The sequence below is a fragment of the Saccopteryx bilineata genome, chromosome 12 (genome assembly GCF_036850765.1).
Source record: "Saccopteryx bilineata isolate mSacBil1 chromosome 12, mSacBil1_pri_phased_curated, whole genome shotgun sequence".
Classification (NCBI taxonomy): domain Eukaryota; kingdom Metazoa; phylum Chordata; class Mammalia; order Chiroptera; family Emballonuridae; genus Saccopteryx; species Saccopteryx bilineata.
Genome location: NC_089501.1, coordinates 58816782 through 58887474, shown reverse-complemented (window position 1 = coordinate 58887474; position 70693 = coordinate 58816782). Strand labels below are relative to the sequence as shown.

At 54.5% G+C, this 70693-nt stretch overlaps 1 protein-coding gene across 4 annotated transcripts; it reads right to left on the bottom strand.

Annotated features, from left to right (window-relative positions):
- Positions 1–19407: 19407 nt before the first annotated feature.
- FAM120B (family with sequence similarity 120 member B) lies at positions 19408–62030 on the bottom strand. Of its 4 annotated transcripts, none has more exons than XR_010727646.1 (11): positions 61920–62012; positions 53209–54641; positions 45363–45543; positions 42875–42976; positions 41680–41852; positions 39739–39831; positions 35060–35266; positions 29817–29909; positions 28007–28055; positions 20392–21738; positions 19408–20136 (listed from the first exon to the last, which is right to left on the bottom strand). XR_010727646.1 is itself a non-coding variant. In XM_066247756.1 (11 exons), exons 2-11 carry the CDS (start codon positions 54619–54621, stop codon positions 21726–21728), a joined length of 2433 nt encoding a protein of 810 aa, XP_066103853.1. In that variant the 5' UTR covers positions 54622–54641; positions 61920–62012; the 3' UTR covers positions 21585–21725. The 4 variants fall into 4 exon arrangements, 3 of the variants coding, with proteins under 3 accessions (XP_066103852.1, XP_066103850.1, XP_066103853.1); XM_066247756.1 differs by lacking the exon at positions 19408–20136 and adding an exon at positions 33698–33806 and having other exon boundaries at positions 21585–21738; XM_066247755.1 differs by having other exon boundaries at positions 19408–21738; positions 61989–62030.
- Positions 62031–70693: the final 8663 nt, after the last annotated feature.

Sequence of the window (70693 nt, the reverse complement as noted above, 5' to 3'; positions counted from 1 at the left end):
AGGAAACATTTTATATAAATTTACCATTAATGTTATTTATCAAAATTTATAGCGTCTTTATGCTGTTTGGATAAATTATGTACCACTAATAGATGCAATGACAATTTTTTTTCCCCTGAAGTTGGAAACAGGGAGGCAGTCAGACAGACTCCCGCATGCGCCCGACCGGGATCCACCCGGCACACCCACCAGGGGGTGATGCTCTGCCCATCTAGGGCGTCGCTCTGTAGCAACCAGAGCCATTCTAGTGCCTGAGGCAGAGGCCAAGGAGCCATCCTCAGCGCCCAGGCCAACTTTGCTCCAATGGAGCCTTGGCTGCGGGAGGGGAAGAGAGAGACAGAGAGGAAGGAGAGGAGGAGGGGTGGAGAAGTAGATGGGCGCTTCTCCTGTGTGCCCTGGCCGGGAATCGAATCCGGGACTCCTGCACGCCAGGCCGACGCTCTACCACTGAGCCAACCGGCCAGGGCCGCAATGACGATTTTATCCAGAGTAAATTTCTCAACTCACAATTTGGATCTGCAATTGCCCCGTGTCAGCCATATGCAGCCAGCACATTTAACAAATCTCCTCCTTCAATAAAACTCTTCAAAATTCAAAAAAAAAAAAAATTTCTTATTACTTAGTACAGAGTTTCTTAATCTAGTGCGTCCATGAATTCAAGTGAAAGAAATTACATCTCTTTTTCCACTGACCAGTAAGTGACAGCGGCTCCTCCTGTCACATGTGCGAACAGATGACAGTGCTGGAGTCTGATCCTCGGTCACCGGGACCCACGAGTCCTGTCTGCCCTGCTGGAGCCGCTTGGCAGTCCTGGGCACAGAGCTTGTAGCCTGTTCGTGTGGAACGGGGGGAAGGGGGGGCACGTGCATCACATTTAAAACCACTTTGCTTTCTTTGTTTTTGCTAGAGAGAGAGAGAGACAGTGAGACAGAGACAAAGAGAGGGACAGACAGGAAGGGAGAGAGATGAGAAACATCAACTCATAGTTGTGGCACCTTAGTTGTTCATTAATTGCTTTCTCATATGTGCCTTGACCGGGGGGAGGGGGGCTCCAGCAGAGTGGGCGACGCCTTGCTCAAGCCAGCAACCTCGGGCTCAAGCTGGCGAGCCCGCACGTAAGCCTGATGAGCCCCTGAAATCCAGGTTACTTAGTGTGTGAAGCACCGCGTGAATGGTGGCCGTGTGTCCCAATCATTAACATCTGCATCATATCCTAGGGTCCAAGGACTCTTACATACTTTTTAATTCAAGTTGTAGACACAATTGTGGAACTGTTGAAATTATCACTAACTTTTTAAGTGAGGGGACAGAGGAGCTCATGGCTTGTCGAGGCTTCTTGAAGGAACTTGGGCACATCCGGGAGACCCTGAGTCCCACAGGGACAGCAGGTGGGGAGAGCAGGCCGTCAGGACGCGGCTGGGAGGAGGGAGGAGGGAGGGTGGGCACCCTCAGGTCGGCCACATTCACACCCTCTGCCGCTGGGTCCTCCCCCACCACCTTCACTGCCCCCCAGGCAGGTTCCAAGTGTCCTTGTTGAAGGGGACACTGAGGGTCTGAGGGCAGAGGAGCTGATCCCAGGCCACGCATCTCAGGCCTGCCCATGCCCGGGCCCCCCCGTGAGGGGCTGGTGTGACTCGGGGTTCGAGGGCCTAGCGGCAACCAACATCTCAGACCTTCTCTCCCGGCTGGTGGGCTGGGAAGGGGTCCCTGAACTCCTTGCCCACATCTTGGGCCTGAATTGCGAAAGGGCGCTGGCATTTGGTCAGGCAACTGGGCTGCATCTCTGTGGGCAGGGGGTCACCCGTCAGCCTCCTCTGCGCCCTCCTGGATGACCCGGCGCCCCAGGCCTCGCGCCTTCCTGGGGGCCCGGAGTCCTCCTGTGGGGGCGGAGTCGTGTGTGGAGGGAGGAGAAGTGGCTCCAGGTCCGAGTCCACACACGCAGCACCGTGCTCCCCAGCAGAGGAAGGGGAACCGGAGAGCCTGGGAACTGGAAACAGGATAGGGGACTTCTTAACCTGCACAGACCACCTGTCTGAATCCAGCTCACTGGGCAGAGCTACCAAAGACTGCCGCCTGACAGCTGCCGGCGAGGACACAGGACGAGGAGGCCCTCGGTAAGAGGGACAGCTGCGTCTTGGTCACAGCCCGCCCTCTCGGGGGCACCTCTGCTGACAGATTCACCCAGGGGCCAGGGGCCAGGGTGGCCATCTTCACGCTCATTAATCCTCCGCTCTGTCTGCGCCTGAACAGTGACTGCACACCTGCTGTGAGGGCGAGGAGAGGTGGGTCTGTTCCTCCCCCCCCCAGGATGGTGGGGGGCATCCTGGCACAGGCTGGGGTTGCAGGGCTCACCCACAGCCCTCCACGTGCCCCCTGGGATCAGGTCACCATCCGTCCAGTCCCGGGCAGGGCCTCTTCTGCATGAGGCGAGCAGTGGTCTTACTCGGAAGCTGTCGACCTGGCTTTCAAACCACTGAGACCCCTGCGTGAGCTGGGACAGAAGGCAGATGGTGTAGCTGTGAGTCCGTCTCAGACACTGTCAGAGCCAGCAGTCTCGTGTAGGTATTTTTCATGTTGGCAAATTTTGACCAGAAAACTGTCTACTCTAGGAAGAATTTTCTATTGACAGCTGTCCCACTAGCTCATGGCACATGCCCAGTGTCACTGGCATAGTTCTTGTAGATAAAAATCAAATTGTTCCTGAAATGGTATTTTTACAGGGTCCGAGCCACAGGGCTCAGACGGACGAAGGGACCTGCAGTCTGCTTGTCCTGGGGCCAGCGATGGACTGCGGCCAGCACCGTGGAGGCCTGAGATCCCTCCTGCAGCTCAGATCTCACCGCGAGGCCCGGACTGAGGATCACAGAAACCACTCATCGGACATTGTCTGGCCCCTGAGAGGCCACCACAGCAGTCGTTAGCGGAGCCTCGAGCACAGGTTAGCACGAGGGGGCGTGGGTCGTCATGACCGAACTCCGCCCGCAGCCACGCATCCCACACACGCTGTGGGCACCACCTGAGACAGGGGCCAGGGGCCACGGGGACATGCTCAAGGGGACACTTTAGTTGTTCAAGTTAAAACAGAGCGAGCAGAGCAGGGAAAGTTCAGGAAACTTGGCTTTGACAGAAGTCCCTGTTTGTGTGTCCACGGAGCCATCCCTTCTCACACAGCCTGCCGCCTGTCTCTTTATCCTTCAAGTTCTGGCAAAGCAATGCCGGTCAGCCCTCTGAACTCCAAGACCCACTGCTCTCTGCCTGGCTGGGAGGCGTGCTGGGGCTTGGGAGGCACGGCTAGTCCTCTGGTCAGTTTGTGCAAAGCGGGATTCCGGGCCTCGAGCCAAGTACCTGTGAAAAGGGCGGACCTCGGCAGTGCAGGAAGGCTGTTACTCCGCAGGTGGCCAGGAGACCACCTTCGGAAAGCTCAGCCTCACCCACCTCCGCAGGTGGTGCCTCCCACCTCAGCCATCCACACCTGGGTGCTCAGCCCCAGCCGGTGAACTCCTGTCCCCCAGGGTGGCTGTGGCTGCAAGAGGAAGAGGGTGAGAAGCCCCACTTCTCAGCCAGGTGTTGATGGCTCAGCTCATTGAATCAGCGCCACAGCTGACCAGCCTGCAGGGCAGTGGGAGCAGGCAGAGGGCAGGGCAGAGGCCTCTGGAGACCGCTGGCTGCCCAGCCCACGCAGAGGGAGCTTCTGGCTAGCAGGGGTCTCTGCCGGCCGCCGACCACCACACCTGGCTGACGGGTCTGTAAGCAGGGCCATCCAGGGAGCTCTACTGGCCTTTTACAGGTCTGAAAATAACTTCTTCGCTGTTGAAAAGGGCCCTGATGTGGCACTGGAGAAGCTTCCTTGGGAACTGCTGTCCTCTCTCATCTGTGCTCACCCCCCAGCCCCTCCACACTGGTTCTTTTTTTTTTTTTTTCATTTTTCTGAAGCTGGAAACAGGGAGAGACAGTCAGACAGACTCCCGCATGCGCCCGACCGGGATCCACCCAGCACGCCCACCAGGGGCGGTGCTCTGCCCACCAGGGGGCGATGCTCTGCCCATCCTGGGCGTCGCCATGTTGCGACCAGAGCCAGTCTAGCGCCTGAGGCAGAGGCCACAGAGCCATCCCCAGCGCCCGGGCCATCTTTGCTCCAATGGAGCCTTGGCTGTGGGAGGGGAAGAGAGAGACAGAGAGGAAAGCGCGGCAGAGGGGTGGAGAGGCAAATGGGTGCTTCTCCTGTGTGCCCTGGCCGGGAATCGAACCCGGGTCCTCCGCACGCTAGGCCGACGCTCTACCTCTGAGCCAACCGGCCAGGGCCACAGTAGTTCTTAACTTGATTCCACTTCTGTAAATACCAGAGGATGCTGTATCAGTACCTGTCCCCGCCCCCCTCCCTGGAGCAGGACCCTCTCCCAGCTCGGGTGGGGGTGACGGGCTCGAGGTGGGGGATGCTGGTGTCTGTCCCCACCAAGGCCACTGTTCACTGGGGGCTGAGTTTATCCACCAACCAGAAAACAGCCACATGCAGACGTTGTAAGGTGACGTCCTCCTGTCCCATCAGGAGGCAGAGAAAGCCGAGAGCACGATTTTAAGTAGCTCTGTTCCTCAGCAGCTTCCTCAGAAGCCCTGGCTGCTGGTGTCCAGGGGCCTCCATCTGCGGCCAGATTCTCCAGGTACTGACCCCGGTCCTGCCAGCCCAGATGGAGGAAGTGCAGGGTCCTCGTTGGGGACACCCGTCTCGTTCCCCCCCCCCCAGCGTCCAGCACCTCGCCTGCCACCCAGAGCCACGCACTCAGCTTCTGCACACCGCTTACTTGACATATAAACAGGTGCTCGGAGGTCAGCACTTGTCCGCGTGGTGGTGACGGGCTATGGATGCGACCAAGGCACAGACAGGAGCAGCGGACGGGCTGAGAGAGTCTTGGCCTCACACTTGGCTTTATGACGGGTGCTGTACCCACCCACTGTCCAGCGGTCACTGACCGCCCTCCTGGGGGGGGGTGGGGATGTCTGCATGTGGACCTGTCACGCCCAGGCTGGGGTGGGGACTTCGGGGACCACACACACAGAGGTGATGTTTGTGATTACACTATTGCCATGTGTCCACCTCCCACACAGACTTTGCTGGTGACACTGCCCACAGAGGTCATTTAAATGCCTTATGTTTTGGGGAGATGATTTCTTTGCTCACTTATGTTTTTCTATTTTGTAAAAGATGTGGCCAGCCTTCTGGGGTGCTGTCTCAGGGACAGGGACACGGGCAGCCCACGTTACTGTAAGGATGTCACATCATAATAATATCTTTAAAGGATGTGACAAAGGTGCCGCCCGTCTGTGAGGTCGGCTTCCTGGGGCTCGGCCTCTAGGTCCAGTCCAAACCCCCCGGGGGGGGCAGCATTAACACATCAGGAGTCTTATCACCAGTGTTGTAAGAGCTGCCCTCAGAATTCTCCGTGAGGACCGAATGTGCCTCCTCAGGGTTCCTTTCTGTGCAGAGTTTCTGAGACCTGCCCCTGCATCCTCCTGGTTCCTTCCTGGAAATCCCGTCTTGAAGGCTGGACAGGTGAACCCTAGCCTTTGTGTGGACAACATGGGGTCCAAGTCTGCAGTGGGGGCTGCGTTGCCCTGTGGTCTGTGGCCAGAGGCTGCGGCTTGGTGTCGTAGGCACAGGCTTCCCTGGTCCACGTGGCCACTGGCCTACTGTTCTGTATTTGGGGTAAACGGGAGAGCTGAGAACACGGCCCTGTGTCCAGCAGGGAGGGACGTCCACGGCGGTCATTCCCCTAGCGGTGCCTGCTTCCCCTGGGCCACCCAGACCACTCTGGGACCCGCTCCTCTGGACGGGTGCTCACTGGGCCCGTCTCCCCTCTCTCAGGTGTGTTTGCTACATGAGCCTCTCAAGCACCCCCATGCCGGCAGCTTCCAAACTGTTCCCTGCATCTCGAAGCTCCTCCTGCTTTTTTCCTCATGAAGATCCCGTTTCTCTGGACCCCGAGAAGCACGTCCCCCACGAGGTGCCTCTCCTGCCACCCCTGCCACCCCGTCTTACCTTCTTCTGGGCCCTCTCCCTGCCCAGCCCGGGGCCAGGACCAGCCCACTCGGGCCTCAGCTGCACCTGCACTGCCCGAGCATCAGCAGTGGAGGGCAGGGGGGAGACAGGAACTTGCTCTGGGCTGCTGCTGACGCGGAAAGGCCGTGGAGCCCAAGCTGGAGCTCCAGCCTGGCGACTCCTGATGGCCCATCCCAGGGGCTGCTGCTTCTGAGTCCAGTCACAGGAGCGAGCACTGGAGGGTGTGGACAGCTGCGGAACCCAGGGGCAGGGAAGGCCGTGGGCTCTTGTGGGGCAGGGAAGGCCGTGGGCTCTTGTGGGTTGGCAGGTGTCACTAAAAATTCTGGATTTTTTTTGCCTGACCTGTGGTGGCGCAGTGGGTAAAGTGTCAACCTGGAAACGCTGAGGTTGCCGGTTCAAAACCCTGGGCTTGCCTGGTCAGGGCACATATGGGAATTGATGCTTCCTGCTCCTCCCCCTTCTCTCTCTCTCTCTATAATGAATAAATAAAATCTTTAAAAAAAAAATTCTGGATTTCTGTGGTTATGCAATGACAAAAGTTACCCTAAAATGCAAATGTTCCATCGCTTATCCAGCCCTTCAACACGTGTTTACTGAGGGCCTACTGCATGCTGGGTCCTGTGCATGTCGTTTTCCTTAGGAAACAGTTCAGCATTTCCCTCAGGCTGTGTCTGAATGCACACACGGGCTTCTGCGTCAGGTACCCGCGAGGCCTCAGCTAGCCCCTGGCTCCAGGCCCCGCCTGTCCGCCCTCCCACAGTGGGATGGCAGCTCCTCCCGCCTGATATATTCATGTGCATTTCATAGATTAAATTGTGCAGCAAGCTGTCAGCTTCTCATCACTGCTTGCCATTTGGTACCAGGGATTTGTATGTATTTAACAGTTTTATATGTTTAATAGCTATTTGGCTAAGGAGCTTAGCATAATAAACCCGGCTGGCCTCGGCCTGTGTGCTGGGGGAGAGCGGTGGCCCCGGTCCCCTTGGCTCTGCAGGCTCTAGACGCCCCCGAGGCCGCCGGCCGCCTCGCCCTCTGGGTGGGCGGGAGGGGGCGGGGGCTGGAGCCGCACTCGGGATTCCTCAGTGTTTCCATGCTGACTTGTTCAATTGTGCAAAAGCGTGAAAAAGAAGGAAGGAAGCTTCTACAACAGACTGTCCCCATCTGGATGGGGGCAAAATGAGGAGGTGTCTGCGGCCCAACAAAGCCACAGGGCCTCACGATGACTCCCCGGCTCCCGTGTGTGCAGAGCCTGCGCCCCCCAGCTCAGCAAGCACGGGGCAAGGGGAGCTGTATGTCCAAGAGCTTCTCTCTCTGCCTCTCTTCCCTATAAAGTGTATGAAAAGTGTTCTCTCTCCACCTGCACTCAGAAGCTGACATTTTTGAGAAAATCAATCTCCAACCCTGTCACACGTCACTGGGGGCTGCTCTCCACTCCTGACCTCTCACCATTTCCACCCCGGCCTCCGGCCTTGAACACACACACACCTCTGAGTGGCCCGGACCGTCCCCACTCATAGCTCCAGCTCCCGCCAGCCCGGGTCCTGCTTTCTCACGAGGCCCAGAGGGAGAATTCAGGCGGCTGCCTCCTCTTCTGCGAGTGACGCGGAGAGAGGACACCTCTGATTTCACAGCCGTGGGCAGCGGGCCCCTGGGCGCTGCCCCCGGCCGGGCCCACACCTCTCCAGGGAAGAGCTTGGGCAGAACAGGTTCAGGGCTGCGCCGGAAGCCTCCACGCAGCCCGAGGAAGAGGCTCCTCCGGCTGATCCGGGGGGCCCTGTGCACGCACGCTGCGGTCTCGCGTGTGCCCGGTCCCCCCTCGGACGTGCGGGCCTGGGGCAGCTCTCAGCTTTGAAGGTCTTGGTTGGCTGGTGACTTCCCAAAAAGCTGAGAGGGGGTGACGGGGACCTCTGGGACAGCTGCTGGCGGGTCCAGATTGGCCAGGAGCGGGGTGTGGCCTCCTACAGCGACCCCTCCTTGCCCATCTGCTCAACGACTTGTGTTGATTCGAGATCCACGCTGCAGGCAAAGAGTTCAGATGGTGCCGAGTTCAGTTCTCCGCCTCCGCTGTGCGCCCGGGGAGCTGGCCTGGCACCCCTTGGGGTTCCACACAGACCCTGCGCAGTGCTGGCCGGGCACAGACTCGGGTGGGCTCGCTGGTGGCTGGAGGAGGCTGCTGCTCCCTGCGAGACTCTGCTCTGTCAGCCCTGCCATGTTGTCAGCCCTCCTCGCTGGCTGTGGTGCTCGGAGTAAGCACAGGGCAGCGGGGCTGTGGCAGCCGCTGTGCCCCCGAGGGCGGCTGCTCCCAGGCCTGTGTCGGTGGGCCCTGAGGCCACCCTGTACTCCCTCCGCAAGGCGATGTCTTGCTCTGTGCTGACATCGCCGTTACTCCAGGGCCTGTGAGTGGAGCGGACACCAGTGGGCTCTGCCTAGACCTCCACCTGCACCCAGAGGCTGACATTTTTGAGAAGACTAGACATGACAAAGGGACCTAGACAGTGTGTTACGTCTGGGCAACAGTGGAAAGACCAATAGGTACGTGTTGGTCATGAAAAAGAGGCTGGGCGTGTAGCAGGGGCGAGAGCACTGTGGTCACCGGAAGTGCCCGGGGCACTCACTGCCAGCCAGGAGCCTGCTGGGTGCTGGGACACCTGTGACGTCAGGCAGGGGACACCTTCTGTCTCCCGAGGCTGCAGAGGGAGCCCCGCTCTCTCCTGAAAGATGCTGGGGGTGCGAAGGTGCAGGGTTGGCTGCAGAGCTCACTTCGGTATGAATCGTATGTGCACACTCACATACGCACAGCTCTGGGCTCTGACCTGGCTACTAGTGAGGGCAGACACAGCGCCCTCCCTGAGGTCTGCAGCTGACCAACAGGGGGCCTTGGGCAGGCCCTGCCTGACACACAGGCTGGTGGGGGCACGCCAGCACACAGGTGGGGTGTGGCGCCCGTGGGGAAAGAAAGCCGCTCAGATACGAGTCCGCCATGTTAGCGCTGTGCGGGTCACCACGGGCAGGGGTTCAGGGTCTGTGGCTGTGTCCACTCACTTAGCACTTGCTGGGCGCTGCTCCACCTCGCTGGCCAGCCAGAGGCCCAGGCTCAGGTTTGCTGGACAGTGTGGCTGAAGCCACTTCCCGACCTGTTGCGGACACCCTGCTTCCCCCAGGGTGGTGTGTCACCCTGCACCGTCCCTGCCTTCCCCCCGGAGCCTCACCTGCGTGGGACACTGCCGTCTGACCTCTGGGCCTCATGCGAGAGAACAGCCTTCCTGGAAACAAAACTGAGTCCTCACCCACGGCTGGGAGGCAGTCAAACGCACCACAGCGGGACCCCTAGGGTCCTCACTTTTGTTCCCTGTGAGTCAGAGGGGAGCAGGTGGCTCAGGGCCGTGCGCCCGGTGGCCCGAGGCTCACGCCGGTCGGGACCTGCCCAAGACACTCTGGTGGCACCATCAGCTCTCCAATGGCAGGTGAGCTGAGCTCCTTCCCGGGGCTCCGCTCAGTTGCCTCTTACAGGAGGGGGTGGCCCCGCACTGGGAGTCTAGAACCCCCCAGAATCGGGTTGCTGTGACCTGGGCCTCAAGGCTCACTTCCCAGAGCTCAAGTTTCTGGTCTGCAAAGTGGGTCAGAGGAAGGCCAGCCAGGGCGCCTCCTGGGCCTGGAACGAAGGTGGGTCCAGCGGCCTCTGCACGTAGGCCTCCAGGGATGGCTCTGGGGTCCTCATGCCTTAGAACCTTCTAGAAGGCCATACTCTGACACCCCTTGGGGAAAGACGGGCCTGCACCAACACCTCCCCAGCTGGTTTGTTCTACAGTCTTCCCCCATCGGCCAGTCCTGGCCCAGCCCCATGAGGGGGGCTGCGGAGTAGGGGTGGGGTGGCCTATCCACACGACGGGGAACAGGACAGGACAGAGGGGGTGTCCAGCTCCCCCTCCAGCAGGTTCTGGCGACACCCAGCTTGACCCCACTGAGTGAGGGCCAGAGGGTGTGAAAGCTGCTTTCTGTGGCCGGCTCTGCAGCTACAGCGCGCTCAGTGGAGCTGTGCACAGGCTCCGCAGGTCTGGCTCTGGGAAGGAGGGTTAAGGCCACAGCAGCTCTGAGTACCTCGGATGGACGCACACCCTCACGGGGTCCGAGACACTGGGTCTTGCCCACCAGCTTCCCAGTGATCGGAAGTGCGTTTGCGGAAATTCCCACAGAAACAGCGCAAATGGGCCCCAAGCGTCGCTGGACACACAAACTGGCCCTGTTAGCACAGGAGAGGACCCTGTAGCCCCATTCCTGGCAGCCACAGCTGACCTTTATCAGCTGCCAGAGGCCAGCCCAGCCCCAGGACACCAAGTGCCCCAGACTGCAAACGACCCCTTCCTCAGCACACAGGCAGACCTGCGGTTCCAGAAGGGAGTCAATGCCGCTGTCCCTTTCCCCTGGAGTGACCCCTGCAGGTGTGACCCTGCCAGCTCTACCCTGTGACGTCCTGGCCGCCCACTTCAGAGCCCACAGAGGGAGGGCCTGTCCTCACACCTCAGCAGGTTCGCTCAGGACCTCCCTGTGACCTCCACACCGGTGACCTGCAGGTGGGAAGTCACGTGTGGGTGACACCAGCAGCTCAGGGAGACGGAACAGGCCTCCTGCGGGGGCCGACTTTCCATCCTGTGCACAGACTGTGGCCCTGCTCCGGGGGCGGCCGGGCGAGGCTGTGGGCTGACACCAGCAGCTCAGGGAGACGGAACAGGCCTCCTGCGGGGGCCGACTTTCCATCCTGTGCACAGACTGTGGCCCTGCTCCGGGGGCGGCCGGGCGAGGCTGTGGGCTGACACCAGGGTGCGTGCAGAGTCTCCCGGTGACAGTGACGTGGTGCCACCTGCAGCTCCCAGAACCAGAACTAAAACCAGGGCTGTGAGAGGCAGTCTGCTGGCGAAGGTTCTCCGTCACCCGTCAGTGGAAGATCACCTGGGATCCGTCTGTGAACGAGGACCAGCAGGTGGGCTCACTTCCTGCCCTAGAAGGCCAGGAGGGGCTGCAGGGCTGACTGGGAGGGGAGCCGGCTCAGAGATGCCCAGGCAGGGAGGGCAGGGGAGCAGGGGAACCCCACTGCCCACGGCCTACAGCCCTGCGCGGACGAGGGGGGCTTCCGGGAACCCCACTGCCCACGGCCTACAGCCCTGCGCGGACGAGGGGGGCTCCCGGGGGTGTCAGCCTCAGATGACCTCGAGGCTGGAGAGGGGCCTGGAGCCTGCAGGTGTCCAGGCCGCCGGAGCCAAGGTGGCTGAGGCAGGAACTGTGCTCGGGCCCCAGGAGGGAGCGGGGCGGGGAGATGTGAGCAGCCTGCTCTGCCCAGAGGCCTCCAGGCCAGGAACAAGCTCCTGGGGAGGGTGGGACCCCAAGGGCCACGGTGCAGCTGCTGACACTAGGCTGGCTCCCTGGTGGGGGCACAAGGTGGCACCCAAGACGCTGAGCTGTGTTGTCCACACACTGCTGCTGGGTGGGGCGGCATCAGCAGGAGCAGACCTCCTGAACCAGGGCCCCAGGTGGTGCGCACACACACACATAAACACATGCATGTACACGCATGTGCACACACATGTTCACGTGCACAGGTCTGAGCATCTGTCCTGTAACTTGTGCCCTCCACCCTCTGGGCTGAGCTGTCAGTGGGTAGAAGTGACTTCAACGAGCTCTCAGAGTTTGTGACCCAGGGACACAGAGGGTCAGCCTTCCGGGCAGGACCCCTCTCAGCCCGAGACAGGAAGAGGCCGGGGACAGCAGGGTGAACAGTGGGGGAAGCAGGAAGCAGGATGAAGGGCTGGTCTGCTGAGCACCCGTGGGCACTGCTTCCTGGACCCACACACACCCCAGCCACTTACAATCACAGCACAGCCGCACCACAAATTCATAGACGCTCACTGAGAAGCATGTTTCCTTTGCTCAGAAACTTTTAAAAAGAGTTATAGTCATAACCACATGTACCTCTGGGGCAAACCCACAACTGAGCTGGGCACCATGCAGGACTCGGCTCGGATCTGCGTGAGTCACGGCCAAGGACAAACCGTCTACCGAGGCCACGGGCACTTCCAGGCCAGCTCTGCCCTTCGGTCACGGCACCAGACCTTCCCTGTGGACAAGGCACTTGGGGTGAAGAAGCAGACCCAGCTCATTCTGGGGGCAGCGGTTTTCTGTGTTACAGAGATTACAAAACAGAAAAAGGGCTGCTGCGTAACCCCCGTCTCTGAGTGGACCGGGTCGGCCCAGTGTGCGGGCTGCACACCCTGCTGTCCACATGGGCTTTGGGACACATGTGTGAGACGCGTGTGCGGGATGCGGAGGCCTCTGCACACCGACGGGTGGAAGGAAGGTCGGCGCAAAGGAACAGCATGGCCACCGCGCACGGGGCCTCGGGCCTCTGGCGGAAGGAGGAGACCAAGGCTGTGGCTGCCTGCTCTCCCCACCCCCCGATGCAGGGGCCGTGAAGTGACAGCACTGATGGAAGAGGGGCCAGGGAGAACCCCCGGGCCCCCGTGAGCAGTGCCGGCCCCAGGCTCGCCCGGCCAGGCTGGGCAGCACCTTCCGTCCTGGCCCTGGCTCCGGCCCTTGCCCACGTCCCTGCCTGCTGCTGGCTTGCCTGGCTCTGGGGTAGGGGGTCCGGATGTGCACACCGGCCCCTGGTGCGCTGCGTGAGGCCTCTGGGGCGGCGCAGAGCTGGGCTGCTCCCCACCACGCGCCCCTCACGGCCAGGTCCTCAGCGCTGTGGCCCGTGGCCTTTGTCCTGTCGTGCGGCCTGGACAGCAGGGTGCCGGGTCCACACTTGGCTCCTGGTCTCTGAGCATTTCTGCAGCTGCTCCTCCGGACACACAGTGGGGGCACCCACAGTGACGACCCTGCACCCCACCCCTTCCCGCCTGTGCCTTCTACTCCCCTCTCTGCCCGCACGGCCAGGGTGTGCGGCCCAGCCCGGGGGACATCTGCCCTGCCTCCCACGAGCGAGCCTTTGGGTTGAAGGAGACCATTTCTAATGTTAGAGTAGTCCCCAATTTCTCTATCATTGGGAGCAGTTTAAAAACAGAACGAATGCTGAATTTCACTGTTCTCATAATCTGTAAGGATGACCATGTTTTCTCTTTTGCTATTAATGTAGTGAGTTACATCGATATATCTGATACTGAGCCGTTTTACCTTTGCTGAAAAACACCCCTTAGTCACGGGACACGATCCCGCTAGCACGATTGGCTCTGGGGGCTGATTTGTGTAGGATTAGCGCATTGCTGCGTAGACGTTGCATGCGTTGAACGTTTTCCTTTCACTGATCTCTCTGGAGTCAACGTTATGCTTGCTGTCTAAAAATCTGGCGCTTTCTATGTTTGGAATGGCTCAGTTTGGAACTGCCGGAATGAAATTAAGTCAGCATTTCCCACTCTCCACTCCAGTAACCGGGAAGTGCGTCTGTCATGTGCATCTGTCGGGAATTAGAAGATAAGTGAGATATTACGAAGGAATTTCTATTTTGACTTCAGTTGGTGTAATGAAGTCTAACAGCAGGAGTTTGCTGTGGTGGAATCCCACGTCCCCCTTGCTCTTCCACCCAGCACATGTCTGTTGGTTAATCTGGAAACCATGTGAAGGCCAGATACTAATTTTACCTAAATAACACTATTTTGTGCTCGTAAGCTACACTAAGGAACAACACAGGAAAGCGTGCTTCAGTCAGCAACAGAGCGCCCACTCTGGGAGGCTGAGTGGTCTGCAGAACGAGGGGGCGGCTGAAATCACAGCAGTGACACCCCAGCCCTGTGACCGGGGAGGTCACTGCTAATGCCACAAACCAACCTTGAAAGTGTGCCTGGTGAACCTCTGGGGCCGTGGCCACCTGCTAGCACAGAGCGGGCTGGGCTTCCCCCGGGCTTTGCGGGACGGCTGTGCTGTGATGACCCCTTCCCACAGGCGCCTTCCCCTCGCCCCACATGGAATAACTCAGGGGCACCGGCTTCCCGGAGCCTGGAAACTCATCAGGCGCCCAGGTGTTCTGTGTCACCCACTGCCTGTGCCCAGGGGTGCCTCGTGCTCGCTGAGGGGTCAGCCAGACCTGGGCCTTGCCCTCCCGCCTTGTCCACTGTGCCGGATGCTGGGAGGTTCCACCACCTGGGGAGTAACTGGGATACCAGGTTCCCTTCCTCCCGAGAGGGGAACTGTCCCGCTCATGTCCCTGACATAGCCACTGGCCTGCCAGGACCCCAGGGTCGGGTATGGCCCCACATGCCACCTTGTGCAGGGACGCGTCTCTCCAGAGCCACAGACAGAACCTGACACCATCCTCCCTGCAGCAGTAGGCCCCCGTGGGGGACCCCAAGCTGACACTAGCAGTTACATAGGTGGACAGAATTCAGACTTTGAGTCACTCAATTTAGGGCTCAACACCCCTCCCCCCAAGTGACAGAGTTCAGTTTTGTCCCTGAAGCTCATTCCCAAGGTGGGGCCCGCTGGGGTCAGCCTCTGCCGCCTGTGCCCTGAGGCTCAGCACGCAGGAGGCGCTCCGCCTCCTTTGGGGACGGCTGGGGACACCCCAGCTCCTTCCAGCTCTCTTAATCCGAGCTGGAGTCACGGGACCTGCTGGGCTGCAGCCAGGGAGCCTGCTGGAGGCCTGGGAGGAGCTGGACCCAGGTCAGGGCCGGGCCTGGCGTGGCTGCTGAACAGCGGCTCCCCCTCTGCATGGGGAGGAGGCCGGGTCTCAAGCCACAGAGCGGGATCTGGCTGGGTGGAGGGTTCCCAGGGCAGAGACTCAGCCCTCAGACAGCAGCCTGGAATTCTGGAAGGTTCCTCCGGAGTCAACGGTCCGGGCACACAGAGATCAGCTCCTGCCCGCACTCCCACTGTACCTGACCCGGGATGGGGCTGCGGGGCGGGGTGGGAAAGGGTGGAGGGAGCCTGCCCCCACACCTGCCCCCAGCCCCACGCCCCTCCCCCAGCCCCATTCCAGAGCACAGATAAAAGTGAAACCTGAGTAGGGAATGTTTGTGGTGCCACCGCCAATCAAGGGCTCTGTCGCCACGGTAACGGGGACACTTCATCAGCGCGCAGCAGATGGTCAGTGAGCAACAGGCAGCATATGCTCCGTGAGCCCTGACCGGGCACAGATGGAGGGTGGGCAGGACGTGGGGAGCCTGGCGTTTCCTCCGCCGCCGCCCATCGGCACCCTCACAGGGAGACCAGCGGCTGCTCAGTGCCCGTGACAGACCCTGGCCATCGGGGCTCTGCTGGACGCATGCGACCTGGCCACTGTCAGGAGCACAAAGCCAGGCTGGGGCCCCAGTGATGCTTCCCCAAGGACCCCACTACCTGCAGAACTCAGACTTCTCCTAGTGGGAGACGGGAGTCCAACAGCCTCCTCATTTGTGAATATGCTTTGAGTTTTGTGTTATCCCTCCAAACGAGGCAGACTCATCCATGTCTGCACGGACACCCAGCTCTCGGATAGAGGCCGGGGGGACAGCAGCTTCACCAGCTGTGTCCTCAGCTGCCTTTGACGGAGCATTTGCTGTGTCCAGACCCTACCGCCGGGCCCTGGGGCTTGTGAGGCAGGTGTGGTCCCAGGCAGCCAGAGCAGGGCAGGGGTTGTCCTGCAGTCCCAGGCGAGTGGCCTCCCGAAGGCCTGGCCTGCAGGTCACTCTCCTGTGGACAGCCCAGCAATTGGACACGAGTGTAGCTGTGCTCTGCTCCTGGCCCCCCAGTCACTTCAGAGCCAACACCCACATGCTAAACAGCCTCTCCCCTGTGAGCCCTGACACCACCTCCTGGGAGCCCTCTGGGGAAGCAGCACAGACCAGCACACAGTGAGCACAGGGGCTGCCTGGCCTGGCAGCCTGGCATGTCCACCCCCACCCCCTGGCCCTGCCCAACCCGGGGAGCCTGCTCCCCTTGCTGACTCCACCAGGACAGTGGGCTCTTGTGACACGGGACCCGGCAGCTGATCTACGTGGGGGAGGAGAGAGTTTTGGGCTTGATCATGCTCGTTACAGATCAACCTACCGAAGATGGGAAATGTCGAATGTTTTCTATTGATGTTCGTAACAGTAATTTCAAGTTGTCACTCGGAACTCAATAGCTTTGTCTGGCGATGTCACCTTGGGCTTGGGTCTGTTTAGTGACATTAGACATTGTAACAGACTTAGATGTGAGATGAGAACAGTGCGTGGCATACCCCAGCTGCTCAACAAACAGCGAGTGGACAAAGCCCCTTGACCCCAGGCACACGGCAGGGCCGAGACGTCACTGCACGACTGAGCTTCGTGACGCTGTCCTGACTCAGACGCAGGGCCCCAGCGTGTTCCCGCTGCCGGGCAGTAGTGGGCGGGGAGCTCCTGGAGGGACACTTCCGGTCCCCTCGGCACTGGGCACAGTGCTGTCAGGAAATGTGAGTGAGCAAGCAGGTGACCGAACAGGCTCCACGAATCATGGAACAGTTTTAAAATCGAAGCTTGAGATGAGTTTAAAGACTGGGACAAGGCTTGTGTGGCCACACTGATGAAGAATACCATTGAAAGGGAAACTGTGTCACCACAAAGAATGTTGTGATTGTTGGGAGGTAACAGGTGGTGGAGGGGCCGGCATCTCCCTTCGCTGCCGTGCTTCCCTCTGAGGGCAGGCGAGCTGGTGCGTTTCCCTCCCCGTCCTCGCTGACCCTTTTGAGATATTTTCCATTAGGTCAGTGGAAGGGCAGCCCCTCGTCCTGCCCCGCCGGGAAGACGGTGTCCCGGTGGCAGGTCAGTGCAGCAGGTGCCACCAGAGGAGGCCTGCTGGGCGGGGCCAGGTGACGTCGCCTTAGATAGGCCTGGAGACCCGTGCGCCCACGTCCTCTCCGAGTCCAGCCCCAGCTCCACCAGCACGCTCACCAGGTGTTCTGTTCAAATCGCCATGCGGGGCCAGGGGCTGGGCCTGGCAGGACGCGGCCCTCAGGGGGGCCAGGCACCCTCAGGTGGTGTCTGAAGAGGAGGTGGCTTTCAGGAGAAGGCGGGGATGGGGTCCCTGGGGACCTTCCCACCCAGCCGTGGAGCACGCTGTTCTGTGGCAGATGACGGGTTCCCCAACAGTGGTTTCCCAGTGAAGAAAATGTTTAACTCGTGTTTTTTTTATTCAATTCCCAACCCCCTTCGTTTGGACCCTCCAATTGTGGAGCGGAGTGAGAAAGAGCTCACTTGTTTACCCCCCACCCCCGCCCCCTTTGTCTGGTTATCCGGTTGTTTCCAGCCATTCCCCAACCCCCTTACCTACTTGATGATATCCCATCTCTCCCTTCCACCGTGGCGCGGCCACTTAAACTAGCCAATAGAGAAAGAATAAGATTGTACGGTCAGCACTCCAGCCAATGGAGCCAGACCCAGCAGCCTAGGGCCGCGTCAGGGATAAAACAGTCTGCCCTCTGCCCGCACACTTGCTGGCTGGCCTTCAATAGCGGCAGCACGCCCTTCTGCAGAAGTGACTAAAATAGTCTTGACGAGGTTATTTTGTCTCCACGAGTCTTGTTTGATCCCATCTCTAACACTAGGCCTCCTTAGAATTCGCTCTTTTCTTAGCAAGCACCAGCTGGCAGGAGCGGGTGCCACTGAGGGTCAGCGGGCAGGTCACTGGCTCAGGAGCACCCCCTCAGCACACGGCACACAGGTGGACGGGTATGTGCTGGGCCTGCCAAGCTCAGTGGCTGCAGGACAGGGAGCTCGGGCCGAGCACCGCCCACCTCTGAGGCTGCAGAGGGGCTGCTCTGGGACCTCTCGGGCCCAGCTGGCCCTGCGGCCACTGCTCCAGGGTAAAACTAGGGGAGGCAGACCTGCTGCCCCAACTGCCTTTCATGGCCTGGGGCCTGCACTGAGAGGTCCACACAGACTGTGGCCACTCGCGCAGGTGGCTGGGGCCCGGACCCTCGGGATGCCACAGAGCCCTGTCGACCCTGCTCCTGACGCACTGGAGGTGGGCAGGGTACAGTCCCCAACACCACCGTGACATCAGCACACAGCGGCCAACAGAACAAGTGGCCCTCACTTCCTGGTCTCCACAGATTGTGAGATGCCCGGGCACCTGTCCCCTCCTTCCTCTGCTGGAGGGTGTTCCTGGGTCACATACTGTCTCCATGATTAACCTGGGGGGTGAGGGACGCTGGTCTCCCTGTTCGCTGCGTGGGTTTAGGGCTGTGGGCTCCCCCAGATCTCATCATCATTTCCAGAGTTGCAGTAAAGGAGGAGGGGGTCGCCAGGGAGACCACACAGACCACACGGCTCAGACGTCAGCAGGCTGAGGACTCCGGATGAATAACTGCTAATCATCAGGACCTTCGTGTGCATTTGGCTCAACACAGGGGAAAACGAGACGGAACGTTTGCCAATTGCTGGCTGGTTTTCATCACCGTTTGACTAGATTTCATGGTCAGTTTTGAAAAGCTCGCTCCTCTTAACGCTTCACAAAGAGCCCCCAGAGCATTTGGGAGACGCAAGCCAAGAAAGAAAAGGCACGCGTCAGCTCTCGCTGAAGTCTCGGGGAAGCAGCCGGCTGGCCACGGGTCAGGCCCCAGCGTCAACTGGCATCAAACGAGATCACACACAGCGGCTGAGCGGCACCGGCTTCCAGGGGCGTCGCAGCTGGCGAGCAGGCCGGCCCCCCACGGAGCAGAGCTTCCCCAGGGCTGCGCGGAGCCCTCCTTCACGGCGGGAGGTGCTCAGTGGTCGGACAACACTATGGCCAGCACGGCCCACAGGACACTGGGGCGGACACCCTGCCCCGGGCTCGACGTTGGGGACACCGTGAAGGCCAGCTCTTCCCACAGCGGTGGGAACAAGTGAACACAAGCTGAGTTGGAGCTAACACATAACCACACACGGCACACTCACACACATGTCCTCAGTTACACACTCATACACAAACTGTTAGACACGTGCTCACACTCATGCTGTTACACACATGCCCTCAGTTACACACTCACACACAGTTAGACACGTGCTCACACTCATGCTGTTACACACATGCCCTCAGTTACACACTCACACACAGTTAGACACGTGCTCACACTCATGCTGTTACACACACGTCCTCAGTTACACACACACGTTGTTACACACGCCCTGTTACACACACACGTTACACATGCCCTCAGCTATACACACACACGCTCTCACACACAGTTACACACGTGCTCACACGCTGTTACACACACTGACTCAAATACAGTCACACGGCACAGGCTCTTTTCCTCGTGCACTTTTCTCCCTGGTGACAGGACAAGGCCGACCCATCAGCAGTTTTCCTCTAAGCCGTGGCAGATGCCGAAAGAGCTTGAAATGTTGAACAAAAATGTTCCAAGGATGAGAAATGCGAACATGTCCAATGTGCTGGGTACTGAGACCTAAAGAAAGCTGGTTTATTCGACCCTGGGAATTAGGGCTGCACAGACACGCTCTGGGAGACACACCCCATCGCGGGCGTCACTGTTTCCTTCCTCGACCTCCACAGACGACTGTGAAGTCGTTCTCGCTGCAGAAACCCCAGCACAGGTGAGGCCGACAGGGACCTGAGACCCAGACGCAGAAGATGTGCAGGTGCAGGAGCTCAGCTGGGTCACGGAGGGGGTGCACAGTGGGGTGACAGCCCCCCAGCACCGCCGGCATGCCTGGCTCCCCTCCGGGCCACACGTGTGTCCCCTCTGCAGCGGGGTCTGCATGCAGTGCCCACGCAAAGGGCTGCGCTCGACTCCGCGCTGCAGTCGGCCACTAGGCCACCAGGACTGTGATGACAACAGTCTGCTGTGACCTGGCTTTCACTTCCCTCACATGATGTCTTGGACTGAAAGCTGTACTGGAAAAGCTCTCGGCAAAGACTGTAATGCAGGCTCACATGCACAGAAATAACAGACTAACAGCAGCAAACGACAGGAACTGCCACTTTTTTGCCTTTCAGGGGTGTACACAGCACTCACATTGGGGAAACACTGAGCTGAAGCAAACCCCCAGCTGAAAACTACAGGAGGCACAAAGCAGGAGGTGGCAGCCCAGGGCCTGGCCAGGACCTTACTGCCAAAGCCCACAGGCAACCTCGCCGATCACACCTGGCCCCTAAGACCCCCCCCCCGGTTCTCTTCAGGTCTAGAACCTGAAGGACAGGTTCAGACGAAACCCCCCGGTTCTCTTCAGGTCTAGAACCCAAAGGACAGGTTCAGACGAAACCCCCCGGTTCTCTTCAGGTCTAGAACCTGAAGGACAGGTTCAGACGAAACCCCCCGGTTCTCTTCAGGTCTAGAACCTGAATGACAGGTTCAGATGAAACCCCCCCAGTTCTCTTCAGGTCTAGAACCCGAAGGACAGGTTCACACGAACCCCCCCGGTTCTCTTCAGGTCTAGAACCTGAAGGACAGGTTCAGACGAAACCACCCCAGGTTCTCTTCAGGTCTAGAACCCGAAGGACAGGTTCAGATGAAACCCCCCCGGTTCTCTTCAGGTCTAGAACCTGAAGGACAGGTTCACACGAACCCCCCAGGTTCTCTTCAGGTCTAGAACCCGAAGGACAGGTTCAGACGAAACCCCCCCCGGTTCTCTTCAGGTCTAGAACCCGAAGGACAGGTTCAGACGAAACCCCCCCAGGTTCTCTTCAGGTCTAGAACCCGAAGGACAGGTTCAGACGAAACCCCCCCCCCCCGGTTCTCTTCAGGTCTAGAACCCGAAGGACAGGTTCAGACGAAACCCCCCCCCGGTTCTCTTCAGGTCTAGAACCCGAAGGACAGGTTCAGACGAAACCCCCCCCCCGGTTCTCTTCAGGTCTAGAACCTGAAGGACAGGTTCAAAGGAAACACAGCAGCACAGCAGCTGGTCATGTGTTCTCGTTAGTTCAACAGACTAATCATCTGCATTCGGCCACACACCACCAATGTCATTGCAGACCCTCCTCACGACACAGAAGGGAGACGCCACCCCCAGCTGGTCATCAGGGCAGACACAGCAGGTGACACGTGCCCCTTGTGGGCCTTGCTGACACGAACACGGTCCAGCTACAGGCCCACAGCAAACCCGCCTTCTCCACTCCCCAACGGAGAACTGTGACCTCGTGACCAAGAGGCATTTTTGACAAATTGAAACAAGGAGTCCAACCATTGGAGTTGTGTCTGCACCAAGAACCCTTGACAAGGGCCTTACGTCAGAAGCCTGGGGTCCCCAGCAGGAAACGAGGTGCTGTGAAATTGTGATTTTACCTAAGTATGGTGAGTCCAAGGACAGCTGTCAGGACACTCGTGACAGTGGGACTCACGTGGCTGCGGGCTTCTCTCCACGCTCGTCAGACAGACCAGGAGCTGTGAGGACCCCTACCGGGATGCAAAAACCCCTGCTTTTCCCAGAGGGTGCCTCCCTTCCCTCCTGGAAGCACATCCCTACGATGTCTTCATGTGTACAGCTGTCTGACTGAAGAAGGCCCCTCCGGGGGGGAAGCAGAAGGAGGCTGTTCTCACGAGGGCCCCCTCCTCTGGCCGCCGTGTGGGAGGAGCTGCACACAGCGCCAGCCCAGCTCACCACAGGTACCGAGTGCGGCGATGTGAGAAACAGTCACGTGTCCTCGTGGAATGAGCAAGCCTGTCACCTTCTTGCTCCACGTCCCGGTTCTAAATGGTTCTTTCTCCAGCTGTGACAGGTCCTGCTGGGTTCCGGCAGAGGCGTCAGTTGGACCACCTGGAACACAAGCGATGGATCGTGTGAGTCTGCCTGCCACCTGAGCCAGCCTGGGACAGCGCGGTCACCACCTCCTGCTGCCCTGCTGAGGACAAGTCCCCAAGTGGAGGGGGCACGGAGGACACACGGGGTCTGTCATTTGCACTCCCTGACTGATGCAGTCCAACATAGGTGTGTGTGTGTGTGTAAGGGCACATAAGTGTGTGCAGGAGCGTGGGTCTGTGTGTGGATATGTGTGGACTGGTTCATGTGTGTGCACAGCTGTGGGTGTGAGTGTGTACACAGCAGCAGCTGAGCTGCGGAACTGAACCAGAGGCTGGAAGACGTTTCCCTAAGTAGCGGCTGCCCGACTCAGCGGGGACTGAGGCCTCCCGCCCTCGCCTTGCACGCTCCCTCACTGAACACAGTCTGTGGCCATCAGTGTCCATCTCTCGCTTGCTGAACCGAAGGTCACATTTCCAGCCACGCTCACCTGACCCGGCCTCCCTCCCTAGCTGTTGACCAGGGCTCATTCATGTGGCCTCAGGGCTCGGTGTCCGTGACTGGTGGGTCACACCCTGCTGGGGGGGAGGGGAAGCTGCCACCCACCCAAAAACCTCCCTGCACCATGCCCTGTGTCCTGAGCCCTGGCGTGCTCTGGCTCAGCCTTCCCTGGGGTCCGTGGCTCTGGTGCTGGTCTCCACATGTCGACAAGTCCCTGCTGTGACTCTGCTGACACTACTGGGCGCCTAGTGGACGCCTGGCCACAGGAGCTCCCAGCACCACGGCTGTGAGGTAGCGTGCGCTGTGTCTGCACATGCTGCCCATGCCCAGACACGTCCTCTCACCTATGCTCCTGCAGGGAGGTGGCTCTGTCCTCCCAGGAAAGGGGAGCGCGGAGAAGCTACGTGTGCGGCCCGAGGTTCTAACCATCGCGAGTGGCAGAGCAGAACTTGAACCGTTTCCTGCTGACTTCAGAGCCAGCCATGGCTGGCACAGGCCTCAGTCACAGGGCACCCAGAGGTGACCCTCTCTACACACCTCGTCTTCCCTTTACTGCCCCCAGCTAGTGGTGCTGAAATCTCACCCACCACCAGTGAGACACCAGGGCCGGTCCAGGCGCTGCTCTGGCCTCCGATATGGCCAGTGGGACAGCTTCTGCTCTTCTTCACTCTGCCCTTCGCCCTTTGCTGTGACCAATGGGTCACACCCTGCTGGGGGGGGGAAGCTGCCACCCACCCGAAAACCTCTTCGCCTCTTCGCCTCTTCTCTAGGAAACCAACCCACCCAAGGTAAGGAGTGAAAACCCCATGCCAGGACTTCCCAACGATCTGAGACTCGGTGCCGGCCAGGCGCGGGCATCCAGGCACCTTTCTAAGGCCCAACTCCTCAACAAGAGTGGGCACTTGAGAGCTACCAGGCATTCAAGGAAATATTCTAAAGTAGAAACCAGACTAAAGTGTGTGTGTGCACACAGGAAATCTGGGAGAACTGTCTGAAGAAAACCTAACAAAACACCCTTTGCAGCCTCCGCCCCGTGGTGAGGGAGACCCCACCCGTCGCAGTGAGGGGAGCTCTCAGGCCCGACACCAGGGAGACCACCAGCTACAGAACACCTGTGAGCAAGCAGCAACACTAAAGAACTAACAGAAAGAATGGAGGACAGAATCAAGGACACCTCTCACAAAGGAGAGCAAAGACAACAGGATGAGGCGTGTCTGACCTCTGGACAAACAACAGGAGCCAGGAAACACAGCAGAAATCTCTCCTGAGCCTGCAGGGCAGGGAAGACACGGCCACTCCCAGCTGCCTCCATGGGCAGCCGGTGCCCACCATGGATGCAGGAAGGCCATTGGGGTGGCCCGCGCTGGGCTCCAGGCTCTGTGCATGGGGCCACTCCCAGGAGCTCTGGCGGTGGTCAGGGTGCTGGAGTCCGGCTTGGGTGCCCCCTGGACAGCACCCCCCCCCCCCTCCCACAGTGGAAGACTCAAGTCTGCAAAGGTCGTTGCAGTGAGTAGACAAAGGTTCCTGGTGAGAGCAGAGCTGAGGTCACGGAGGGGCCCTTGCAGCTGATGCCTCTCCTGCGCTGCGTCAGGGGCTCTGCCTCTAGTCCCACCAGCGTGTCCTCGTGTCTTGTGGGCTGAGTCCCTCCTCACTGGAGTTTGTTGAGCTTCTTGGATATGTAGGTTCATGTCTTTCATCAACGTTGGAGCATTTTCAGCCATTATTTCTTAGACTATTCTCCTTTCCCTCCCCTCCTCACGCTGGGGCGGGAGTGTGGTCTGCGTGTGGGCAGCACACAGGCCTTCAGGTTCCGCACACTTTTCCTCAGTCACCGTCTTCTGTTTCTCTGCCTCAGTAACTCCGATGTCCCAGCTTCAAGTCTGTGCGTCCTTCTCTCTGCTAAAGCCTGTCTCTGAACTCCTCCTCTGAACTTCCCATTTCCGCTACTGTGCATTTCAGCACAACAGCCTCTTTTTGGTTCCTCCTCCTTTTGATAATCCTTATCACCTATCTCATTCGATCCTGGGGCCTGCCTATAAGGTGTTTTTGTTGAAGACATTCCTTCTACACCTAACTTGGTGAGTTTTTTTTTATCATGAAAGGATGTTAAATTTTGTAAATATATAAAGGAAACGTGAACTGGATACAGAAATAGATGACAATATAATAATACAGAATTTCAATACTCCACTTTCAATAATGGGTGGGTCACCCAAACAGTGAATCAATAAAGCAGCATGGACTTGATGCACTTTGTGCCTGATGAACTGGACAGACATGTGGGACAGTGTCCACAGCAGCAGGACGTGACCAGTGGTCAGTGGTATGAAGCTAGAGCAGGAAAATGAAATTTCACAAATCTGTGGAAATAAACTACATACTCTTGGGCAACCAATGAGTCAAGGAAAAAATCAGAAAGTATGTTTAGGCAAATGAAAATGCGACATACAAAAGCTGTGGAATGCAGTTCTAAGAGAAAAGTTTACAGCAGCAGGCACCTACACTAAAGAAAACAATGATCTCAAATACACAACCTGACTTTACACCTCAAGGAACTAGAAAAGGAACCAACCAAACCCAAAGGCAGCAGGAGGAAGGATAAGAAAGATAAGAGCAGAAATAAGAGACGCACAGATGACAAGGACAATAAAAAAGGTCAATAAAACTAAGTGGGATTTTTGAAAAGGTAAAACTGACAAACATTTGGGTTTTTCAAAATTGACAAAAGGAGAAAGGACTTAAATTTTAAAAATTACCATCAAAATAAGAGGAAACAGCGCCATAGAAAAACAAAGGACACGAGATGACTGTGGAGTCAACCAACGACTGGACCACCCAGACGAGATGGACACATTCCCCGAAACAGGCACCCTTCCCGACCGACTCTGCAAGACTGGAAGAGGCCACGCAGGGAGGACGGAGGCTGAGCCAACAAACAGAACCCTTCAGAGGAAAACGAGTCCAGGACCAGACAGTTTCACTGGTGAATTCTACCCAATATCTAAAAAGAATTAATGCCAAACCTTCTCAAAGTCTTCCAAAAACACTGGAGGGGAAGGAACATTTTCAAACTCATTTTATGAGGCTAACAGTTCCCTGACACCTAAACCAGAAAAGGACACTACCGAGAAGAAATACCTACAGGTCAAGATCCCCAATAAACACAGATATAAAAACCCTCCAACAGGCCCTGGCCGGTTGGCTCAGCGGTAGAGCGTCGGCCTGGCGTGCAGAAGTCCCGGGTTCGATTCTCGGCCAGGGCACACAGGAGAAGCGCCCATCTGCTTCTCCACCCCCCCCTCCTTCCTCTCTGTCTCTCTCTTCCCCATCCGCAGCCAAGGCTCCATTGGAGCAAAGATGGCCCGGGCACTGGGGATGGCTCCTTGGCCTCTGCCCCAGGCGCTAGAGTGGCTCTGGTCGCAACAGAGCGACGCCCCGGAGGGGCAGAGCATCGCCCCCTGGTGGGCATGCCGGTGGATCCCGGTCGGGCGCATGTGGGAGTCTGTCTGACGGTCTCTCCCCGTTTCCAGCTTCAGAAATATACAAAAACAAAACAAAACAAAAAAAACCCTCCAACAAATCCTAGCACACCAAGCCCAGCAGCACAGGGGAAGGGTCTGCACCCCGTCAGTGCTGCTCACCCGGGGGTGCAGGCAGCTGAGCACACGCACCTGACAAACTGCAGAATGAGGCACAAAGGCCACATGGTTGTCTCAACAGATGCAGAAAAAGCATGGGATGAAATCAACACCTTTTCTTCACAAAGATCCCAATATATTGGTTGGTGATATGTTTTCTAAATAACCAAAGAAGTGTGACATAATATCTAATTTTGAGTAACAGAGATCTTGTTTTAGTTTCATTTTAAAACTAATATACATATATGGAAATTTCATCAGAAGACTTGACCATAGAGATAACTTATATCAAGCTTTTAAAAAATTCACTGCGTTGGTTTTTCAAACATAAAAAAGATCACACCTGCCTGACCAGGTGGTGGCACAGTGGATAGAGTGTCGGACTGAGATGCAGAGGAGAGAGCAGAGAGAGGCCACGTGGAGGAGGCCAGGAGAAGCAGCCAAGATGGCGGAGTGCTGAGTGAGAGGCCAGTTTGTGCAGAGTTTGGGCAGGGAGAAGGAAGGAGATGGGGAACAGAGGTGAATAAAGTCTGGTGAGCTAGAAACCTTTGATTCTAGGAAACTCGGATAAGTCAGTAGCTTTGTGAGCACTGAATGTGAGTGGGTTTTGGAGCCCAGTGTGTGTTTTTAGCTTGCCCGCCGAGTGCAAGCTAGGATGAAAGACTATGGCCCATCAACTTTTGGCTCCGTTGTTTCTTTACCGACTGTCCGAATCCAATGCGAACCTGCATGGGCTGGGCTGCTGTGATGCTGGCCCTGGCTTCTGGCTTTACACGCCCCAACTTCAAAAAGGTTGAGAACCACTGGTCTAAGGAATGGCAAATTTATTTCAAAGTTCTATAAATAAGCAGCAAAGAAATAAAGCTCTTAGAGGCAGCAGTGGTCTCAAATTAGCAGAAATAAAAGGAACAGAATGCTAAGATTTAGACAGCACACATTCCTGAGAGGGATGAAAAGATGTATTTCCAAAGCTGGGAAAGAGGGTCATGGGCCCAACAAGACATGCATCATTAGACCTGTTCATATCGGTAAGAACTGCAGGAAGTGGTGAGCCTGTGTCACATGTAAGAAATGCAAATGCACTGAAATATCTGGAGACTGGAACTATATTTTGGTAAATGCCAGATGGGATTTTAAGACAAGTCAGAGCCTGAAGCCATGCATACCTGAGCTGTGAGTCAGGGTGACTGACCAGCTCACAAGCCTGCAGGCGTGACAGTGACCCAGTGACTGTGCTCAGGACCACTCTGCAGAGGAGGGCCGGCCTCGGAACCTGCCTTCATTCCAAGTGGCTGTTTTCTTAAAGATAAGAGCTCTTCGGTGCTCTCAGGTGAAGAGGGGGCACAGGGCTGCTCTCTGCAGGCCGCCTGGCGTCAGTGCTGAGCCAGGCCTGTCGCACTCGCTCTGCGGCAGAGTCTTTGCGCTGTGCCCGGCCCAGGTGAGATGACAGGGATGACACACAGAGCCCCAGGAGTCACCCCGTGTCGTGACCCTCAGGCAGAGCCTGTCCGCAGAGTGAACTCTCCCACAGGATGGGAGAAAAGGGGGCTACTTCTTATTCTATACAAATACTTCTGAGGACTCAGAGAAGATCAAGTTAGAAACATGATGTGCGGTTAGAATTTGTAATAAGAACACAATTCCTGGAATATTGTGTTGCTATCGGACGTCACATCTGCAAACACGGATGATCTGGCAAAGATCTCACAACCCCTCCAGATGTCAACACTAAGCAGGACAGCCAGACTCCAGCTCATAAAGAACTCCACCCTCCCTCAGGCACAGGGATGTTAACATGGCTGTCTGTGGCCAGGGACTCAGGTACAGCCTTTGAATATAAGCCAAGCTCTGTAAGCATGAGGGAGAAGTCACTGAAGGGTGTTTTCATTTTCTGTGGAAAGTTAGGTCTGGACCCTGCAGCCACTCTCTCCTTCCACATAAGACGGGCATGTGGCTCTGAGGACTCTGAGTCCAGACATCTGCTCTTGCCACACTTGTTCCGGAGAAAGCAGACTTTTCTTGAACCCAAGTTAACTGAGGTGCATGTCAGTAGGCTCTAACACGTGAGTACTTCTGAACTTTGGCACTTGATATGCAAGCCTGTTATGAAGACATGTGTCTCCTCACTCTTGGTGCAGCGGACTCACCCAGACGCCGAGGGTCTCCTCCACGTGTCAGGCTCGTGTGGTCTGTTTCCTGCACCAAACAGACAAGAAAACCAGACCTAAGAAGGAACTGTCTGAAACCCACCCAGAAGAAGCCCTGTGCTCTGAGCACACTCGGGCAGCGCGCAGAGCTGTGTCGGCAGGGCCCGGGCCCTTGTCTCCCCTTCGGGTGCCTGGCCCAGGACCCTTGTCCCTGCTCACTACAGCAGGAAGCAATGACCTGAGCGGTGGCACCATGAGTGTGGGAGGAGCCCGCTGAGCTGCTCCCAACTCCGGGTCCCACTGTCTGCACTCTGTCCAGACAGCAAAGCTGCCAAGGACGCAGGAGGGGAGCTGCACAGGCAGATGGCCACGGGGACATTCTGCCAAGTGTAAAAAAGCAATGGGGGCTCTTTCTACAGCTGAGCCCAGGGTTCCCAGCCCCGCCCTGGAGCAGCTGGCCACCCTCTGCCTTCCCCGGGGCAGGGCAACCCTACAAGTAAAAAGGGTGATGTTTCCACCTTCAACAAATAATACTTTTCCCACAAAATCTGTCCTGCTTCTGCCTGGTGGGTGACGCCCACCCTCTGGGCAGGCGGTAAGGTCTTTGTTGCTCACACCTCTTCCAAGTGTGAGGCCCTCAGGGGCCCTGTTATCACAGATGATCAGACAGTTTTACAACAGTCCCTGCTCCCACAGAATCAGCCCAGAGAAGTAAAATCTGAAGCAATCACAGGCAAACCGGTAGCTACTGACTGTGGAATTTCACACCTCACCTCTCACCACCAGAAAGGAAGAGGTTAAAATGTCCTCACGTTGGCTGCTGAGCATTTTAAAAGGTCAGAGAGCTTTGATGCTCACACCTCCGGGGGGGCTCCTCCCCACCCACCCGCTGGGAGAGTGCTGTCCCAGGAGGGGGAGCCCAGGGGCAGGAGCGGAGCCTGCACTGAGGCATCTGCTGTACCTGGTCCTGGAAGCCACGACTGCTCCCAGACAGGTGCTCAGAGGCAGACAAACCCAGCAAGAAATGTGCTGGCCACGCGAGCAGGACATGATCCAATCATGGTAATGAAAACTAAAAAAGCGGATCACCTGATCTGAAAAAATGTTCCAGCCGTGATAAAAACGTGTGTGCGCGCGTGCGCACACATAAAACAGGTACTCTGCATAGAAACCCCTGGGATCAGGAAGTGTGTGCATTGCCTGCACCCTGGGAGCTCCCCTCCAGGGGTGGCAAACACGGGGGGGGGGGGGGCAGCCTGCCTGCTGCACTCCACTCCCCCCCCCACACCCGCCTGCACCCTGGGAGCTCCCCTCCAGGGGTGGCAAACACGGGGGGGGGGGGGGCAGCCTGCCTGCTGCACTCCACTCCCCCCCCACACCCGCCTGCACCCTGGGAGCTCCCCTCCAGGGGTGGCAAACACGGGGGGGGGCAGCCTGCCTGCTGCACTCCACTCCCCCCCCCACACCCGCCTGCACCCTGGGAGCTCCCCTCCAGGGGTGGCTGCACCCCCCCCCCCCACCTGCAGCAGCCCCAGCACTTTCCGGCCCAACGTAGTGTCACCTCCTTAGAGGTCTCAACTGCGTTCTAACTGCAGGCCCAGGCTGGCGACCCCCAGACCTGTGCTGGCCCCTGACCCTGGCCCATCAGTGTGGAGGCACACCTGAAAAGCTGATGAATATTCTATGAGGTCCTCCTCTAAACTGCAGGTCTTTAAAAACCCTCAGAATAAAGGGCCCAGCAGGGTTTTCCCAGGACACCTGTGCCCTTCGCTTCATGCTGACCAAGTGCCATGTAGGCAGCGCCTCTTACCTGGGCCCTGGTCTCTCCAGTGCTGTCCTTGGCCGGACCGGCTCTGCCCGGAGCTGTTCCTGTGGGAGCCGAGCCCCTGTCTTCCCCATCTCCCTGTGGGAACATGTGGTCAGCACATTAGCAAGCTACCAGACGCGGAACCCCCAATAACACGTACGTGTAAGACTAGCGGGGGTCCGAACGCCACAGGGAGAGCCCACGACAATGCTCCCGCAGGTCCCAGTGCAGCCGGGTGCACCTGAGGACCTGTGCTGCTGGTGGAGCTGATCAAGGACCTGGTGTGCTCTGCGGTCCCCAAGGCAGGGCCTTCGGGGTCAGTTCTGATGGACGCTGCCTCCCTCGGGAAGGCTGCCTGCCAGCACACCCACCGTCGGTGTGTAGGGACTTCGTACACCAGATGAGGTCTTCACAAACGTACTTCACATAATTGTCTTACTTGAAAATCCCCTCTCCTCAACTCCTGCACCTAGACATCTCCACCACGTGTCTCTATGAGAATTTAACACAGAAAGTCTGACTAGACCCTACTTACAGGCAATAAAAAATACGGGTGTTTCCCTAGAGGCTCTCGGCCTGTGACCCAGCCATGGTATGTGCACTCCCGCCCAGCTGTGGACGGGGAGGTGCGTGTGGGGCACAGGGCTCCCTTCCCAGGAGGAAGAGACGGTGAGGCCTGGTGTGTGCAGGGTGGACACACGCAGGTGTGCTGTGAGCACGTGTGCATCTCACCAGGGCCAGGCCTCCAACCCGCCTCGTTCCCAATGTTCCTGCACCGCCACATTTGTGATCAGGTCACTTTAAAAACCCTCAGAAGTGCCATGGCCGGTTGGCTCAGCGGTAGAGCGTCGGCCTAGCGTGCGGAGGACCCGGGTTCGATTCCCGGCCAGGGCACACAGGAGAAGCGCCCATTTGCTTCTCCACCCCTCCGCCGCGCTTTCCTCTCTGTCTCTCTCTTCCCCTCCCACAGCCAAGGCTCCACTGGAGCAAAGATGGCCCAGGCGCTGGGGATGGCTCTGTGGCCTCTGCCTCAGGTGCTAGAGTGGCTCTGGTCGCAACATGGCGACGCCCAGGATGGGCAGAGCACCCCCATGGCGTGCTGGGTGGATCCCGGTCGGGCGCATGCGGGAGTCTGTCTGACTGTCTCTCCCTGTTTCCAGCTTCAGAAAAATGAAAAAAAAAAAAAAAAAAAAAAAAAAAAACCCCTCAGAAGTTCCCCAGTTTGCTGTGGATGAAAATGTCAAGACTGAGTTGCCTCCCACACCTGGTTCCCACTTCCCTTCCCAGCCCCTCCTCCTGCTCCAGTCGGTCGCTACGGCTGCGGGCAGCCTCTCAGAAACCAGACTTTCCTGCCGTCGCCTAAGTTCCTTCCTCCTGGGCAGTGTCCCTGCGTCCCCCACAAAGTCGAGTTCCACTCAGCCCTCAAGGCCTCAGCCAGTGCCACTCTCTGTATAAAGTCTCTGTGATGCCCTAACCTGTGCCTCTGTGTGGGCCGTCTGGGGTCTGGTCAAACTCCCACGGCACCCGGACGGCGAACACATCGGAACTCACCGTCCAGCCCCCCGCCTGGCTGGAGGTCAGCATCGGAGTTCGAGCCGCTGTGAGCTCAGAGCTTCAGGACAGGCTGGCAGCACCGTCTCCCAGGTGCCACCAGCACCCGCCTGGTGCACAGAGCACTGGGGGCGCACGGGGGTCAGCTGGGGCCCCTGCAGACTCATGGGAGTGGAGCTAGCTATGCAGCACCTGCCTGGGAGGGCTAAGTCCCGGACACCTGCCCCGTCCCTGCAGCCTCACTCGCACACCTGTGTGGACATGTGGGTGCAGTGTCTCACGCTGGAGGTCTACAGGCCCAGGCTCTGGTCCCCCCAAACCCGGGGATGGGAGAGTCACAGGGGCCTATGTTTTCCTCCTGCAAAGAGAGGGGAACTAACCATAGAACCTCAGGTTATGTTTCTGAAGAGAATGACGACTTCAGGAACAAAAAGAAACAAGTTTCCAAATCTTTTAAATGAACTCGTCAAATTTCTTGAAACATGGTTCTGTTCATTAACTTGGAATAATACGACAGGGTCAGCGAATTCTCCTCCTCCTTATGTGAACTTCATGAGAAAGACCAAATTTAACTTGCCATATTGACCGAAAGTGACCACAGCATGAAACCACAGGCCGTCCCGAAGGCTTTGACAATACTTGTCACATACAGTCCTGTTAGGCCTGGTTCAAGCACTCATCCTTTGAGAGGCGGGAAGCTGCTCAGGTGTAGAACCCTGTCTGCATGTCACTGGCCACCCTATTGCTGCTCTCCTAGCAGCCCGCTGGGACCGGGCCACAGCAGGAACCTGGAGCTGTGGCCTCAAAACCTGCCTCCCCACGCCTGGTGGGAAGGAGGGAGGGCGGCAGGGAGGGAGGAAGGGACACTGGAGAAGAGGGCTCTGTTCTCGCCCTGCTGCTGTCTGAAGACACTGCCCTGCAGTGGACACCCCACCTGTCCCCACGCTGTCCTGACCTCTAACACAGAGGCCTCAGAATGATACTTGCAAGGCTCACGTCACGCACTCTGAGGACAACTGGTGCTAGAAAGTTGGGGTGAGTTCTCTTGGTCCACCAAGAAAGAACACGGGGTTGCCGTAGTTACAGATGTGTATCTGGACCAAATGAGGCCGTGAAATGGTAACTGCACTCATTGATAGGATAAGCTATTATCAAGACGTCCAAAGTCACTGGTGAACAGAAGCCTCCAATGATGAGCTATGCTCTTTCACCTGTCAGATGAACTAGAAACACACTTCCCAATGCTGCCCAGGGGGCACTGAGACAGCCCTCACCACTGCCTTCGGGCCACACAGAGACAGACCTGTCTTTGAAAATAAGTTGGCAATATCTACTCAAAATTCGAGCATTTTAATCTACCATTCTGTAAACTATCGTGTTCCATTTTAAGAAAGTGATGCAAATAAAACTAAAATGTATGAGGAGGAATATGGAAGCAACCTCAAAGCTCAGGCTGGGGGCCCCGCGAGAGAACAGGGTGCTTGTGGTGGCAGTGACGCTCCGAGGAGGGGTACCGGGACCTGGTCACGCGGCAGGGCGAGCACTGCTGAGGGTCGGGACAGGGGCAGCACGGAGACCAGCCAGGAGCGAACGTGCAGGAAACACGGCAGAGTGCACCAGCTGTCCAGATTTACGTCTCCTTCCTCATTACTTTCTCTGTGTTTTGATGTTTTCTCCTTTTTAGTGAGAGAGACAGGGACAGAGAGAGAGAGAAACAGAGAGAGGGACAGAAAGGGATAGGCAGGAAGGGAGAGAGATGAGAAGCATCAGTTCTTCCTTGCAACACCTTAGTTGTTCACTGATTGCTTTCTCATATGTGCCTTGACTGGGGGGAGGGGGGCTACAGCAAAACGAGTGACCCCTTGCTCAAGCCAGTGACCTTGTGCTCAAGCCAGCAAACTTGGGCTCGAGTCAGCGACCATGAGGTCATGTCTATGATCCCACGCTCAAGCCAGCGACCCTGCACTCGAGCTGGATGAGCCCGCACTCAAGCCGGCGACCTTGGGGATTCGAACCTGGGTCCTCTGAGTCCCAGTCTGACACTCTATCCACTGCACCACAGCCTGGTCAGGTAATTCTGAACACATTACGGGGAAACATAAACCGAAACGTCTGTCAAACAAATACCGTCCAACGCCTGTCCCTAGGGATGTGGGGACGGTGGCTCTGCCCCCAGAGCAGCTCTTAATTATCATCAACTAACAAACCCTCTGAAGTAGTTTTCCTAAAGGAACCATCGTAGAAATCGCTGGGTAGCAGCCGACGGTTCCCATTTTGTTTGTCACTCACGCCACGAGCCTCGTGGCCATCCCTGCCAGGACCCTGGTGCCCACCTGACTGGTGGGGCCGCCAGAGCTGCCTGTTGACGATCCGCCGGTCCTCCCTCTGGCAGGCCTTGCACACGACCGACTTCAGCTGCTGGAACGTGGCGAGCCAAGACCTCTGCAACAGACCAGCATCAGACACAGGGGGGTGCTCGGGACGGGGTGGGGCGTGGGCTCCATGGGCTCCCGTGGCCTGACCATTGTCGCAGTCCCTGGACAGTAACACTAGCAGCCGCGTAGGTCAGACAATCACTTCTAAAACACGCCACGTTCGGTCGTGACACCTAGGTCACAGTACAGCATCTCACCTAAACCTCTGCCTGTGAAGGCCCTGTTGTCTCCCATGTGGAGGCAGCAGGAGGAAGAGCCACTCAGTCTCCTGGCCTCACCTGACCGACTCTCCATCCTGCCTCGTCTAACCCAGAAGGTGCAAACGCAGTCACTTTGCATGTGGTCAAGACGCTAGAGATAGAGAAGTCTATCTCTAGCATCGGTGACCATGACTCACAGGCACTTGCCTTTTGTCCATTCTGTGGTGACCAGCCCAATCGGAAAACATTTTCCTTTGCTATCCTGATCTTGTGGTCTGTTCATCCTTCTGATGGCTCTAAATTCTGAACTTCCTGTTTCCCGTGATGCCCTGTGGTGTGTGTGAGAAATGAGCGTGGTAACAACCCCCAAATGTTTTCTCTGGGGGAGCTCAAAGCGCATCTCCCTCCCCGGCCAGTGAGCCCACCGCGCACGCCTGTGGGTGTGCTGTCGCACGCCAGCGCGCTTGGCCCAGGCCGCATTGGAGACCTTCCGGGAACTGTGCAGCACTGTAGTCACGAGGTCAAGAGCTGTCAACGTCCCCAGCTGCACTGTCAGGAGCGTTTTCAGATGAGAAACTGTCACTATTCCTACTGAATCAGCCTGACGCCTGCAGAGGTCCCCGGCAGGACACGCCTGTCCTCAGCTCACGAAGGGGAGGAGGGAGAGCAGCTGACCAGTGACAGCGAGCTAGACTGGGTGGCTTGTGGCCGGCCCTCCCCCCACAGACATCACTGAGGTCCTGATCCCGTGGAAGTATTTTGGCAGAAGCTAGAAGGTATGTCGGCCCTACAGCTTCTGCCTGGACCTCGGGTCTGGCCTCTGGGACAACAGTCCCTTACAGGGTATGAGCAGCAGGCCCACAGTGCCTGCGAGAGCCTTCCAAGTGCTCAGGCTTAGAGCAAGTGTTGAGAGCAAGCCTGTTTCTCGCAGTCAAGTGACCACAGGAACTCGGCACCTCTGGCCTGCCCGCTGTCTGGCCGACACTGAGTTTTCACGAGGCCTCGGAGCCACTGATCCAGCCTGCCAGCCGCTCAGACGTGGAGGAGACCGTGAACTCACATTTTGCTCCACGAGAACCTCCGCACTGCACCCCTTCTCAGACTGCAGGTACTTCTCGTGGAATAGCTTCCCGTCAAACACATTCCAGGGCATGAAGTCACTGGTCCTCCAGGGGAAGCCGCACGCACTGTTGACCAGCACCAGCATGGTCAGGCCGCGGACCAGGAGGGAGCCCAGCTGCACGGCTCTGGAGTCGATGTAATCGAGCTGTGGAGAGCAGATATGGAGGAGGTGAGGAGCCCCACACCGTGGGGAGCAGACATCTGTGCCCCCGCGGGCTCAGGACACTCGCAACACAACCACGGCTGCTCCAAAAACTGAGGCGTGGAGGTAGGTGATCCGCGGGGGAGCCTGCTCACCCAGCGTCACCCACCAGACCTTTTGCCAGGTTGGTCTGTTCACAGACCCTGTGAGTGCAAACCCATGGCCTCTCCCCAGGCAAAGCTGAGCCCTCAGCAGTCTCTTAGGCGCTGTGCTCTGAAAAACTTTCTTTAACAGCGAAGGCCAAGGAAGAGGAACCAGAGAGCACCACGCTAGGTACTAACGGGCTCAGTGTGCTGCAAGAAATCACATTCGGTCACTCTAATTATGAGTAGTAATTATTATTATTATTGTTATTTTTGTGACAGAGACAGAGCCAGAGAGAGGGACAGATAGGGATAGACAGGAAGGGAGAGAGATGAGAAGCATCAATTCTTCATTGTGGCACCTTAGTAGTTCATTGACTGCTTTCTCATATGTGCCTTGACCAGGGGACTACAGCAGAGTAAGCAGTCGCTCAAGCTAGCGACCATGGGGACATGTCTATGATCCTGCACTTAAGCCAGTGACCCCGTGCACAAGCTGGTGAGCCCGTGCTCAAACTGGTGACCCTGGGGATGCAAACCTGGGTACTCTGCATCCCAGTCCAATGCTCTATCCACCACACCACATCTGGTCAGGCCACATTAACAAACGGTGCAACCTCACTGCAAGAATGCCATGCCCAGGTAATGTGAATGCCCCTCACAGTGAGCCCGTCACTGAGGTAACTCAGTGCGCAGAATAAACACGATCATGATAAAGCAGAGTGAGGCTTAGGGCCTTGCCTGAGGCCCCAGGGAACTTCTGAACAAAAGGGCTGCTGGCATGGTTAGCAATGAACCCTCAGGCTCTGGGGTTCACAGAAACAGGGTGCACACAGCTCACCCTGTCGTGCACCCCATGTGCCACTGGCCCACCTGTGCTGCTTCTGACAGCAGGGGGCTGATGACGCTGCTGTGACTTACACCGCAGATGCATGCCTACCAACAACACTGTATGTGACCCATCAGCCAGGCACCCAGCACACTTCAAAGTCCTCAGGCCAATGATATGGAATGCTGATGACAGGTCACCTTCCATGTGCTGTGGCTTCAATTTTATAACAACTGTCTCTGTCATTAACTTATGTACTTCTTTTCCTTTTAATTTCCCAATCAAAAGTGACCAAGCACTTCCCAGTGAGGGGCAGTTCAGACAGTGCTTCCTGAGCCCTTGCTGCTAAGAGATGAATCCAGAAGGTTCTAACAGCCGGTGCTTTCTGTCTGGAAGGAGGCTGGAGTCAAAGGGGATGATGGTCTTGCTGGTGTTGAGGACCCAATGCCATAGGAACCTGGTGGACAAGAAGCTCCCGCAGTTTCTTTGGCTCTCTCCCAAAAGACAGCGAGAGCAGATCTAAACCACAGCTGCTCTGAGACAGAAGTGGACACGCTCTCTGGGTGGCCTGGGGACAGCAGGATGACAACCCTGACACCCTGTGTCTCACAGAGGACCCCACAGAACACTCCGGACATGCACCGTGTCCCACAGAACACTGTGGGTGTAGCTAATGACCTCTGTCCGGTATGTTCCCAGGCGAGGCGTGGTGTGCTCACAAGAGCTGCCATGCGACGGGGCTGAGGCCGGGGCAGCCTAGGACAGGCTCACGTGCGACGGTGTCAGGCAAACCTGTCCCAGCTGCACAGACAGAGGGTCCAGGAACCCACCCTCCCACTTACAGCTACTTCAGGAGCGGGACTTTGTAAGATAGATATCTGCTCTCTTATCAAGTCTATTGTTCCCATGAGTTTCCCTCCTAACTATGCAGATTCTAACCTAAGTCCATCTCCACCTGCGTGTGTGTGTGTTTCCACACGGCCTGCGCGAGCTAAGTGTGAGCCCTCACAGAACAGTGAGCACGCCTGGTGCCCCAGAGCTGTAGCTCACACACAGGGACAGGTGCACCCAGAGAGAGCCCTCAGCCGTAGCTGGGGAGGAGCCATGGTGCAGGTCTCACGCTGCGCTCCGTGCCCCGGTGGGGCCAGAGTCTTGTCACCTGTGTGATCCCTCTTTGTGCACCATTAAATATACCTGGCTTTCCTTCTATAAAATAAGAAGCAGTCCTCGTCCCCCCCTTACTCAAGTTTCACTAATGTCTGCCGTGCCAGTGTCTCTTCCCTAACCCTCCTCGCTCCCAGTGACAGGGTCCGTCTCCTGGATACGGGCAGAGGCCGAAATGCCGTCCGGGTGGAAGAGGCCCCGACTCCGCTCCAGCTCCTCCAATAGCAGGGGGGATGGGGTGGTGCCCGTGTTGATGGTGCCCGCACGTCACATCCTGGACACGGGCAGAGGCAGAAACGCCGTCCGGGTGGAAGAGGCCTCGACTCCGCTCCAGCTCCTCCAATAGCAGGGGGGTGGGGGTGATGTCCGTGTTGATGGTGCCCGCACGTCACATCCTGGACACGGGCAGAGGCAGAAACGCCGTCCGGGTGGAAGAGGCCTCGACTCCGCTCCAGCTCCTCCAATAGCAGGGGGGTGGGGGGATGCCCGTGTTGATGGTGCCCGCACGTCACATCCTGGACACGGGCAGAGGCAGAAACGCCGTCCGGGTGGAAGAGGCCTCGACTCCGCTCCAGCTCCTCCAATAGCAGGGGGGGTGGGGGGATGCCCGTGTTGATGGTGCTCACAGGTCACATCCTGGACACGGGCAGAGGCGACATCGTCCGGGTGGAAGAGGCCCCGACTCCGCTCCAGCTCCTCCAATAGCAGGGGGGGGGTGGGGGGATGCCCGTGTTGATGGTGCTCACAGGTCACATCCTGGACACGGGCAGAGGCGACACCGTCCGGGTGGAAGAGGCCTCGACTCCGCTCCAGCTCCTCCAATAGCAGGGGGGGTGGGGGGATGCCCGTGTTGATGGTGCTCACAGGTCACATCCTGGACACGGGCAGAGGCAGAAACGCCGTCCGGGTGGAAGAGGCCTCGACTCCGCTCCAGCTCCTCCAATAGCAGGGGGGGTGGGGGGATGCCCGTGTTGATGGTGCTCACAGGTCACATCCCCTACCTCTCACATAGAAGAATCACTCCCACTGTGCGTTCCTGAGAGCCTGTGCAAAGCCATGCAGCCGGCAAGAGCACAGAGCCTTAGACGTGAACTCCAGCTGGCTCTGCATTGCACACTGCCTCAGTTTCCCCTGTGTACCACGGAGCAGGAGATAGCACGACCTCCACGCTGAGCTCTCTTTCTCTCTTGCCGGCTGTCTGACCTCACTGTGTGGGTCTCCAGCCACAGCACGAGCAGCTCGCACCTGCCAAGGGCTCAGGTGGAAGGTGGCAGACAGGGGCCTTGGGGGGAAGGTCATGCGGCTGGGGCCACAGCCCAGGCTAAGAACTAGTATGTACCTAGTAACTCAAAAGGCACTTTTTAAATTTGTGTGTTGTCAAAGGAAAAGAAATCCACTTTTAGAAACTGCTTTTTTAAACAAAAGGCTGTAATAAAACTGCTAATACAAAAGAAACCAGTCTGCCTGTCTGTCTGGACCTGATGGACTGCTGTGAGCATCAGGCTGTGAACCCACCCAGCATGGAAACGTTCTAAGATTGCATTAAAAGTTGTTTAGAAATGAAATTTACTAGTTTTTCTCACTGGAAAGACAAGTAAAAACTAATTCAATTAGGTCAAAGCTACAGATAAACTCATTATCGTTATCCAATCGTGTTTCCAGAGCACAGTCTGAAGTTCCCGCCAACAGCTGGCCTGACCTGGGGTTTCCCACTCGGAAGGAACTCAGATCTCATCCTGCAGCTGCAGAGGAACCCTGAGGCCGGGCCTGGGCCGTTTTGTGACATTAAGGCGTAAACACTCGTGAATGGCAGTGGTGAGAACAAGGGTGTGGGATGTGCATCTCCTGGACACATCTGCCTTCTCCATCACCACACGCCCCTCACTGAGCACCACAGGCAGAGTGCTGGGAGGGTGCGGCCTGGCCGTCCTCCCAGAGCCAACACTAGTCAGGGGGACGAGGCCCTGGACAAGATGTGTCCTAACACTAGAACAAGGTGTTATACCTAAAGTTAGCAAGGCTTAGAAAAGATCAATAAAGGTTCTCTTCAAATGACTAGGATATCTTCAAGTTCCTCTACACTTGCACGAGGCCATGCAGCGTGCTGACCCAGCTGCCCAGACACCTGGACGGCCCTGCCCGAGCACGGCTGCCGCCTGTGCCAGCTCCTCCCACAGCCGGGCTGACCTGGCAGGGCTGTGGGCAGGGCTGTGGGCAGGGCTGTGGGCTCGGCCGTGTGAGGGAGGAAGCCACACCACTGCATCATGAAAAGGACAAAGACAGAGACGCCAGGCGGGCCGAGCGCTGGCCCCAGCCCCGGGCTCCTGGTCACTCAGTACCTGCACATCTTCCAGCTGCACCGCCGACTTCCCCTGGAGGCACACGGCCTGAGCGATGAAGGCGTGCAGGTCCTCGAGGCTCAGCGTGTCCACCTGGGGGGAGAGCAGAGCCCAGCCCAGACTCGCACACGGGCGGCAACGCCCAGCACAACACACACAGAGTGGGCCTCATGCAGCAGACGGGGGCAGAAGAGACACGGTGGAGTGAGAGGGTCTCTTCTCCCACTGCCCACAGGCCCTGAGGTGAAGTTCCCCAGGTGCCCAGAGCCAAAGGGGACAGAGGGGCCTGGTTACTATCTTGCAAGAAAGAAATTTCCAGAATGCTGGGAGGAGTCATGAGCTATGATTGAGTCTGAGTCTTAGAGAATACAGGTGATCGTTTTGGGCACAAGTTTCCAGAGCTGGCAACCCAAGGGTTTGCAGACAGGGCACCTGAGATGACCAAAGCTGGGACTAGACCCACCTCACCAGTCCCAGGGGAGCCTGTGCCCTGGAACCCCATTTAAAGGGAAGCGGGGTCCCTACAATATGATCCCCTCTGAGAGCAGAAGCAAAGGGAGAGCAGGACTCCCCAAGCCTGTTCCACATACATGCATCACACACCTCTAAGGCTGATGAGCAGGACCCCCCAAGCCTGTTCCATATACATGCATCACACACGTCTAAGGCTGATGAGCAGGACTCCCCAAGCCTGTTCCATATACATGCATCGCACACGTCTAAGGCTGATGAGCAGGACTCCCCAAGCCTGTTCCATACACATGCATTGCACACGTCTAAGGCTGATGAGCAGGACTCCCCAAGCCTGTTCCATACACATGCATTGCACACGTCTAAGGCTGATGAGCAGGACTCCCCAAGCCTGTTCCATATACATGCATCGCACACGTCTAAGGCTGACGAGCAGGACCCCCCAAACCTGTTCCATATACATGCATCACACACGTCTAAGGCTGATGAGCAGGACTCCCCAAGCCTGTTCCATATACATGCATCACACACCTCTAAGGCTGATGAGCAGGACTCCCCAAGCCTGTTCCATACACATGCATCACACACCTCTAAGGCTGATGAGCAGGACCCCCCAAGCCTGTTCCATATACATGCATCGCACACCTCTAAGGCTGATGAGCAGGACTCCCCAAGCCTGTTCCATATACATGCATCGCACACCTCTAAGGCTGATGAGCAGGACTCCCCAAGCCTGTTCCATATACATGCATCACACACCTCTAAGGCTGATGAGCAGGACTCCCCAAGCCTGTTCCATACACATGCATCACACACCTCTAAGGCTGATGAGCAGGACCCCCCAAGCCTGTTCCATATACATGCATCGCACACGTCTAAGGCTGATGAGCAGGACTCCCCAAGCCTGTTCCATATACATGCATCGCACACCTCTAAGGCTGATGAGCAGGACTCCCCAAGCCTGTTCCATACACATGCATCACACACCTCTAAGGCTGATGAGCAGGACTCCCCAAGCCTGTTCCATACACATGCATCACACACCTCTAAGGCTGATGAGCAGAACTCCCCAAGCCTGTTCCATATACATGCATCACACACCTCTAAGGCTGATGAGCAGGACCCCCCCAAGCCTGTTTCATATACATGCATTGCACATGTCTAAGGCTGATGAGCAGGACCCCCCAAGCCTGTTCCATATACATGCATCACACACGTCTAAGGCTGATGAGCAGGACTCCCCAAGCCTGTTCCATATACATGCATCACACACGTCTAAGGCTGACGGGCTGCTCACACGTGTGACAACTCCGAACTGTCCTTTAGAGCGTGGCAAAGAGCTGGTGTTTGGGGACCAGGCACTGGACAGAGGTGACAGAGCCACTGGCCCCTGCTGTGCCTCACAGGAGACAGGGCAGAAGTGGGAGGGACTGAGCAATGGGACAGGAGCCGACAAGGAGCGAGGCTCACCTGCACAAACAGGTAGATGAGGAGGCAGCACAGCGCCTGGAAGGGGCTCTCCACAGCCTGCAGCTCTTCTCTCGAGGAGGAGAGGTCGAAGCAGGCCAGGAACACGTCCACACGCCGCACTTGGGTTCCAGGCTCCTGGTTCAGCCACAACTGTCTCAAACTAGGCATTCCTCCTAGATTAAAAAAGTTCCCCGCCCCCCCAAAAAATACACCATGAAGTCCATTTCCATTACTCTCTGCACCAGCAAGTTGTAGCGTACTTCCTAGAGAGTCAGGGGATGAGGGCCATACACCTCTGGGCTTTAGAGGGACCAGAAGTCAACGTCAGCAGGGCTCCTGGTCTGGCACCAGCACACACGCATCTCACTGAGAACAGCTTGCCGCTGGTGTTCCTACCTGTGCTGCGCCCTGTATTATGAATGCTTTTCAGAGTTGTTTTTCGGGCACTGTCCTTGAGTGTGAGCGAGGTCACAGCCACCACGGAGAACTGGGCCGAGGCAGCAGCTCAACGTCCCTCTGCTCTCCCCCGGACTGGTGGTCTCACCGCTACAGGGACAGCGAGACTGCACGTCCCCAGGGCTGCCGCTGTGGTGCCAGGAGGCGGGCACTAGCTCCTGTGAGCCCCGTGCCTGAAAACTAACCCCATCATGTAATTCCGGGTGCTTCACACTGTCTGTTACACGTACATGTACGTTGTTACATTCAAAGGAGAGGAACATCCTCCTCCTGTCCTGCCACCACGGGAGCGCACGCGTGTGGGGTGACACAGCCGCGGGAGACCTCAGCTCACGGGGGGAGGGCTGCTCTCCCCTCCCTCATAGAGGTGCTAAGATACAGCTCATGAAAAAAACATAGTTTTCCACTTAAAATGACTTTTCATTCATCAAAATATGCTTTCAGTAGTGGGAAAAAGGTGATTTGAGCAGAATGTCAAGAACCAAATCCTGCAAATTCAGTGAGTTAGACCCTGGGGGTCAGATCACGGGATCTGGTCCCTCCCTGGGGACCTCGTGCCAGGACCCGTGAGCAGACTCCCCCAGAGCAGGCTGCCGCAAGCCCACGCTGGCTCCCTCCGCCCTCCTCCGGGGCCCCGCTGCCCTGGAAACCAGTGCACGGGCAGCTCTGGGAGGCGTTTCCGCTGACTCCTCCCACACAGTGCGCGGCCGGACGATGTGCTGGCGCGGGGCGTCGGTACCTGGGACGGTCATCTGCAGAGGCCTGACGAGGTCCGGGTGCCTCAGGGGGTTCCCAGCGTACACAAACCACTCCTGGACGGGGGGACTGCTGCTGAGGTCATCTGAGCAGAGCAGGACGAGGAGATGCGTGTGAGGACCTGTCGTCCCAAGCTGACAGCAGCAGACCCCACTCTGTGGGGGCATTCCAACAGATGCACAGTGCGTTCTCACGTCCAAGGTCACTGAGAGGGACCTCCAGCATCTGACAGATGGACCTTGTCCTCCTGCTCTCCCATCTGAGGGCCATGTGCTCATTTCAACAGACACCGGCCTCTGGGCCTGTAAACAAGAGCCCCACCCCTCCTCCTACCTCACACTGTCCACAACACTTTTAGGGACACTGGGTGGAGTGACAACCCATTCTGGTCTTAAACTCACTGTGTCACACAACCACCCAGGCTCTCACTACATGAGACAGGGGAAGCTGGTAGAAACCACCCAGAGCAAAGGCACCTAGTGACGTCCATCCTTGTATCTCACTCAGCAGACAGAGGCGGGAGGAGGACTCTGCACTGGCATTCTTGCCTGGCCTGGCTGTCCTGAGAGTTCACTGCAGCCCCGAACTCCCTGCTCTCAGGCCCACCCTCTGCAGCAGCCACACAGCAGGCTGGGCCCTGGCCACCTTCCTGGGACCCTCCCTGCACCTGCCTGTCTCTCTCCTCTGCTCGCACCTCCTGGACACAACCACTGACTCGCAGGACTGGGCCCCCACCACAGGAATGCCCACTGGTGAGTGAGGGGACAGCAGCCAGGGACAGGACAGCTCACCCCGACTGGGACAGCCCCTGCACATACTTCCAGCCCCGTGAGCTACTGAGATGTCAAGGAGCAGCTTCTCCGAGCTCCTGAGATTGAAAAGGTTCCACAGTGACTGTCATCAGGGAGACTGAGACCCGGGGACAGGGTGAGAATCACTTAAGGACAGGTATGAGGCTAGGGAGGGGCAACGTGGTGAGTGATTTCAGGGTTTCTCCTGCTTTTGGCCGCAATGCCATCCAGCCACCCAAATGCCACATGTTCAACTAGAAAATACACGAGGGCATGGTATCAACCGCCCACCCCAACACAGTCAGACCTGGAGTGTCCGACAGGTCAGTTATCCACACTATCCCCATAAGGGGGACTCTGAGGCATCCAAGTGTCAGTTCAGTGCCTGTACTTCTGCTCAGACCCAGTGTCCACAGCTGCACGAGTCTAAGAGCTTGGCTCTTGTGCTCAGAGTCCACACCATGGAGTTAAAGGCACGTGGACTGTACATCTGTCTCACTTTAAAGCAGGAGTTCCCACTGCCAGTCACTCTGGGCTGAGGGACAGCTGCTTACCTAGTGGGATCTGAGAGGCTGTCTTTCTCTCTCCCTTCCTGCATCTTAAATGTCATTATTAGTTGTCCTTTTGTAAGGAGTGCCTTGCTCAATGCAAATGCTGAAAAGGCAGCTACAGCAGACGCCCAACAAACATCTACGATCACCTCCCTGCCGCCCTCTCCCTACACTGCCGCCACCACTGCACACAGACAGAGACGGGAGACACCCCCACTTAATTACACACACCCAAAAGGAAAACTTGTTATATTTTAAGATATGATGCATTAGATTTTATGAAAACCCTATTTTAAGGGCGAGTAAGTAGACAATGTCTTCTAATAATTACCATTTCTAAACTCCTGCAGGAGAAAAGGGTTTTCACACTTAAGCACAAGTCCTTTTAAGGAATAAAAAAATAACAGTTTATAGACACAATGCTCCTTTTCTATATGACTACAGGCTGACTGCTGGCTGATCAGATGCAGATGCCCGTGGCTCTTACCCTCACTCTATGCAGATGCCCGTGGCTCTTACCCCCGCTCTATGCAGATGCCCGTGGCTCTTACCCTCGCTCTATGCAGATGCCTGTGGCTCTTACCCTCGCTCTATGCAGATGCCCGTGGCTCTTACCCCCGCTCTATGCGATGCCCGTGGCTCTTACCCCCGCTCTATGCAGATGCCCGTGGCTCTTACCCCCGCTCTATGCAGATGCCCGTGGCTCTTACCCCCGCTCTATGCAGATGCCCGTGGCTCTTACCCCCGCTCTATGCAGATGCCCGTGGCTCTTACCCCCGCTCTATGCAGATGCCCGTGGCTCTTACCCCCGCTCTATGCAGATGCCCGTGGCTCTTACCCCCGCTCTATGCAGATGCCCGTGGCTCTTACCCCCGCTCTATGCAGATGCCCGTGGCTCTTACCCCCGCTCTATGCAGATGCCCGTGGCTCTTACCCTCGCTCTATGCAGATGCCCGTGGCTCTTACCCTCGCTCTATGCAGATGCCCGTGGCTCTTACCCTCGCTCTATGCGATGCCAGTGGCTGTCTCCACCGCGGACTCCGCAGAGGAGCAGCCTATCCAACCGCACCCGTGTCCTCGTCCGGCCAGCCCCGGAATGCCCGCGCCCTGTGCTGTTCCGAGGACTCACCTCGGCCCTCTGCCAGCAGCAGGCAGTAGACCCGCTGCCGCACGGGGCGGTAGACGAAGGCCTGGCTGGGCAGGGCCTGGTCCAGCGCATCCTCCAGGGTGTTGCTGCACTCGATCTCCCCTCTGCTCATGATGTTGTACACCAGGTAGCTCTCCGCCTGCACGTGACGGGCTCTAGCAACCTATTCAGAATTTAGACACATGGGTTTTTCCTTGAAAACAAAAGAACCACCTTAATACAAAAGTCAGCACCCGTATGTCACACAACAGTGCTCTCAAGGCTCTCAGCAATACAGAACTGTCCCGAACTCAAGCTGGCCTCTGTGTTTCCTGCCCACAGGGCCTCTGGCCAGGCTTCCTCCTGCTCCCTTGCTCCAGGCTCCAAGCACACGCACACGTGCCGGCCAGCTCCGCAGCACAGTTCTCTGTCCACCCGACAGCAAGGACCCACCCCAGCCCCGTCTTGCCCCTCCCTACCACCCGGAAACACAGGCCCAGTCACTGCCCGCCTCTGAAAGCTGCCACAAACTCTCACACTCACAGGCAAGGGCCTTTGTCAGGCCTGCTCCTTCCCGCACACACCACCCCTCCCAGAACCTGTCCCAGGCACAGCGGACTCTGGCAGCGCTCCTAGAGATGCTCAGCCCGCTCCCACCTCTGCCTGTGCTCCACCAACTCTGTCCTGGGCCTCCCAGCCTCCCACTCCCCCAGCCCCTTCTCGTGACGGCTGACCTCAAACATCCCCCCTCCACAAACCCTCTGCCCCGACATCAGCGGGCTCAGCTCACAAGGACCCTGCAGAGGTTATCCCGGCTGCTCTCGCCACTAAACTATAAACTCCTCGGGAGGGGAAACTGTGTCGCACTCATTCCTCTGTGATCATTTCTTGAGACTTGTCTGGGGGTTCTAGCAGGAGAGCGCAGCTACTCGTATACCCTTGACCGAAGAACGGTCCTCTCCTCTAGCGAGGAAGGCCATCCTCTTCGACGGAGCGCGCAGCTTCGGGAGGGACGCACATGGAGCGGTGAGGGAGGAAGGGGACACCCACCTAGCCAGCCAGATCAGCCGAGTCAACCCGGCGATCAATGGGGTGACAGATGTCGCAGCCAGATCGCCCTCACATCCATGATCACTTCTTACTGAGGGAAAGCCACATGTTGAGAACCCATCTGTTCCTGCCCTGCTATGCCTGGGCATGTGGTAGGTGATGAGATGTGATTTAAATGACTCCACTTTCTCATTTATAGGAACTTAAAATCAGAAGGGCTATGGTAACCTACACACAGTTTTTATTTTCCTGTGAAGAACATTCTCATTACTGCAGGGATAAATTCATCTACATTAGTATCCAAAAATTAAATCAAACAGTCTATAGCCAATGGCATTTAAAATGTGGCATCAGGGTTACTACTTGGAACACCAAAAACTCTGGGAATCAGACCATCTCATTATTTATACACACTAGTCATGTTGACTTATACTGCAGACTTGAGTTTTAATTTTAATTCCTCAGCTTCTTCATATACAAGGCAGGTATAATAAAGTGCCATCCTCACACAACTGTTGAGGACGAAGGGGGTGACACATGTGGAGTCCCTGGCCTGGCATATCATGTACGCTGTCAGTGCTGACCGCTGTTATAAGGCTGCATGGGCCAAAAAAATGTTTGTGTCACTGCTAGAATGTCTTTAAATCAAGACCACCAACAGACAAACAGCTTTAAGATCAATAAAGTATAAAAGAAAAAAGATTTAAAAGAGCTATTATTTGATACTCAAAGATCATCAGCAGTGACCTAGTTCTCTGGTCCTCGTGACACAGATCTATCAGAAATGTCACGGTCATGGATTCATGGTCCTTCTAAGGCAATAGTTTCTGATTTGTTCTCCTACACCCTCTTCCACCATTTCTGATTTTTATGATATTTGAAACGAACTGGTATTCTGCCAAATTTATCTACAAAGTAATAAATTATATCTACTCTACCAAGAAGTCTTAAATTTTGGCCACTATACAGAATTTGAGATGTAACAGCCTTGTCTGGGTGTGCTAAGGGTTTTCAGATTAATTTTCTAAATTATAACTTTAATCTACTAATTAGCTCAGTATCACCTAGTACAGACATGGCCAACATACTGCCCACGCCCGCAAGCCAAATCCGGTCCACATAATGAGTCTATGCGGCCTGCGATTAAATTTTTAATATTCTCCACTACTTTAAAATCTTAGCTACTCAGAAGCGGAAGCATTTTTGATTATTGAAAATCAAGATATTTAAGAAGATAGTGATACGCGGAAAAGAATTCCCCATGTGACTAATCCAGGGTAAACTTCCAATAATTGGTCGAATGGATTTGCGATACTTTTGTATTTTTTAAAAGAATTCCATTATAAAGATTTACAACTTTTGTGCTCATCTGTACTCAATATGAACTGTTTGACATTTAGCGACGATGTGAAACCCACATTCTTCTAGGTGGAGTTTGCCAGTGCGCACCCAAGGTCAAACAATTCGTTATTTTTGTGGTCAAGTGTGCTGAATCAAGTGGCACTGTAGCATAGACAATAGCTGCAGTTGATAACTGAAAATGTGTCCAGGCTGTTTGTAAAATGAAATAATTGTTTTATTTGAGATATAACCCCTTCAAGTTCATTCTATGAATTAAATATTGTTTTGATTGAGATACAGTTTAGATATTTATACAACATATAATTATATTTTTATTAAAATAATATTGTATATTAAAAATGTTTTTCGCTCACATTTATTCATAAACAAATTACATAATAAAATTTTGTTTAGTTGAATCGTTTTGTATTTAACATTTTTTAATTTTAATATTTCGTCTGGCCAGTGAAAAAAGTTTTCTTTCTAATCTGGCCCAGGGGCAAAAACTATTGGCCACATCTCACCTAGTAAGTGGTTTTTTATCTCTGCCCTTCCCTGTAGATACATAGCATTCTGTACTAGGAAAACCCATCTAATCTAAGAATTCTAAAGCTATTAATAATCCAGTCTACCCAACACTCTATAAGCACACAGAGAAAACACATGGGTGCACAGGGTGACTGTGTGGTTACAACACACACATACTTGATTCTGGTCACCTATCTGATAGGCTGGAAGACACCACTGCAAATGTTTTTAAGAAAAAATGTAAAGCGAACTGAAGAAACTTCCATTTATTTCCAAAGCCATGATTAAGTTCAGCAGACGTGTCACTGGGTGCACACAAGGGCCCTCCGTCTATGACAACACCTCCGTCTGCTGAGGACAGCGACCAGGACTCTCCCAGCTGCCCTGTCCAGGTGCCACCGCTGCCAGATGTCCTGCAGAGCAGGGCAGGCCCACATCCCCCAACCTCGTCCCCAGGGTCCGGGAAATGCCTATAACTGGACCTCCACCAAGGCCATGGGCAAGCAGAGATCTGTGAGGCCACCAGACCTCCTCTGCCTCCTGGTCCTGCCCGACGCCCCCTGCAGCCTGTGACACTGGCCTGTCTTTCCCCCTGAAACCTGCCTCTTTGCTCTCCCGCTGGGATCTTCCTCCCTCGCCCTCCTCCCCACCCCTGCCCACCTCTCCTCTCTCTGCTTCTCTTCTTCAGGCTCCACGCCAGCCTTCTCCTGGGGTAGCTTCCAAACACCTGCCTACCTGCTGCCCAGAAACGGGCTGGAGGTCCCTCTCTCCAACTGTCACGGCCGCATGGGAAGCCTCTCCTCCTCCTCCTCCTGCCCTCAAGCAAGGAGACCGCCTCACAGCAAGACTGACTTTCACTAGCTTCACTTCTGAGACAAGTGGATTTCCACTGCTCTTCTCCTGCTGCTAGCCTTCTGTCTTTTCCCTGGGTTTCTGCAACTGCAACCTTATTATTTTTTCAACTGAAACTTTAGTCCCGTCTCTGCAAGTATTTCAAAAAACACAATCTGGCCTGACCTATGGTGGCTCAATGGGATAAAGCCGTCGACCTGGAACACTGAGGTTGCCGGTTTGAAACCCTGGGCTTGCCTGATCAAGGCACATATGGGAGTTGATGCTTCCTGCTCCTCCCCCTTCTCTCTCTCTCCCCTCTCTCTAAAAATCAATAAATAAAATATTAAAAAACTAAACAAAACACAATCTGATGACATCACACCCTTTCTTAGATAGCCAATACCTCCTCATGGGTATAGAAATGAGGTCGTGGGTCTTTCAGAATCCACGTGCTGCCCTCTGTGGTCTCACTTCACCGGCTGGCACTCCTCTTGCAAAAGACTGAGGAAGATGGCCAGGTGCCCACTAAAGCAGGGAAGGCCAGGGGTGGGGCCTGGCAGGGGGTGGGTGCATGCCTGGGTTTGTGGAGCACAGCCACGCCCAGAGAGGACACGTGCACAGCCACACCGACTGGGAGCGGGTGAGTCAGGAAGTGGCAGAGGTAAGCAGAGCGGGCGGGGTGGCGCTGTGGATGCTGGCAGCTGGCTAGGCCTCGTGCTCAGAGCACTGGACTGGCTGACTCACAGGCAAGGCCACCTGGACGCACGGAGTGGCCAAGTGTCCCCAGCCTGCTCTGTGGTTCCCTCTGCCCGGGTGCCATTCCTCACCTGCCCAGATGCCAGCTCTGAAGCCTTGCTTCCAGCACCTCCACTCTCCCTCTTCCAGACCCACCCACAGCCGTCTCAGCCGCTGCCCAGGGCCCAGCAGTTTCCAGACCAGTCGGGATACTGCAGCGTCAAATATGCAAAGGCTTGGGTTCAGACGAGTCCATCAAGTCTTAGCCGTGCACCTACACACAGTGTCACTTCACCTTTGCCCCCCTGTCCTCATGAGAGAAGGGAGACAAGTGCATCTGGTGACAGCACTGCGTGATGATTAAAGGGGAAATGTGAGGAGTGACAGCTACAAACAACAATATCTACACAGACGTGTTATTGGAGGATCAGCTCTGCGTGGTCCACACACCCCAGGACTCCAGCCCGCCTCCATGGCACACTGAGAACACGTGAGCACAGCGCAGACCCGGCTCTCAGGGGGCTCCACACGCCTCCCAGGACTCCAGCCGCCTGCACGGCACACTGAGAACACGTGAGCACAGCGCAGACCGGCTCTCAGGGCGGCTGCACACGCCTCCCCAGGACTCCAGCCGCCTGCACGGCACCCTGAGAACACGTGAGCACCGCGCAGACCCGGCTCTCAGGGGGCTCCACACGCCTCCCAGGACTCCAGCCCACCCCCACGGCACCCTGAGAACACGTGAGCACAGCGCAGAACCGGCTCTCAGGGGGCTCCACACGCCTCCCCAGGACTCCAGCCCACCCCCACGGCACCCTGAGAACACGTGAGCACCGCGCAGACCCGGCTCTCAGGGGGCTCCACACGCCTCCCAGGACTCCAGCCGCCTGCACGGCACCCTGAGAACACGTGAGCACAGCGCAGACCCGGCTCTCAGGGGGCTCCACACGCCTCCCAGGACTCCAGCCGCCTGCACGGCACCCTGAGAACACGTGAGCACAGCGCAGACCCGCTCTCAGGGGACACGCCTCCCAGGACTCCAGCCCACCCCCACGGCACCCTGAGAACACGTGAGCACAGCGCAGACCCGGCTCTCCGGGGGCTGCACACGCCTCCCAGGACTCCAGCCGCCTGCCTGCACGGCACCCTGAGAACACGTGAGCACAGCGCAGACCGGCTCTCAGGGGGCTCCACACGCCTCCCAGGACTCCAGCCGCCTGCACGGCACCCTGAGAACACGTGAGCACAGCGCAGACCGGCTCTCAGGGGGCTCCACACGCCTCCCAGGACTCCAGCCGCCTGCCTGCACGGCACCCTGAGAACACGTGAGCACAGCGCAGACCGGCTCTCAGGGGGCTCCACACGCCTCCCAGGACTCCAGCCCACCCCCACGGCACCCTGAGAACACGTGAGCACAGCGCAGACCCGGCTCTCAGGGGGCTCCACACACCTCCCCAGGACTCCAGCCCACCCCCACGGCACCCTGAGAACACGTGAGCACCGCGCAGACCGGCTCTCAGGGCGGCTGCACACGCCTCCCAGGACTCCAGCCGCCTGCACGGCACACTGAGAACACGTGAGCACAGCGCAGACCCGCTCTCAGGGGGCTGCACACGCCTCCCCAGGACTCCAGCCGCCTGCACGGCACACTGAGAACACGTGAGCACAGCGCAGACCGGCTCTCAGGGGGCTCCACACGCCTCCCCAGGCTCCTGACTCCCATCACTGAGTCCACGGGAGGACAGCAACAGCCCCCTCTCTCACGCTGTCCCTGCTCCCCATCAACACGGGCGCCTCCACTTCCAACTCACATTCTTTTTCCTTCAAAGTACATCAGATGTGCTTCCAGGTGGAACTGGTGTCACTGTTAATACTTTTTCACCTATAACTCTCCGAAAGCATGTAGTTTACCCTATTTTTACTATAGTTTCCTGTTACTGAATGAGCTCATCTGCCTCAGCGTATGTCACAGAGGAGGACTTCAGGATCGGAGAACCCATGGAGCTACACAGGAGGAGAGGTCACGAAGGAGAAACTAGAGCCACAGGGAAAGGGGACAAATACTTCATTTCAGACTTAAGGAACAGCTGCCACAACACAGGATGACAGGCGCAGGGAGTCAGCGCTGAGAGAAACAGCCAGACCCTGCCCATCCAGCACTGCCTCAGGCTAGCAGTGAGGACAGTCACCAAACACGACATTCCCATGGGCACGTGTGACAAATGTCAGGCACACATAGCAGTGAGCACTGCAGGGGGTTCCGGGGCCTTCCTGGGGGCTGTGACAGAAAAGACTAGTAACCAGGGTAGTAACCAGGAGAAAGGAGAGCATGCGCGTGGACATAAGGCGGGGCGTGCCACAGCCTCGCTCAGGAGAGGGTTTCTGCCCGAGGAGTCGTCACGAGCCGCAGAGCAGGCTCTATTCTGCACGCAGCATGGCCAATGGACCGGCCGGGCCCAAGTCCACTCGGGAAGAGTGTTAGCAATTACTGCAGTAGTCCAGATAAGGCAGCTTGGACCAGGGTGCTAAGTCACTGGACAGGCACATAGAACTGGACTTGGGAGAGACAGCTGATGAGAAATGGGGGGAAACTCCTAGGTTTGTAACTGATATGAGTGGATGGAGGATGGTGGCACTCACAATGCAGAGCAATGAAAGGTTTGTGGGTGGTGTCAGGAGTTTGATTTTGACTTGTGGTGCCTGTGGGCATTCCTGTGAACGTGTACTTTTTCCGTAATACAGAATTAAATGACGTACTATATGTAACGCACCTAGCACAGGACCTCACACAGCAGTGGCTCATTAACAGTGGTCCTCTCATCAAAAACCCCGAAGGGCTCTGTAGCACTTCAGTTAGGTCCCAATTCCCGGAGTGGCATGTGAGAACTTCACTGTCTGGCTGCAGTCCACCACTCCCGGATTGCTCTTCCTACTTCTCCCCTTAAGCCCCACCTCCTAGCCTGCTGTCCTACCACTGTGCCCGAGGTGACAGATTCCATACCCCACACCTTTCTGTCGCTTACCCCTCTTTGTTCAAAGCACAGGTCAGACCCACCGAGGTCTGGCTCCACTTCCGCCTCTTATGGAGGTGTTTTCCTCTGTACCTTAACCCACAGTAATCTCTCTGCTTCAAATTCCCAGAGCTCCCTTCTGTAACGGCCGTGTGCCAGTATCAATTACGGTTTATAATGTGTTTTCGTGGCTTGTGTCACACTTCCTAACTAAACTCCTAGCCTAGGGTCCTGCTCTGTATCCCCAAAGTGCCTTAACTACTGTAGGCAGCCAACAGTCACTGAAGAATCCCCTGCTTGGTACGTTTTCTATCAGGACATTTTAGATTTGAGTGGGCATATCTACATACCTTTAAGATTTCAGTGTCTGAAACCATGGTTACTTGTTGCTTAATTTCAGGCTTCATATTTATGGGGTCTTCTTGCTTGGATTCAGGGTCTGTACTCATGGGGTCTTCGTGCTTGGATTCAGGGTCTGTACTCATGGGGTCTTCGTGCTTGGATTCAGGGTCTGTACTCATGGGAACTTCTTGCTTGGATTCAGGGTCTGAACTCATGGGAACTTCTTGCTTGAATTCAGGGTCTGAACTCATGGGAACTTCTTGCTTGAATTCAGGGTCTGTACTCATGGGAACTTCTTGCTTGGATTCAGGGTCTGTACTCATGGGAACTTCTTGCTTGAATTCAGGGTCTGTACTAATGGGAACTTCTTGCTTGAATTCAGGGTCTGTACTCATGGGAACTTCTTGCTTGGATTCAGGGTCTGAACTCATGAATACTACCGGCTTGTCCAAAGTTGCTATAACTTTGGCTTTTTGGGAAATCCATGGAGATTGCTGTCCTGGCAAGAGATATGATGCCATCCCTTTATAAAAAAGAGCTTTGTTTGGTCCCAAAGGCAACATCTCTTCCAGCTTCTTCTCACCCTGGTGGACACGAAGAACTCTGGCTATGTGGTCTGCCACGGCTAAGACAGCGCTGCCTCTTCTGTCCCAGTTCTCCTGTATGGCGGTGTAGGAAGCCAGGCACCTGTGCCGGAAGACCTCAAATGCGCCCTCCGGGACGACGTCATTGCCCAGCAGGCAGGCCAGGAGCGGGAGGTCGGCCAGGCGGAGGCCCAGGCTCTCACAGAGCTTCTCCCTGCAGAGCATGATGGTGCTGAGGCTGTCCAAGCAGAGCTCACTAATTGAGAAGTAGGGACAGGTGTCGTAGACCAAGTAGTCAGTGTCTTCTCCGAGAATCCCCAGACAATGACTCTGGAGGCCATAGGAGGCCACCTCGTAGTCAGCCTCCCGTAGGGAGCACAGAGTCTCCTGGCCCAGGGCCTTCAGAGCAAGTCGGGTAAATATGGCCAGCCCCGAGGGGATGAAGAACATGTTTCTGCCAGGCTGCTCCCTGTGTGACTTGATATAATGGAAAATCCTGGCTATCTCCCTGTTATTCTTGAGTCTTCGTTTCACCCATACGTCTCTCTTACCCTGCTCCACCATGCCATCAAAGAAGAATATCAGCTTGATGCCAACAGCTGTGAAAGTCCTAACAAAATTTCGCAAGACGGCAAAGTATTCTTTCCACTGGCCGCCGCACACCCACGACTCGGGCGTGTACCAGTACCTGAGACAACACAAGGCGTCCACCACGATGGAGGGGCTGCATCCAGGGTGCTCGCTCTGGTGCTGCTCTGCCAGCTCTTTGAAACTGACGACTGTACAGATATGTGGGCAGGTGCTTCCCACAAACCCCTGCAAGCCTCTAACACCCATGACGGGACTCTTGGGAGGGTCTGGAAAGGGAAAGAAATCAGTCATTACAGCACTATCAGTACACATGGCATCTTACAGGGCACACACACACAATGCTGAGTGCCACTCTCTGTCAGGAGCCTAACGAGGCCCCGCGGAGACACGTGAGGAGCTTCTCCTAAGAGTTGGGCTTTCACAAGGACAACATAGTGTAGCATCTTCTAAGATTTTAACTAAGACTATTATTCAAGAGATTTCTGAACTGAATTCAAAACAGGCTAACAGTTTTCAAAGAAGTAATATTTCCCATCTAGGAACCCAAACAGAACCTTGCAAACCTAAAACATAAACGGTATTTCTCAAAATAATTTTGCTGAAAGAAGGCAGACCAAACAAACACCCTGTATGATTCCATTTACATGAAATTCTAGCTGAGAGCTGAGCTCACTGTAGTGACAAAGAGCACATCCAGGTCATCTGGTTGGGTGCCGGGGGTGGGGTGGGGTGGAATTTACAAAGAGGAGCCTTTTGGGGTGATAGGCCCATTCATTATCTTCATTGTGGTGGTTTCACAGGTGAACACGTGTTAAATTGTAAACTCTAAGCACGTGCAGTTTACTATCAGCTATACCTCAATAAAGGGGTTAAAAAAGAAAACTAGCTCACCCCTGAATAATGCGTGGGTCAGGGTCTTGACCACCGTGAACAGTTGAAAATCCACATGTAACTTAAGCAGGCCTTCTGCCTTCACAGATCCCCTACCTCAGATCAGAAACACAGTACATAAAAGTTCACTATGGCCTGACCAGGCAGTGGCGCAGTGGATAGAGCGTCGGACTGGGATGTGGAAGGACCCAGGTTTGAGACCCCGAGGTTGCCAGCTTGAGTGCGGGCTCATCTGGCTTGAGCAAAGAGCTCACCAGCTTGGACCCAAGGTCCCTGGCTCCAGCAGGGGGTTACTCAGTCTGCTGAAGGCCCGCGGTCAAGGCACATGTGAGAAAGCAATCAATGAACAACTAAGAAGTCACAACGCGCAACGAGAAACTGATGATTGATGCTTCTCATCTCTCTCCGTTCCTGTCTGTCTGTCCCTATCTCTGCCTCTGTAAAAATAAAGAAATAAATTCAAAATCTGAACGAAATCTAAGCAGAGTACTTTATAATAAGATGTCCTTACATAATAAAAGATGTAATAGAAGACATTATTTTGACATTCCAACGGTAGGTAGGTGCAGGTCTGGAAATGGCGTCTAAAGATATAAGGGTGGTCACTGTGCTTAGACTTCTCAAATTCCAGGCCATTATTCTTACTTAAGCCGAACTTGGGAAAAAGCAGGCTTGTGAGGTTTGTTGACAATGAGCAAAGTAAAAGTAAATCTGACAAACTGAGAGTGTGGCTTGGTTTTCTTTACCCAGGCTCCAGGTGGGACGCAGTGGACCCCCCTCCAAGCCCACCAGCTGCAGGTGGGAGGGCAACAGAACCTGCCCTCAGCAGCTCCCACGGGCCAGGCCCCCAGTGGTGCAGCCTCTGGGTCCCGTGTGGGTTGGCTGCCTTCCCTCACTAACAGAAAGGGATTTTTGTTTCAAGCATTTTTCTACTAAAACTGCAAGTGACAACACTGAACTTCCCAAAACACACTCCTCTTTATGTCACAGGCTCGGGCTTAGCTCTGCTTTGATTTCATTCAAAAGTTTTCCTCCTTTCTCACCCCAGTAGTGAAAAGCTCACAATTTTAATTAAACACAGCACTGGTTTTTCCTGCCATTCACACTGCCAATCTCTCCCATTTTGAGTCACAAATCACCACAGGAATGTTACTTTACAATGTGCTCTTCTGTGGCATTTTCAAAGGAAAACTCAGATAGGCAAAGATCTGGTAACCTATGGCATCAAGGGTCCTTCCCTATTTTTAGCTCAACATGTTAAAGCCCACACCACTCACACCAGTCAACACAGGCAGTGTGGTGGGAATCAAAATGCTTCAAAAAGATAATTTTGACATTACTTTTTTTAAATCATTTTTTTTTTGTTTTTAAGCCTTTTATTGCTAAGAGCATTAACAAAGTTTTTCACTCTCTACCTTTATGTAGTTAAGATGATTGCAGATACATACATATACATATAATTTCATGTATTATACCTGTAAATAATAGAATCTTTACTGTCTATAAATAAAATAGAACTGTCTCATTCAGTAGGCTGGGAATCAGTCCCGTCAATGTGACCCCTCTCCACTGTGACATCCCAACACCCAGCAGTGTCTGCCACACGAGGGGCCGAGTATTCGTGACTAAATGAATGAAGGCATCAAAGAGCAGGTGTATAAAGAGAAATAAGGCCCTAGCCAGAGAGCTCAATTGGATGGAGTGTCACCCAGATAAATAAGGGTTGCTGGTTTGATCGCAAGGCACATACAGGAACAGATGGATGTTTCTGTCTCCCTTCCTCTTTCTTTAAAACTAATAAAAAATAAATTAAAAAAAAAAAAAGAAATGAGGGATGGCCAAGCTTACAGTCTTCAAAAGTGGGCAAAGGTAGAGAGAGTGGAACCACTGCCCGGAGTGCTGTCGATGCAGGCAGTGCATGGAGGACAGCAGCAGGCACAGGGACCATGCCATCTTGGAGGTGGCCTCACTCTGAGGAATGGCGTCCTTCTCCTTAGCCAATCCCAGGTACTGGGTTCCCAGTGAACGAGGAAGTAAACAGGAGAAAGGTAAGTCAGAGCTCCTTTATTCAGTCTTTCAATGAACGGAGAACTAGAGAGCAGCGTGTCTCAGCAAAAGCATTACCAACCGACAGGAGGGTCAGACCACAACCCACCACCACTCCAGACACGGGTAGTCATGGCGACATGTCTCATGTGCAGAGCAGCATCTGCAGGATGACCAGTGCCACTGGTCGCTGCAACCTTCAGACGTGGCCAGCTCACCAACTGTGTCAGCACACTGCCCATGCTGAGGGCATCTGGACAGCTGAGGTGACTAAAATAATTTTCAAGTTGGAGACAAAACAGATCAATGTCCCAGAGAGCCATGAAACCACAACCCTGAATTTATGTTTATCAGACAAATAATTTCTATCCCCACAACAGAAAAATCTACAAATTAACACACATCACAGTGTTTTTGGGCTGTGTTAAGGAATAAACATGAAAGTCAGGGGTGACTCTATAAACAGTGGCCCTGGATGACAGGGACAAGTCTTCTTTCTGTTCTGTGCTCCACTCTTGAGTCTACAATGGTGACAAGCTGGCTGGGCCGTGGTCCTCAGTGAGGCCCTCCCTATTCATGTGGGATATCTGAAATCTGCTTTCTTCTCTCCTTTCCTTCCCCATCGCTCCAATAAAAGAGAGTAACCCATGGGCACCCCTTGCACAGAAGAGTAAGAACAGGGACTGAGGGTTCCAAGTTTATCCTGTGGCAGCACAAGGGACACTGCTGCCTCAACTGCATTTACAGTGCATAGACAACTGGGTAAGTGAACTCAGGGCAGCTGCCACTTAGATGGAGTCCATGGCCAGAGACGCCACACAGGGCTCACTTAACATGACACTCTCCTTGACCAAACTTCAAGCAGGTTCCTCTGGGCTCTCTTCTGCGCGAGGCTGCAACCTTCCATGCTCACGCCCGCGGTCCATTCAGTTAAGAATCTTGCTGAGTCAGAGAACGCCCCACCCCTGACATTTGATCCAAGTCCTCAGCCCCGCCCCAATTCTTGCTGATCCCTTACTCTGCTTGCTGGTTATCAACCCCCAGATGTCTTTGCCGTATTTGAAGTTGAGCCCCATCTCTCCCCTATGGCAAGTCTTAATTGAAGTCTTCCTGTCTTCAGTGTCAAAATAAGCTGCTTATTGAAACGAGAAATGGAAGGCCTGTAGCTATTACAGTGTGCTTCCCTATGCCTGGGTATCCATGTCCAGACTCGGGAGGCCCTGAGGACCCCCACAACAGTCTGGCATGACCACTGGTGCCAGAGCCAAAAAGCCAGCGTGAGGCTGAAGCAGACGCTCAGCAGCTGCCAGCAGACTCTTTACGCTGCGTCCTAGGAAGGGGCTGACACCAGCAGTGCTGATGACAAAGGAAAAGCTCTAGAACTGCCTGGAATCACGTCCCTGAAAAGCAACTTTGAGCAAGTTCTCGTCTTCTGTAAGCCTCATTTTTCTTACCTGCAAGTGAGCTTAGGAGACCTACCTCATACACTGCTGTGATGCAGTTTCACTTAGATTCTAAAGTTACTCATCAGTCACTTACCATTTGCGTAAAGCTTAAATTCTGCCTAGCACCAGTTCAAATTTCTTAAATTGTTTCAAAATTTAAAACAAAGCCATATAAATATTAATGAGGGTTTACTATACTCATGATGTTTATACACTAGATTACTTTTTAGTTCCAGTGATGTTTATTTGTAATTTTTTTAATTTAAAAAGTAGCCATAAAAAATAAGGCAGTCATGTTCTACTCATGATCTCATCTCCCAAAGACAAGGACTACAATATTCTAGAGTATGTATTTCTAGTCTTTTTGTTGTTTTTAATAATTGGGATCATACTTTTCTGTAATCTACTTTGTGTCTTAATTTATTATGACTACATTCCCATACCACATTAACCCCTCAGTGTCGTTTCTAATGGGTGCACCATGTGGGTGTAAGATGAGTTACTCAACACTACCACTGACATTTGGGTTACTTCTGACACTGCATGCCCTATGTAAGATCCTCGAGTCTTTGAGCCCATCCTGATCTCTTCCCTGGGGATAACTGCAGACGTAAAAGTGCCCGGGCAACATACAAGCACGTCCTGGGTCTTCCCTCAGAGTCCACCTGCAGTGGCACCTCCTCAGCACCACCAGGGTGGTTCTACCTGAACGTGAATCGGAGCTCCACGGCAGACACAGAGCATAAACTAGACAGACAAGCCCTGCACTCCAGCAGGGAAATATCCACCCAGCAACAAGCACCTGGGCAAACATTAGGACAGAAGAGGGCAGAGAACATAAACCTGCAGAACATGTAACAGGAAGACCCAGCCCAGGTCTGGGACACATGACGGCCATCCTGAGTGGCCAGTCACAGACTGGAGAGCCAGTGGATGGGAGGCCTGAAGTAAGATCGATAAGGGATAAATTTAGGTCCATATGTTATCTTTTTTATTATTAAATGGATGTTTCTAAGGTGCTTAAAATATCTGTTCTATTACGTAGTTTGACCTGCAACTTTATTTATAAGTGTGTTCCTCAAACATGAAAAATTGGGAAAATGACCCACATGGGAAGTATGGCTAGAACCTGTGCTTTGAGGAAGAGCGAGCTGCAGGCCAGCCCAGGCGGTAAAGGAGCTTGCAAACCACACACACTGACACATCACCAGAAGGGAAATCAGGTGACAGATGTTTTAGAAATGCCACAGCTCCTAGGTCTCCTCTCGTCTCGGAGAAGGGATGGAGGCAGGAAGGCAAGCCTGGGGGTAAAGGGACTATTGGGGAAGCTAGTTGTTCTGGTTTCCCAATACCCCGCAGACTAGAGGGATCCAGACCCTATTTCCTGCTGCAAAAGTCTAAGGGGGGTAGAGAGACCATATTCTGGCCCCAGATAAGCCACAGGCAATGACATCTACATTCCCCCATGTGCTCTGCAAGTCTCCCCTGGAGTCCACTGTGCTCCAGGCCCTGTGCTAGCAGGTGTGGACACAGCAGCTGAACACCACAATATCCTCGCCTAATATCTGGATCTTTAGAGGGAAGCAAAGCTTCAGGGCCGTTCAGCAAGTAAGAAACCTGGGTGGGTGTGTACATACATCAAAATGTATAACACCGTGTACTTAAAACTTTTCTTTGTTCTACGAAATGTTCTGCAAAAAACATGCCTCCTTTTTAAATCAAAAAGCTCCACAGCAAGCATCCGCTCTGGTCCCTTCGGCACATTACCGGTTTTGCTCACTGCAGGAAATGGCTCATCTGCCAGCAAAGGCAGGAGAGCTAGTGCCACCTGCACGAAGTCACCTGGCGAGGTCACAGGCAGCAGAGGAAAGCTGGGCTTGGAACCCACCTGCCTCCAAAGCCTGTGTGCCTGTCACTAAGGCACAGTCCAGACTCTGTCTTCCCTGAAGGTATCCTCAGCCCCGGGGGCAGGATCAGAACGATCAGGATTGGAAGGGCAACTGAGACGGGAGACTCTCCCACCCACCGCAGCGCACCAACGCGTCCCTGGCCAACGAGACACAGCCCGTCACTGGACACAGGGGAGGAAAATGTGTGCAGCTGTGTACAAACTGTGCCTTATGAACCCAGGACAGCAAATCCAATATGAAACTCTAAACTCATTGAGTTAAAACTAAAACAATTTATTCATCAGAGACCTCCCCAGAGTCTAACTTACCATCTATGGACTGCTTCTCTTCTTAAATAATTTTTATTAGTTGATTGATTTTAGCGAGGGGAAGAAAGAGAGAGAAGCATCCGTTTGTTCCACTTACTTACGCCTTCACCGGCTGATTCTCTTACGAGCCCTGATCTGGGACGGAACCCGCAACCTTGGCATCACCTGCACACGCTCTAACCACTGCGCTACCTGACCAGGGCCAGCCCTCTCACTTGCTCCTAAGCCCCCAGCAGGGACAAGTGTGGAAAGGGTACTTGGTAGGAAGGTTGAACGCTGTCCTGGGAAAAGCAAAGATAGAAAAACTTGAAAAAGAAAAAAAGAAGCGTCCTGAGACGTAAAAACTCCCAGCAAGCATTAAGGAAGCAGCCGCACGAGCCTCTACAGCCCCGAAGTCGCCGGAGACACCGGCAGCCACGTCCCGCCCAGCAGGTCTCTCACCCCCGGGCCCAGGTGCCCGAATCACGGCCACCTGCGCCCCGCCGTCCCGTGAGCGCGTCTCCGCCTAACCCGGGCCCCTCCACGCCCGTCTCGCAGGAAGAACGCCTCCGCCCCTCCCCGGCTGCCCGGGCGCAGCACCCGCAGGGCCTGGCCGCCCCCCGTCCCCGGGGCCCCGTGCGGAGGCTCGGGGTCACGGCAGCGCGCACACCTCGGAGACTCCTGGAGGACGATCGCGGGGCGCCCGGGAACCGGCACGTCGCCGGACGGGAGGGTGGCGCGGGAAGGAGCGAGGGACACCGCGGCGGGGTCGGCACGTGGCCGGACAGGCGCGCCCGGGAGGGAGACGGTGGGGCTGAGGCGGGCAGGACCGGCCCGGACACAGTCACCAGGCTCACGGCCAGGAGGCCGCGATGGCGCAGAACCGCGAGCGCAGCCGGCAGAGCCAAGGCCGACGGGAGGAGAGCGGCGCCCGGACGGCGCTGGCCCCACAGGCCGGGCCCTACCTAGAGATGCCCACCACCACCAGAGACGCGCCCGCGCCGCCCTGGGCCCAGCCGCAGAGGTTCGCGCACCTCCACTTCCGCTTCCGCTCCCGCTCAGGGCGCTTCCGCTCAAGGGTCCGCCCCGCGCGTGGGCGGAGCCGAGTCGCTGGAGGACGAGGTGCGCAGGCGCCGCGCCCGTTGCCTGGGAAACCGCGCGGTGCTGCCGGGGCCTTAGTCCCCGGTCCCGGCTTTGCGCAGGCGTGGTGGGGCGCAGCTTTCCGCTCCGGCAGCGAGTGGTGCTGCTCCGCGCAGCGTGGGGTATCGGTGGGAGCGTGTCGGGGCGCTGGGCAGTGAGTGGGCGGGCAACGGGTTGACCGGGATTCCTCATCCTGCTGCGCATCGCCTTGTGTGACCGAGGCTGGACTCCAGACGACTGTTAGGCCTTATTTCCCTTCGGGGCTGGTTCCCTTGGGCTCGGACGACGGTCAGCCTTCGCGCCCCGCATTCCCCACTCCTCCGTCTGCAACACCACCCTTTTCTCTGCAGCGGAGAGAACACCCTGGTAGCCAAGCTTGGTGGCAAAAAAATAGCCTTGAAATCAATCTCATTTATTTTTAAGAAAATAATTGACAAATCAGTTATTAATAGCACCAGGTTAGGGTGCATCTCAAACCCATGCTCACGCTCAGCGTGTTTCGGGAAAGTGAGCCCCAGGGAGGTTGTCCTGCAGAGTCCAAAGCACTAGACAGTTCAAGCGCTCAGGAGTTACCAGATGGAAGGGGCACCATATGCATGCAGTCAACAATTTGGAAAGGCTCTGTGCTGACAGCTCAGTTGGTTAGAGCATCATCCAGAAGCACAGAGGTTGCCAGTTCAATGCCTGGTCAGCGCACATACAGGAGCAGATCGATGTTCCTGTCTGTCTCTCTCCCACTCTCCCTTCCTTGCTCTCTCTCTCTCTCTCTCTCTAGACTCAATACAATAAACATTAAAAAAAAAATTTGGAAAGGAATCTCCATTTGGCATACAAGGCTTTCATTTTCTGTTGATCTGGGTTTTTTTTGAAGAATGAAATCAAACGATGCTCAGTACCTACTGCTGGTTGGGTGCCTGGGGTTACACCAGGAAGAGCGTGAGATGGCCTGTAGTAAGGAGCTGGCATCGTGGTTGGGGAGACACATTAAGTTTAGAAAGCAAGTAAAGCCTAGAGTGAGATTTAGAATGTGTGATAAACAAGGTGGCAAGGAAGTAAGGTGTGAGCGGATCCTGGAAGGAAGGATGAGATTGAGGTGCGATCAGAAGAGAAGGGCATCCAGGCAGACAGAGCAAACCTCGGAAAGAGATGGAAGTAGGGATTCAGGTGGTGTGAGGGAGGAACCAGGAACGTCAGACTTCAGGAACAGGAAGTTTCCTCTCAGACAGTGGTGGCGAGGGAGGGAGGCTGTCCAAAGCATCTCTCCTTGCTTGTCTGAGTCCTGCCATTGGTTAGGCCTCATCTACCCTGCTGAGCTTGCAGAAAGCCTCCTGCCTCCCTTCTGAATATACAGAGATGACCACGGATCAACAGACATTTGAGAAAGGGTGAGAAAACAAGAAGCAAACAAAAAAAGAAAAAAACAGGAATTAGGAGAAGAAAAAAAAATGTCATAAAAGTTAATCTATAATCTCTAAAAATATTGCATCCATATAAGCAATGTATATTAAAGAGTATTCAGAAAATAAAAAGCTCTTAGAAATTCAAAAATTAATGTAAGAATTTATTTTTAAAAAGAGGATAAATTTGATGATGCCTCTAAGATAAAGCAAGAATTAAAAAGACATGGTAGCTGGCCTGTGGTGGATGCAGTGGATAAAGCATCAACCTGGAATGCTGAGGTTGCCAGTTCGAAACCCTGGGCTCGCCTGGTCAAGTAACATATGGGAGTTGACGGTTCCTGCTCCTCCCCTGCTTCTCTCTCCCTTTTTCTCTCTCTTCTCTAAAATGAATAAATAAGATCTTAAAAAAAACATGGAAAAAGAAAAAAATAAAAGAAGATTAAGAAGTTCAACATCTGAAAATAGCAATTATAGGAAAGAACAGAGATAAGAGTAGGGATATTACTCAAGAAATAATTCAAGAAAATTTTCCAGATCTAAAAACATTCTCATATTGAAATAGCACACCAAATGCCCAGCATAACCAATCTGAAAAGTTCACACCAAGGCACATTATCACAAAACTTCAGTGATAAAAGATCTTAAAAAGGTTCCATAAGAAAATCATAAAGGGTTACGTTTTAGGTATTGGAAATCAGAAAGGCATGGAAATTCTCACTACAATCTCAGGAAGCTAGAATTCAATGGAGCATTTACTTCAAAATTCTGAAGAAATTAATTTTAAAATGTGTTGGTCAAATAAGTTTGTAAATATGATGAACTTGTTTGCTCGCTTATAGTTTTCATTGGGGGCTGGGAAATGCCAGATACAGTGGTCTGTGAGGTTGCAGGTTGCCTTCCTGATTGGGAGGGGCCATTGTCTTGTTAATGTTCCCAGAAGAGAGACTCTGCCCCACCAGCGAGAGGTGCGGGAGGATTTCCTTTCTCTCCCCTCCCTGATCCCTTGCCCTCCATGGACTTGGCTTTTCTTGGGGCTTGCCCGTCTTGGTGAGACACCAATAAACAGAATGGCCCACCATCCTCCGACTCTGCCATTTCTTTACCGTCTGCCCGAATCCAATGGGAACCTGCATGTGAATGGCCACGATGGCGGCGGACCCTGGCCCCACCACATGGAATTCTACTCTCAATGAAAATATTAGTTAAGTGTGAGAGTAGAATAAAGATATTTTCAGATATGCAGCTCAAAAATCTCTATCCAAAACTTTATTTCAGAAATAGGTTGGAGGATGTTTTAAGAAGTCAAGACATAGGAGTATTTTAAGACCTAGAGAGCAGGAATCCAACTGAGAAAGAGGAAGAAAGTGCAAGGATGAAAACTAAGAACCATCGAGATTGGAAAAGAAGGCCCTGGAGACATAGCTCCAGAAAGAGTGTGTCCCCTCAAATGTGTTTGAATATTTTAAAAGATCTGCAGTTTTGTGACAATAAGTTGCACATATAAAAGTCAATAAGCAAATAAGTTAGGCAATTGTTGAGTCCAGTAAAGACAGAAAATTGTGCAGAAAAATGTAATAACAGCATATACACAATTTTAATAAGGTAAATATTGAATAATAATTTAATCAAAAGGGTGCCGTAGTTATTTTTGAGAAATGAGACGTGATCTTATATGTATTCATAAATGTGTATGTTGAGGGGGACCAAAGTTTTTCCACCCCAAATACGCTTTTGGGATATTGATTTTAAAGCTGGTTATTAAGAAACAAGAGACTTAAAAGGAACTTTGACCCTTCCTTTAGCTGCCAAAAGGAATCCAGGTAGGAAAACCCTGCTCAAAGGAAGAAATCGTCCTCTTAGCATCAGAATATAAACTAAATGTGACCAACAAGGAAGAATTTAGCAAAGTCTGGTGGTTCAAGCACTCTCTGTGTCCCATTGTTTCTGGGAGAATTTGTTTACAGCTTGTTTGCTCTTTCTCCTTTACCTGTGAATTACCTGCTTTCCCTTTGAAATCTCAGTCTCCTGCCTCCTTCTTTGTCCAAAATGGCAATAAACCTCACTGCCCAATGTGTTGTTGGGTCTGTATTCTCATGGCACCCTCACATGTCAGCCATAATAAATTTTGGACATTTTCTCCTGTTAATTTGACTCATGTTAATCTGACTAATATAATAGCCCAACTAGAAGAACTTAGAAGGTGGGAGAAAAGTTATTTTCCTTTGACCCTCTGTCCCCCGCCCCCAACAGCATCTAAGAAATGGGAGGTGGGAGAGTTAAATCACCATCCGCTGGATTAGGAAGTCCACAGAACAACTGAAAAAGAAAGATATCACATCATAAACATAAGAGTTAAACATAGTCCTGGCTGAATAGCTCGGTTGGTTAGACTAGAGCTTTGTCCTGATAAACAAAGGTTGCGGGTTCGATCCCTGTTCTGAGCACATACAGAAACATATGTTTATGTCTCTCTCTCCCTTTCTCTCTAAAATCAATAAAATAAAGTTCAAAAACAGTTAAACATAGAGGGAGGAATTGGGAGTGGGAATGTGTGGTGTGGAAACTTGATATTTTTTCTTATAAATCTAGAAATACTATTTGAATTTTAAAATCTGTAAGTATATTGCTCTGATAAAAGAAAAAAGTTCTAGATTTCAGCTTTAAAAACTGGTTAAATAACCAAATACAAGTAAGTGGAACAAACTGTTACTATGAAACTCAAGTCTGTCTAATTTCTAAAGGCTTTATAATTTTTTTTTATGGCTACAATACACTAGAGTGAAGGAAAGAAAAAAACCAAAGATTACTTCTAGAACTTTTCCCTGGCAGAGTAAAAGAAAAGTTGTACATCTAAATCAGTGTAACAGAAAAACATGACATGTAACTATTTACATCTTTCACACCACAGACACCTTCCTGTGCCCTATTGTACACAGCAACTTGACCAGTTGGTGGAGAGTCTAAACACAGGGGATGAGGAATTTATGTAAAAGAGGAATATAGGAAAGGTAAGAAAGGGGGAAAAGGAAGACTACAGGTTGAAAATAGGGAGAAGTTGGGACTCAGAAGAGTAAAATGTTGATTGAGAGAAAAGAACATGGAGAACAAAGTGAAGGTGGGGGAAGAGCAGGATCAGGACAGCCTCCCCTCAGTAGCAGAGGACCCTTTAAGTAGCCTTCAAGCTTTATTTGGAATTAACTTCTAGTTTATTTGAATGCTGAGCTGAAGTTCTTTGAATGCAACAACTACGTGGGGCCTAGGTTTTATTTAAATAATAGTTTACCATACAAATATTGGGAAAGAAAAAAGCCACAACCATAAAAACACACTGACTTCTACATGGTTGAAGCACACTAAAAATGACCAAAGTGTTTTTACATAAAGAAAGAACAGGTCCCTCTTTTGCTGCGACCCATCCCATGTCTGTCTGTGGCTTCTGGGCCCAGCAGGCATTGTGGGCAGGAGTGAGCAATGTCTGAATCCACAAGCCACAAACGCAGAGCAGAGAGGACAGCTGAGAGAAGCAGAGCACCCCTGTGCCCTGAGGATGTATGTGGTGGAACTAACATTCACCAAGACCACTCTACATCCCAATTCCATGAGTTCTAGGAGACAATACATTTTCACTATCTTACTTGAATGCCACACTTAATTTCTTCATAGTTACGAGTATTGAATTAGGGTTTTCTGTTACTCGCAGCTCAAAGTCTGTTTCAGCTTCCATCCATGAAGAAATAATTCGTACAGAACATGTTCTTCCACTTTAAACAGTTAGAAAACGAGACAAAAGATACAGTTTTACTGTTTTCAGACAGTAGATGACAGGAAGTGACTGCTGCAGGTTCTTGAAAGAAGGGAAACAATGAGACTGCCCTGATTTCCTGTCCGTATCAGCAGAGAAAACCAATGAAACGAAAGGCTGTTTCTTTGATAAGATCAATAAAACAAATAAGCCTGTAGCTATATTGGTCGTGATAAAAACATGGATTTCAAGGATCACCCCTACTAACTTTGGAAGATTGTTATCATAGTTTTACTTACACTAAGGGTTAAAAGGAGACTCTTTGAGCAACTTGAGATGGAACGATGCCTTGAACCTCACAAATGACCAAACCTGACCAAAGAAAAAAATTAAAAATCTGAGTAGCCCTATATTTATTTATTAAGTGAATTTGCAAGTAAAAAATTTTCAACAAAGAAAAAACTCCAGACACAGGTGGACTCGCTGGTGAATTCTCTCAAGCATTTAGGAAGACATGTTAATCCTACACAAACTCATTGTATAATTTACATAACGGTAGAAAAGTTACCTAGCAAGGCTTGCTGCCTGATGCACACAGAAGCCAATGCTGTGAACTCGGCTTCTGAGAAAAGGCTCTACTTGTGAATGCACAGCCAAGAGAGGAGGCCAGGCTCAAAACTGCTGCCTGGACCCAGGGTTCCAGGCAAGATCGAGAGGGTTTCAGCACCGGATCTCCCTGGACAGCAGACTTTGGCTTTGAAAGGTTCTGGTGTTCAGGTTCTGGCCATGTCCCTGTCCTTCCGTTCTGTGGGCGGGAGCAAGGAAGGCCTCATAGGTGTGTTACTTGTGAGTAGGGTAAATTGCACTTTGGGGTTTTGTTGGACACAGGAACAAACGAATTTGAGTTGGTCCTGCAGTAGTTACAAAAGCAGTTCTAATTTCATTTTGGAGCTCCAGCCCCCATGAGCGAGTGAGTGCCTGAATGAGCAAATGAGAACCCCAAGTCACCTTCTCACTGCCAGGCAGCGGGAGCCCCCGGGACCGACTCTAGCCCCAGCGTGGAAAGGGGATCGCCATAAACCTTTCCCCACACTCCCATCTGCTCAACTGTGGCTGGCCTATAACTTCGTTCTAGCCACTGAGAAACACTTTTGCTAGCCCTTAAGAACCTGAAAGCAGCTACATTTCTTGCCTTAATTAACCTACTACTGTTAATAGAAACAGTCCCAAGTAGCACTAAAACAAACGCTTGTTTGTGATTGTTTCTAAAAAATCCAGACTCACCAACCATGCCCCTGCTTACCTAGCAACGACCCAATGAATACAGTTTGAAAGCACTCTACAATTAGTTATGAGTGGTGATGACTGAGAAACAGCCCCCTGCTTTGCTCCCATTTTCCTAAAAGAAAATAGCATTTTGGAAACAAATCTCGATGGTGAGCCAGCGCTGTTTCCCATTCTGTGTCCCCTGGGAAGTGGTGGAGGCCAGAAGGTAAGTATTAAAATATTGAGAAGGAAGGAAACTGCAACAGCAAGGAATGCATCGCTAGACAGTAGGTCCTACATTTTGAGATTAAGAAATTGTGTGGATCGGAAGGTGGAAAACATTTGCCTAAGTGTGTCCCCTCTTTTTTTCCTCCAATACATAGGCTGTTTATTGGGGTCCCTTTCTCTCCAGCCCATTTACTGGAGCAAAGCTTTGCAAAGCCGGTCTCCTAGCAGCGAATGCAGAAGGCCCATTCATATTACAATGGATGGAGAGGAAAGAAAGCGCTTGGTTTGTTTAAACTGCCTCTGTCTTCATTCACAGCCTGATGTCCGTCTGCATTGTGACAACCACAATGGCACTAAAGGACTCATTGTGGCTGAAAACAAATCAAAACAGAATAAGGGATGCTAAGATAAAAGAGTCATGCAACAAAATTGTTAAAAAAAATCTAAGTCTTACATCTGAGATTTATGTTACCTTTTTGGCTATGGGGCCTATTGACCAGTGTTTATAAAAACCTCCGGAGTTTAATAAAACAAAAAGATAAACGGGAACTTTATGTACATTTTCAAAGGCACTTACACATAGGGGATGGGTCTGCCTGGTTGCTTTGGAAGCTGTTTAATAATTATTGTTTTTTGTTTGCACAACATTTGGGGAGCCATGTTCAGCACTTTGTGTGTATTTTCCCGATAAACATGCACAGGCTCTGCCCATGTGGCCCAACAGCGTCTTCCACACAGTCGCCCCCGCCCCCCACCCCGGCCCCCACCAACATCAGATGTTTCAAGAACCCACGCCCAGTTCAGCAGGCAACAGGTGGAAGGTTGAATAGCTTCACACGTTTTTCGGGAGAGGGGGTGGGGAGATAGAGAAAAAGAGGAGGGCGGGAGGACAGGCTTTTGGGAGCCGATTTAAGGATTAGATCAGATGTTATTGCTAGTGAAAAATTAAACAGCCCGGTGCTCTGGGGAGTGCAGATTAATATATTTAGTGACTGCGCACAAAGGCTGCTCATTGTGGCCACGTCTGAATGCCTGTGAATAGGATGGAGCATATGCAGCCTGTCACCGCAGGTGCCCACATCTGTTCTTCCCCGGGCAGATGCTCACAGAAAAGGGGAGGTGGGGAGGCCAGGGAAGGACAGCGTTGTCGAAAGCCCCGCCTCACCCAGGGATCCTGGGGTCCAGCGGGGACACTCCGCGGGGAAGGCGGGTCCGAGCGCCGGGCGCCGGGTTAGGGCTGGGGGCGCGGCGTCTCCGGGACGACTGCGCTTCAGAGCCTGGGGCGCCGGGCCGGGTGATTGACGGGTCGCCCGGAGACTGGGCGACAGGTGCCCGCGACCTCCCGAGTGGGGCGAGTCCCGAAGAGCGAGGCTTAGAGGAAGGCCTGTCGCGCGTCGCCCTTCGACGCCCTTTCTCTCCCGCCATTGTCTTACAAAGTCACAGGCCGGCGATATCCAGGTCTGAGCAGGGATGCAGGTGACCCGGCCTTGCGTCCCCCGGAGTCGGGGTCTGGGGGCCAGCGGCGCACCCCTCGCGGACCACACAAAGGCTCTGCTGCCCACTCGCGGACTACGTGGACAGTGCGCGCAGCCGCCCCTCGGGTTGCAGTTGGCCAACCCCGGGAGCCCCTCCCCAGCCGCAGGGATGCACGGGCGTGGGAGCGTCACCAGGCCGACAGAGTCTGCGGCGGGGGCGGGGGGGGGGCGGGGGGGCAGAGGCAGGGGGTGGCTCTCCGCGAGTCACAGCCAATCTGACCTCTCCTCGGTCCAGCACAGACGGACCTCCCAGTGATTGTCGGGCTCGGCGCCGCCACCGCCTCCAGGAAGCCCTCCGGAGCGCTGCAGCCCAAGGCCGTGGGCTCGGCAGCCTCCACCTAACGCCCCCCACCGGCTCGGCACGTTCTATGGCGGAAAGGTCCGAAGGGACGCTGGGAGCGGGGTGGGGGAGCGGCGGCGAAGCAGCT

Coding starts and splice junctions, on each gene's coding strand:
- FAM120B (XM_066247755.1), bottom strand. CDS start 54,621: ATGGGTGTTAGAGGCTTGCAGGGGTTTGTGGGAAGCACCTGCCCACAT. Junction 45,544..53,208: donor CAGACACTGAAATCTTAAAG/GTATGTAGATAT, acceptor AATTCTGAATAG/GTTGCTAGAGCCCGTCACGT. Junction 39,832..41,679: donor TCATCTACCTGTTTGTGCAG/GTGAGCCTCGCT, acceptor CTCTCCCCCCAG/GTGGACACGCTGAGCCTCGA.